The 71,248-nt window shown below is 41.7% G+C and overlaps 1 protein-coding gene and 1 non-coding gene across 2 annotated transcripts; one reads left to right on the plus strand and one right to left on the minus strand.

Moving 5' to 3' along the window:
* Nucleotides 1-19,884: 19,884 nt before the first annotated feature.
* LOC122733228 lies at nt 19,885-19,988 on the plus strand. Its single transcript, XR_006353810.1, has one exon. It is a non-coding gene; the product is annotated as a U6 spliceosomal RNA (small nuclear RNA).
* Nucleotides 19,989-27,316: 7,328 nt separating this feature from the next.
* TACC3 (transforming acidic coiled-coil containing protein 3) lies at nt 27,317-57,350 on the minus strand. Its single transcript, XM_043971345.1, has 16 exons — nt 57,209-57,350; nt 49,013-49,175; nt 48,692-48,837; nt 46,855-47,949; nt 46,051-46,126; nt 45,078-45,237; nt 42,085-42,137; nt 41,804-41,907; nt 40,699-40,786; nt 39,043-39,192; nt 36,179-36,255; nt 36,043-36,086; nt 29,742-29,902; nt 28,921-29,027; nt 28,674-28,794; nt 27,317-27,583 (listed from the first exon to the last, which is right to left on the minus strand). Exons 2-16 carry the CDS (start codon nt 49,172-49,174, stop codon nt 27,518-27,520), a joined length of 2,610 nt encoding a protein of 869 aa, XP_043827280.1. The 5' UTR covers nt 49,175; nt 57,209-57,350; the 3' UTR covers nt 27,317-27,517.
* Between the last annotated feature and the right edge of the window lie 13,898 nt (nt 57,351-71,248).

Below are 71,248 nucleotides of genomic sequence, written 5' to 3' on the forward strand. Positions count from 1 at the left end.
TATAAATAACTACCAGCCCACATGCCTAGTTTCTAATCTTTATATCCTAAGACTGATTCCACCTACATAGTAATACCCTTCAGCAAAGGAATCCTTGATGAAGATATATATAAAATGTATATACATATGTAATTTTAAATATTGTGCATATAGATGCATATATGTATATATGATATATTTGTGTAGCACTTTGAAATTTATCCAAATGTTATATGCTATCTCATTTAATTCTATAAGAAGGTACAAGAATGCTTCAACAATTTACAGAGAAGACTAAATCTTTACAGTCACACCATTGACCATGCAGAAAATATAATGTTTATCATTTACTACCAAAAAATGCAATTGATTCAATAGAACAAAATGAGTCCTTAAAAGCTCTCCCTCCCAAAAAATCTCTCATGCATATTTTAAAATCACACCATAGTCTTTGATAAATTCAACCACAGGGACTACTCTGTTCAACAACCTCTGGTTATTCATTAATGATTATATTAATAATATTATATTATTATTCTGATTATTCACTGACATAAGCAAGCCTGTTCCTTCTCTGTTCCCCTCAGACTGTGAGATCCCTGAGGCCAGGGCCCATCTCTCTTCCTCCTGTCTCCCAGCTGATGATACAAGTAGTGATGAGTTGCTGGATTCTCTTCTAATCATGCTGGGATTTTTAATTGTTATTTCCTTTTCTGTGTGAGAATAAATGACCTGTCCCATACCTGATCCATGTTCTTGGAGTCCAACCATTTCCATAATTAGCAACTCAACAAGAAGCAGCTTTCCACAGAGTATCTGATGCCCTGCTGCATCTCTCTACCTCTATTCTTCCAAGCTCTGACATTCTCTGTTCTGTGTTCTAAGGTCACTCTCACTTTTGACATTCTATGTTCTCAAGGCCTTTCCAACTAGGATATCCTATATTCTATCAGCACATATGCTAAGTAAGGGTCCTTCTTCTCTGACATTTTATTTTCGGGGTTCTTAGGTTCCTCCCAGGTCTAAGGCCACGCAGGTCTGATATTCTGTGCTCTGTGTTCTAGCTCTAACATTTTGTGTTCTCAAGGCCCTTCCAGCTCTGATGCCCCGAACTCTGTTCTAAGGTCTCTCCCGCCTGTGACACTCTGCGTTCTAAAGTAACCCCCTCTCTCCCCACCCACCCCCCCCCCAGCTCCGACAGTCTATGTTCTGAGGACCCTTTCAGGTCTGACATTCTATGATGCTGAGACACTCTCCCTGCCTTCTTCACAGGGGTGTGTGAGGGTCAAATGAGCTTTAAAAATGATTCCAAAAGGTACATGCACGCTCTGCACCATTAGACAAACATCTAAGATGGTCATTGTTGGGGTGCAGACTAAAGGCAGCACATTGAAAGTGTATTTCCTCTAAGAACTAAGCGTACCAGTCCCAGTGACGTCTGAAGGGCCCCCTACTGAGTGCTCTGGAATGAGCACCCTCCCTGCTCCCAAGACTGGAGTTGGCAGGGCCCCCCCCCCCCCGCCCCGACTGGGTCGGTGCTTGAGTGCTCCTGAATGCATTGCAACAGAACTGACCTGCAGACGCTCCTTTAGAAGGAAGTCTTCCAGGAAAAGGGGGGTTGCAGATGAGGGAGGGGCATGTGGATTGTCTGTCCTCTCCTGGGAAATGTTTTCTGTTCCAAGGTATCGGAGTGGCATTTCCAGGGCTCCCACTGGACAGAGGCCAGACAGCTGGAATGTGCCGCTCTTTGGGGGGCATTTCTTCCCAAGCTCAGGAGCAGCTAAGGGGTTACAGAGTAACCAGGTACGCACCTGAGGGCAACGGAACAGCCTCAAGACCTCTGTACAGAGGGACCCCACTTTAAGAAACCCCCGCCCAGGCAGCTAGGTACAGTAGATGAAGCACCAGCCCTGGATTCAGGAAGACCTGAGTTCAAATTAGACCTCAGATACTTGACACTTAGTAGCTGTGTGACCCTGGGCAAGTCACTTAACCCTCATTGCCCTGAAAAAAAAAAAGAAAAGAAAGAAAGAAACCCCCTCCATATGAACATCTACCCTTGGTGTCCCGCATCATCAGCACTCACAGGGGACTTGAAGACCATCTAATCTAACACCCCCATTTTAGAGAAGAGAAAACTGAGGTCCAGAAATGTGAAAGGATTCGCTCAGTTAAGTTGTGAGTTAGTAGTAGAGGCAGAAAGTCAAATCACCTGATGAGTAAATTGAGGTTCAGAAAGGTTTGTGGTTTTTTTCTTTATCACCAATTCAATATGTAATCCCAGGGAAGTTAAATAACTTTTTCATCTGTCAAAAAAAAAAAGGAATAGGGGGCAGCTAGGTGGCACAGTGGATAAAACACCGGCCCTGGATTCAGGAGGACCTGAGTTCAAATCCGACCTCAGACACTTGCACTTACTAGCTGTGTGACCCTGGGCAAGTCACTTAACCCCCACTGCCCCGAAAAAATATTCAAACAAAATAAAACAAAAAAAAAAGGAATAATAAGATTGGTACTATGTATGCCACAGAATCGTGGTAACAATGCAATCCAGTGCAGTAGATAGAATCTAGATCTGGAGACAGAATGCCTTGGGTTTGAATCCCTCCTCAGAAACTAGCTGGGTGACCCAGGGCCAAGTCCCTAGTCCGTGGTTTCCTTCCTTGTAAAATGAGGACTTAGGACTCAGTAATTTCTGAGATCCTTTCCAGTTCTAAATCTAGAATCCAGAAACTTCGGGTCATAAAAAGTCACGCTCTTGTCTCCTGATCCAGAACACTATCTAGTAATAATATTTTCACCTGGGAAAAGAAGGGGTGATAGAGGCTTGACTGAGAGTAGGGGAGAAGCCAGCCCCAGAACACTGGGAAGTTTCTCCACCATTGAAGAAATGTATGATGGGGGAAGAAACATGGTGCCAAGGGCCAGGGACTGGGTTAGGAAGTGAAGAAAATACCCCCAGGGAAGACTGCCCAGCCCCCAACGCTGCCACCAAGGCCCAAGCGAACATTCAGACATAGAAAGAAGCCCACATTCTGCATAGCAATCCGTGATCTATAGGCATCTGTTTCTGCTCTCTCAGCTTCTCTGTCTCTGCGTCAAGCTCCTCTATCGCAGGGGCCTTGCCTAAGGCTGAGCGACTTTTGTCTTTTATTGACTTGGGAATCATAATTCTGTCAAGGGAGAATCCTAGTACAATAAACCTAACGAATCTTTTCTCAAGGAGACATGGAAAAGAATGAAGAAATTAAAAAGCAGAGCAGACAAAAACCACATGGAGGCCTGTTAGCCGGAGGGACCCATCCGTGCGGGGGCTGCTCTCTCGGGGGATGGAACACAAGCTAACAAGGCTGAGGTGATCCAGTCAGTACCAGGAAGGGGCGGTTACATGTGGAAGCTTCCTCTTCCCTAAGCTGAGCCCTCCCTACCGTTCCACACTAAACCTTAACTAAGTCCTGACCTGGTCACAAACGAAACACATCTGGCCCAGGCTGATCATTGGCTCCTGTCACAATCGTGGTTAACATTTACATAACAGGGGCAGCTAGGTGGCGCAGTGGATAGAGCACCAGCCCTGGAGTCAGGAGTACCTAAATTCAAATCCAGCCTCAGACACTTAACACTTACCAGCTGTGTGACCCCGGGCAAGTCACTTAACCCAAATTGCCTCACAAAAAAAAAAAAGAAAAAGAACATTTACATAACAAAGCACTTTACTAATATTATTTTATCTGATCCTCACAACTCTTCGTGTTTTTATTATCATCTCCATTTTACAGATGAAAAAACAGAGGCTGAGATTGACAGTAACAAGAGTTAGCATTATTTAAGATTTAAATAAAACCCTGATTTTAAACCTCTGCTGCCTTGCGGTTATACCCATGTATGGGAAAGGCTTTGGGCGTTAACCCCGAGGAAGAATCAGGAGTCGGAGACCCTTAGGCAGTTGGCTGTTGGGCATCACATCCCTCTGGCAACCCTCTGGCGGCACAGGTGCCAAACTGTATTGGCTCTGCCTCTCCTTTGGATCCACCAATGTTGTGGAGAGGGAAAACCTGCTGCATGGGCGACAGCTTGTTTTCCATATTGATCTGCCCAGGCCAGGGCCCTGGAAAAGACACTCCAGCTACTCCTCATGGGGTAGATACAACACGGGATGCGGCAGTTACCGGTTATAAGTCACTCAGGAGCTTCGGCTCCCGTATCGGGCTGCACAGCCACACTGTGGCCTGCAGCTCTTCAAGGCGCTGATCCATGGTCATCCTCGACTGATGGAGGCCTACTATTTAAGATTTACAAAATGCATTATATGCATTAATAATAATAGCTAGTATTTATATAGTACTTTTAGGTTTGCAAGGTAATTTACAAATATCTAAATTTATCCTCAAAACAACCCTGGGAGGTAGGTGCTATTATTATCTTCATTTTACAGATGGGGAAACTGAGGCAGGCGGGTCACGAAGCCAGTATTTGAGGCTGGATTTGAACTCAGGTCTTTCTGACTCCAGGTCTGGCATGCTGTCATTGTTCCATCTAGGGAGCAATAGCTCAATCAATCAATAAACATTTATTAAGCACCTACTTTGTACCCAATGCTGTGCTAAGCACTGGAAATATAAAAAGAGGAAGAAAGATAGTCCCTGCATTCAAGAAGCTTACACTCTATGGGGAAGGCATCATGCAAACAAACATAAACAAAGCGAGCCATATGCAGGCATACCTTATTTTATCATGCTTCACATTTTATTAGGCTGCACAGACATCATGTTTTTTACAAATTGAAGGTTCGTGGCAACCTTATGATGACCATTTTCCAACAGCATATGCTCACATCGGGTCGCAGTGTCACATCTGGGTAATTCTCACAATATTTCAAACTTTTTCATTATTATTATATCTGTTACAGTGATTTTTTTTTTTGGTCCTCTGAGAAGAAAACACAAACAACAATGGCGATCTGTGATCAGTGATCTTTGATGTTACTGCTGTAATTGTCTTGGGGCCCCATGAACTTAATCAATAAATATTGCGTGTGTTCTGACTGTTCCACCAACTGGTCGTTCCCTGTCTCTCTCCCTCTCCTTGTGTGCCTCTATTCCCTGACACACAACAATATTGAAATTAGGCCAATTAATAACCTTACAATGGCCTCCAAGAGTTCAAGTTCAAGGAAAAGTCCCATGTCTCTCACTTTAAATCCAAAGCTAGAAATGATTTCTGAAAGCTGAGATAGACCAAAAGCTAGACCACCACCCTGATTGGTCAGCAGCCATCCACATTAGGACAAGACCCTCTGCTGGCAAAAGATTATGACTCACTTAAGGCTCAGTTAGTGGTAAGCATTTTTAATTAAGGTGTGCACATTGGGGTTTTTTAACATAATACTATCACACACTTAATAGATTACAGTGTAATGTAAACATAACTTCTAAATGCACCGGAAAACCAAAACACTTGTGTGACTCGCTTTATTGTGATATTCACTTTATTGCAATGGCCTGGAACCAAACCTGCAATACCTGCAAGCTACACCTGTACAGGATAAATGAGTATGTGTTGGGAGGGAAGGTGTAAGGAGACCGGGAAGATAGGAGAGGGCTAGGTAACAAAAGGCTTTGAATGCCAAACATTTGCCCCTGGAGGCAATAGGGAGCCACTGGAGTTAGAGTTGCACTTTAGGAAAATCATTTTAGCGACTGAATGGAGGATGGATTGGAACTAGGAGGGACCTGAAAGAGGAAGACCCACCAGACTGTGGTAATCGGGGCATGAGATCATGAGGATCTGCCCCAAAACAGTCAGCGGAGAAAAGGGGGAAATATTTGAGAGATGTTCTAAAGGTGAAGTCAACAGTGCTTGGGGAAGGTGAGAGGTAGTGAGGAGTCCAGCATGGCTCCTCCTTTATCTCCTTTGAGTTTCAAAACAACCCTTTAGGCAGGTGCTATTATCGCAGTTTTACAGATGTGGAAACTGGGACTGAGGGGTTAAGTGACTTGACCTAGGCTCACACAGTTAGCATCCAAGGCAGGATTTGAACTCAGGTTTTTCTAACTCCAAGCCTAGTGCTCCATCTACCACATCATAGTGACCCATTTGTGTCTTTGATCATAAATGAAACCCCGACCCTGGCCCCATACTAGGCTCTGAATTCCTGCCCTGAGGCTGATTCCAGACTCTGGATATAGACTTGGTCTCAGACCTGACCCTTGCTCCAGACTGAGCCCTCACCTTGATCATGACCTAAGGGATGACTTTGGCCCTAGGCTGAACCCCCAACTGGCCTCTGCAGGCCTAGATTAAGCTCTGATCATGGCTCCAGAATATCACCTAAGCCCTGAGCCTAGGAACGAGGGAAAGGCAAGAAAGAGCACAAGAGGGACAAAAAGAGACAAACAGGAAGTGCTGAAGGGCAGAAAGAAGGTGATGGACAGGCAGAACAGTCCTATTTCCCTTGGTTTCTCTTTCCAATTGGCCTCAAGTTGGAGCCTTTTGTCAAAAATCAAGCACAGTTTCTTTGAATGAGCAAAAAAAAATCACCCCAAAACAAAACAAAAACGAAACATGCCGTTCCCTGGCAAAACCAAACCCCCTCGGAGGGCATCAGCCAGCAGAGCCTCCGGCCAAACGAATGTCCAAGTGCCCAGGGCAACGCTATTGATTCCCAGAGTTGGCCGGTGCCTGCAGAGCCCGTGACCCGGGGTCAGACACACACAGCAACAGAGCGTCTTCTTGTGAAAGGACCAAAACTTAGCCCCCAGACCAAAGACTTTCTGCACAACCTGACACTTCTCAGCATTGTAAGCCAAACACTGGGGCCTCCATCATCTTGGCACAGAGCTCGGCCAGCAGAGCGTGAGGGGGCCTCCAGCTGGTCAGGGAAACATCGAGTCCAGCCTGAAGGGGCTGGAATCTGGACGGACGGAGGAGAGCAGGGCCCAACCACTGCATGGGTCCTTTCTGAAATACAGCTAGGTGCCAATTAGTGCAAATAATGAGTCCTCTGAAGCAGCAGCATTGCTCACATTCATACTGCAGATTGCCATTAGGCTGGAACCCATCACTCTATTTCACCTAACTACAACTTCAAATGATGCAGATTCGAATGCCCACGACCGCTTCACGGCACTCAGTAGTGATGGTCCCTGCTGAGTTCTTCCGGCTACAAACCGGATACCACCTCTGAAACTCCCTCTAGATGTGGAACGTTATTCCTCCCCCACTGCCCAAGTTGAGCCGACTCTTGCAAAGCTTCGGGCCCACCCTCAGAGGCCAGACATATCTCCCTAGCTTACAAGTCCCTTCAGTGAGCATGGCAGACAACAGGAGAGGGGTAGGGAGGGGTAGAAGGTACCTCTGAGGGGGCAGCTAGGTGGCCCAGTGGATAAAGCACCCGCCCTGGATTCAGGAGGACCTGAGTTCTAATCTGCCCTCAGACACTTGATGCTTACTAGCTGTGCGATCCTGGGCAAGTCACTTAACCCTCATTGCCTCGCCAAAAAAAAAAAAAAGAAGAAGAAGGTATCTCTGCATGCCCCCCAGAGTGGGAACATGGGAACATCGTGGGGGGCCAATGTGACTATATCAAAGGAAGGGGGTATCAGGCTGGGAAGTTAGGTTTGGGGCCTGGTGGTAAGGGGGCCTTAAACATTAAACAGAGGGTTTTCATCAAAGTATCATCGGAGCCTACTCACAAGGGCCAGGATAGGATCAGATCTGCCTTTAGAAAATTCCCTTGGAAGCCTTGTGGAGGATGTGCTGGAGATGGGAGAGGCTTGAGGCAAGGAGACCAATCAGGAGGTGATGGCAATAGTCTAGGCAGGAGGGGGTGATCACCCAGCTGAGGGTGGTGGCTGTGGAAGTAATGAGAAGAGATGTCTGGGAGGTAGAAAACCAGGAAGATACAGCAACTGGCTGCCTATGTGGGTGAGGAGGGACAATGGGGAGCTGAGATGGTCCTGTCCAGCTCTGAGAGTCTACATCCCCATTTGACAGATAAGGAAACTGAGTCCCTGTAAGTTCTCTTTCCATGCCTTCTGTACATAAATGTCTCTGATAGGAACCCAGGCTCCCAGATAAGCGTCACTTTCAGGATGGAGAACCCAGCCCTTGTAGGAAGATTGAGGGGAGGGAGGGGAGAAGGGGCATTCACAGAGGAAAGACCAACCGTCCCTGGCCTTGTGCCTGGGTCATGCTAACCTGGCACCTACAGCAGTTGGAGACAAACTCTGCCCCCGTCCTCAGTATCCCCTCCCTCACCCCACCCCACCCCCTGCCCCCAAGGTACTTTAACACTGTTGGCAAAATGTACTTAGCTAGAAGTCCAGGGTCCCGTCTAGCCCACCCACTCCTTTCCCAGAGGGCTCCCTGCCTCCTCTTGGCCTGGCACCCACCCCATGGTCCACTCAGAATTTGAGCTGCATCCAGTCCCTTTGCTCTGCCGTGAACCCACCCCCACCCCCCTCTGCAAGCTGGGCTGGGCCAGGCTGGCCCTGGGGTGGAGGCCCCGCTTGCTTCCCCGCTCAAAGGCCTCATTGTTCCTGCTCCAGCTCTCCCGGATGGAACAATTGGCTGTCCGGTCCCACGGTGCTGCCGAATCACAATCGCCTGGCCAGCATCCCGGCCCGTGCCCGTGGCACTGTGGGGAGGAGCATACACCAAAGTCCAGCGTCACCGGCCTGGGAGATTTTACAAACAGAACCAGGCTCGTTGGTCGTGTGAACTCTGAGCTCATGGGAATAAGGAGCCTGGGCCTGGAGGTTCCCGAACCCAGTTCGGTCATACTGAACCAGGGACAGATGGTGCTGATTAATCTGCGGCTGATGAGGGGAGCCAGCGAGCCCCCACATGGATCGCTCGCATCCCCAGCCATCCGGGGATCTAGGAAGCCTGCCATCCTGGGGCCCGGAGCCAAGAGCCAAGAGCCAAAGGGGGGAGAAGTTGGGGACTTAAGAACCTCTTCCAGAAGCTGGAAAGCAGGGGATCCTTAACCTGGCATGCACGGGTGGGTGGAAAGATTTAGGGGATCTGTGAACTTGTATGGCAGGGGAAAATGACATCTTTATTTTCACTAACCTTTGGTTTCCTTTGTAATCCTGTGAATTCTATTTCATGCATTTAAAAACGTGATTCTGAGGAGGGGTCCATAGTCTTCACCAGACTACCAGAGGGGTCCAGGACGCAAAAGGTTAATTGTTCTAAAGAATCCTTCCCTCTCTAAGTTCAAATTCAATAAACGTCTATTTAGCACCTACTGTGTTCGAGACCCTGAAGACATTCTGGGCCCTCTGGTCTCTCTCTCCCAGGGCTAATTACACAGAACAAAGCTGGAGGAGGTCTGGGAGAGAATGGCTGGAGGCCGCCACGTTGTTCAAATTCAAGGGCTGGATGGCCCTTTTTTAGGATTCTGGGAAAACCGATTCACTCAGACAATAAGACTGTTTGAGGTCTTGGGTTTGAAGCCTGGCTCTGCCTGGTGTTTAAAGCTCAGCAAGTCACTTCCCATCTCTTCCCCCCCCCCCCGCCCCCATTTCCTCTTCTCTCAAAGGAAGAGGTTGGGTTGGAGAACATGTAAAGTCACTTTCAGCATTTTAACCTTATATTCCTACTAAGCCCATGTGAGCAAGCGAGGGAGCTAGAGGCTCTGCTCGGCTAGACCTAGGTGAGGAGCTAGGAAGAGGACAACCTGAGGGCCTGCCTTCAAATAGGTCTCAGTCTGGGGGAGACTGAACCAGCAGACCTAGGGACCTGCCCAAAGGGTACTCCTAGTATGGGAGACACAGCCCTACCCTCAGAGAGCTCCCACTCTGGAGGAGACAGAGGAGGGACGGACCAGGGTGCCTGTAATCAGTGTCCTCAGTCTAGGGACAGACCAGAGAGCCTGCCCTTAGGGATCTCACAGTTAAAGGAGCTAGAACTCACAAATGTTTTGTTTGTTTTTTAAGTCCAGTTCAGGATAGAATGCAGGACTTCTAATGTGCTTATTATATGGGCAGTTAAAGAAGACAGTATATGGGGGCAGCTAGGTGGCACAGTGGATAAAGCACTGGCCCTGGATTCAGGAGTACCTGAGTTCAAATCCGGCCTCAGACATTTGACACTTACTAGCTGTGTGACCCTGGGCAAGTCACTTAACCCCCATAGCCACCCCCCCCACAAAAAAAAACAATAAAGAAGACAGTATACATCTCTTATAAGTATAGACACATGTATATGTTAAATGTGACAATAAAGATGGGCAGGGGGCCTAGGTTCTAATTCCAGTTCCACGAATGACTTGCTATGTGATTTGGGGCTAGTCACTTCCCCACTCTGGGCCTTGGTTTCCTTTTATCTAAAATGAAAAGTCTGATGGTCTCCATTAGTCTCTGCTCTTGCTACTAGTCAGAGGCATCTCCAAGCTAAAAGGCCCTCAGTTATTGTCCAGTTGTGCCAGAGTCCCTAGTAGTCCTTCGTGCCTGAAATGCACTCGTTCCCTCTTCACCTCTGCCCCTTGGCATCCCCAGTTCCCTTTAAGGTCCAACTCAAGGGCCACCTCCTGACAAGAAACCTCTCCTGTAGTTAGTGTCCTCTCCCCACCCTAGTGGAAATGATGTTGCATTCATTTGAGGCATCTTTTATGCTGTGTTATCTATGTGCATGTTGTTTCCTCTCAGTATAATATAAGTTCCTTAAGAGCAGGGATCGGGGAAGCTAGATGGCACAGTGGATAGAGTACCAGCCCTGGATTCAGGAGGACCCGAGTTCAAATCCAGCCTCAGACACTTAACATTTACTAGCTGTGTGACCCTGGGCAAGTCACTTAACCCCAATTGCCTCACACACACACACACACACACACACACACACACACACACACAAAGGAAAAAAAAGAGCAGGGATCACTAATTTTTCTTTAATTTCCAGGACCTAGTATAGAAATAAGCACATAGTAGGTGTTTAATAAATGCTTATTGAGTATCAAATGAATAATCCAAACTAGTTTGAGAAGCCATAGGCAAGAGCAGGACATTTATGCAAGTAAACAGACAACATTAAACTAGACTCTCCTTGAGGACAGGGACTGTCTTTTTGCCTTCCTTTATAACATCAGCACTTAGCACAGTGCCTGGCACATAGTAGGCACTTATTAAGTGCTGCTAGCTGACTGACATTAGGTTGCTGGAGCCAAGGACAAATAGGCAAATCTCTTAGAAGTCAGGCCTCCTCAGAAGGACCTAGCAGCAGGCAATAGCCAGAGGAAGTTTGGCATTATCTGGGATTGTGAGAATTCCCATTTCTCTAATGTTTTCAAGTTTACAAAGCCCTGTCCTCATAAAACCCAGTGAGGTAGGAAGGGCCAGTAGCATTGTGTCCATTTTGTGAAGCAGCTAGGAGGCATGATGGTTAGAGAGCTGGGCATGGAGTCAGGAAAATCTGAGTTTAAATCCATCCTCATGTGCTAGCTGTGTGACCCTGGACATGTCACTTAACACCCACCTGTCTTAGTTTCCTCAAGTGTAAAAGGGAGATAATAATAGCACCTTCCTCCCAGATTTGTTGTGAACTCCAAATGAGAAAAAAAAATATTTAAAAAAGAAACACTCAGGTGGTGCAGTGCATAAAGCACCGGCCTCAGGTATTCGAGAATACCTGAGTTCAAATCTGGCCTCAGACACTTGACACATACTAGCTGTGTGACCCTGGGCAAGTCACTTAACCCTCATTGCCCTGGAAGATAGGTAGATAGATAGATAGATAGATAGATAGATAGATAGATAGATAGATAGATAGATAGATAGATAGATAGATAGATAGATAAATAGATGAATAAATAAATGAATGAATGGATGAAGGAAGAAAGGAAGGAAGAAATAAATAAACAAACCACTCATCTCAGTGTCTGTCACATTAAAGACAAAAATGTTTGTCCCTTCCTGCCCTTCCTCCCATTTTACAGATAAGGGAACTGCAGTGTGGAGGGGAAAAGTGACCTACTCACCCAAGGCCACACAGCTAAAAAAGGTTAGAGACAAACAAACAATGGATGCCAAGATTGCAGCAACAGAAATAACAACAAATGATCAAGCTTGGCCCCATTGCTACAAAGAGGCATTTCCTACATTTTTTAATAGGGGGCAGCTAGGTGGCAGGGTGGAATAGGGGGCAGCTAGGTGGCACAGTGGATAGAGCACCAGCCCTGGAGTCAGGAGTACCTGAGTTCAAATCCGGCCTCAGACACTTAACACTTACTAGCTGTGTGACCCTGGGCAAGTCACTTAACCCCAATTGCCTCACTAAAAAAAAAAAAAAAGTAATAAGCATTTTTATTTATAGTTTTGGGTTCTAATTTTTGTCCCTTCTTCCCTCCCTCCCCTCACCCCTCCCTGAGGCACTAAACAATCAGATTTAGGTATGATTGTGTAAAACATTACCATATTAGTCATTTTGTATAAGAAAATAAAATAAATAAAAGAATAAAAGAAAAAAATGAAAGAAAGTGAAAATAGCATGCTTCAGTCTGTGTTCCATTGATATCAGTTCTTTCTTCCGAGGTGGTAGTATGTTTCATCAATAGTCCTTTGGGATTGTCTTGAATCATTGTATTGTTGAGAATAGTCAAGTCATTGACAGTTCTTCATCAAACAATATTGCTGTCTCTGTGTACAGTGTTCTCTTGGTTCTGCTCACCTCACTATACATCAGTTCATACAAGTCTTTCCAGGCCTTTCTGAAATCATCCTACTTGTCATTTCTTATAGCACAATAATATTCCATCACCATTATATACCACAGCTTGTTTAGCCATTCCCCAATTGACAGACATTCCTTTGATTTCCACCACAAAAAGAACTGCTATAAATATTTTTTTATAAATAGGTCTTTTTTCTCTTTTTACCTTCTCTATCCTTTACAAAAACAGGGGGCTTAGGGCACCTAGATGGTGCAGTGGATAGAGCACCGACCCTGGAGTCAGGAGGACCTGAGTTCAAATCCAGCCTCAGACACTTAACACTTACTGGCTGTGTGACCCTGGGCAAGTCACTTAACCCCAATTGCCTCACTTAAAAAAAACCAAACTAACAAAAAAACAGGGGGTAAGGGGGCAAAAGACTGTGCCTGGCTGCTGACTTTTTCAACGGTTGGTTAGTTTGGCTAAATAAGTTTTCTCTCTTTTTTTGTTATAAGGGATGACTTTTGGGGATGGGGATGGAAATTACATTGATATCTAGATATAAGATATATTAAGAAATATCATATTTCTTAATATATCTTATATCTAGATATTTGTACTACATCTACTTGCATTGTGGCAATCATTGTCATGCTGGGGAGACTTGACATGGAGCTAGTCTGGGGAGAAGAGGAGGCAGGAAGAGTTGGGCCTGAATCAAGGATGTGAGTGAAAGATGCAGCTGTCATTGGCCAGAGGACCTTGTCTGCTTTGCCCCTAACCTGTGATGCAACATGCCATAATCTAATTTTTCAGATTCACAGGAAAGAATAATGAGAAACTCCTGGGGTCTTGCAAACAATGTGTCTGCCTGCTCGGAGGGAGGCATTCTGGGAATTCCCAGGGCTCTGAACCCTAATGAGTCCCAGGTCCGCCTCTGGCTACTCTGCTGAGTGGGTGGCCATTGGCAAATCTCTGCACACCAACATGCACGTGTAGATACATGTGCCTCAGTTTGCCCAACTCACTAGCGGTCTTTCCCAGCTCTGCATTATCTGTGCATTAGGCAAGCACACCATGAATGCCCTTACGGCCCCTTGTGAAGAACATTGAATCACACAAGGACAAGTGAAGAGTCCCCAGGCACTCAACAAGACACTTCCCTCCAAGGTGACATTGATCCAGCATAGATTACACTTTAGGTTAGTCAGTCAACAAGCATTTATTGAAGACTTTACCACCTGCCAAGCACTGTGCTAAAACCTTGGAATACAAAGAGAGACAAAGACAGTCCCTACCCCCAAAGACATTTATAGGCACCTATTTATTACATGTTGTTTCCTGTATTAGATAGGTGCCTATAAATTAGATATAATTTAACCTTAAAGGGAATAACTCACGGGGCAGCTAGCTGGCCCAGTGGATAAAGCACCAGCCCTGGATTCAGAAGGACCTGAGTTCAAATCCGGGCTCATACACTTACTAGCTGTGTGATCCTGAGCAAGTCACTTAACCTTGTTTGCCTCAGTTTCCTCGTCTGTAAAATGAGCTGGAGAAGGAAATGGTAAACCACTCCAGTATCTTTGCCAAGAAATCTTCAAATGGGGTCATGAAGAGTCAGGCACAGCTGAAAAAGAACACACCAACAAAAATGTCATTCCACTCAGATCATACTAGTCTGGAAAGTCTAACAAAAAAAGAAAATGAAGGGGCAGCTAGGTGGCGCAGTGGATAGAGCACCAGCCCTGGATTCAGGAGTACCTGAGTTCAAATCTGACCTCAGACACTTGACATTTACTAACTGTGTGACCCTGGGCAAGTCACTTAACCCCAATTGGCTCACAAAAAAAAGGGGGGGGAATGAAAAATTAGATGGATGCATGGGTAGGTAGGTAAGTAGGTAGGTAGGTAGTTGGATGGATGGATGGATGGATGGATGGGAGGAAGGGAGGGAAAGAAGGAAGGGAAGGAAGACTGAATGAATAGACAATGAGTGAATAAGGAAATGAGGCTAGTATATCAGATAAGCCCTTGCTGGCTCTTAGTTATCACCACCTACCTTTCCAAATGCTCATAAGCCATCCCTTTAATTGTACATTCAAGATTCTTTGCCTGCCAGGAATCAAAGTCAAGCTCACCACCCTGGCAGTTTTAGTACAAAACTAAATAGTACAAACTGAATATGACCACCAGCACAATACATCAGCCCAAGTGGATAATTTAATATAAGGTTACACTAAGAAAAACATAGTGAGAGGGCAGCTAGGTGGCACAGTGGATAAAGCACTGACCCTGGATTCAGGAAGACCTGAGTTCAAATCCGGCCTCAGACACTTGACATTTACTAGCTGTGTGACCCTGGGCAAGTCACTTAACCCCAATTGCCCTGCAAAAAGAAAAAAGACAAAAAGAAAGCTGGAAAGGAAAGAATTTTTTTTAAAAAAAAAGAAAAACATAGTGTCCAGAACACGGGAGTCTAGTATGGCCGAACCACATTTGGAATATTGTTTTTAGTTGAGGAAACAAGACTGAACCAACAAGAAAAAAGCAAAGTAAGAGCATGGGGCAGGCTGTAAGGTGGAAAGACCCCTAGAACAAGGAAGACGCCCAAGTCCCTGGGGGAAGGTGAGCATCACTTTTCTCTCTTAATCTCAGCATCCCCATCATAGGTCTTTTGAGTTTTGAGTGTCAAAGTTTTATAAATTGAAAAGCACTTTATAAATATTTGGGGTTGTTATTGTTATCTCCATCAGAAAAATTAGATGGTTAGATTAGATGATGCTTTTATTCAACAAATAGTCAGGGGGCAGCTAGTAGGATAAAGCACCCGCCTGGATTCAGGAGGACCTGAGTTCAAATCCGGTCTCAGACACTTGACACTTACTAGCTGTGTGACCCTGGGCAAATCACTTAAATCTCATTGTCCTGTCCCCCCCCCAAAAAAACCCAAAAAACAAAAAACAAAAACAAATAGTCAGGAAGGAAGGAAGGGAACAAGCGTTCATTGCATGTTTACTGTGTATTAGGTACTGTGCTAAGCACTTTACAGATATTATCTCACAACAACCCTGGGAGACAGGTTCTATTATTATCCCCATTTTCCAGTTGAGGAAACTGAGGCAGGCAGGGTTAAGTGACTGCCCTGGGGTCCCACAGCTATTAAGTGTCTAAGGCTGGATTTGAACTTGTGAAAATGAATCTTCCTGATTCCAAACCCAGTGCTATTTCCACGCAGCTGCCCATTAGAGGAATCTAGACGGATGTTAATGAAGGTGGTGGAATGGAAGGGTCAGGATGACCGAGAGATATTGTGGGAGGTAAAAATCAATAGGACTTGGTGACAAATTATAAGCCAAAGGGAGTGTGGTGTAGCTGGGGGGGGGGGGGGCGGGGGGGCGGGGCTCAGTCAGAGACGTCATCTTCAGAGAACGAAAGACAAGTCTTCTCTTCTCTGGGCCTCAGTTTCTCTGTCTGTAAAACAAAATTGGACCTGATCGGGTCTCCAGACCTTATGGGGGTGGGAGGGGAGAAGGAGGAGAGGGAGAATGATTTTTTTTTAGCTAAGTCTGAAGGAGGGAAAAGGCGGACTTTCCTCCTGTTTTTCTCCTGCGGGAGTGTTTGTCATCTGCTCCTTCGCTGGGGTTGGAATCCCTCCTTCTTTGCCCTTTTGGCTCGGGCTTCCCTCCTGAGTATAAGGGAGAGGCTGTCCTGGGAGCCAGAGAAAAATGGATGGATTGAATTCAGAAAGCAGAGTTTACTTGGGGAGGAGGGGCCGGAGACAGCTCCCTCACTTTGTTTTGAAACGGACCCCTGAGTTCCAAAACCTTCTTTCTCTTGCATACAGAGGCTGGGGTGTGTGGGGCCTTTGTGTAGAAATGGACACTTGCTCTAGGCTTGGGGTGAAAACCAAACAGAGCAGAGCTGTGTCGGTCCCATTGGCCCAAGAGAAGGAGACTCACAATTAGGAGGAGACGCAGCGTTCCCCAGGAGAAGGGGTTGGATGGGGAAGAGTTCAGAGGAGACGCTGCTTTGGGAACCGTTAGGAAAATTCGCTGTGTGATGTTCAAATCAATTAGCCTCCCCCTCTCTCCTACTAGAGGCCCAGCCCCTGACATTCAGTTAGGGGGGGAAAGGAGGTGTGTGTGTGTGTGTGTGTGTGTGTGTGTGTGTGTGTGTGTGTGTGTGTGTGTGTGTGTGTGTGTGTTTGTGCTGGAGCAGAGGGGGAGTGGGGAAGAGGGAGAACAGAATTGCCCAGATTTTTAAAGCAAACTGTAGAATGTCAGAACTGGCAGGACCTTAGAATACAGAAGATGAATATCATAGCTGAGAGGGACCTTAAAACAGAAGAGAACATCAGAGTGAGAGCCTTCTGAGCACCTGAGATGTGATAAAAAGGACTTTAGAATATAGAACAGAGAATGTCAGAACAGGGAGAGACCTTAGAACACAGGACAGAGAATGGCAGATTGGGAAGACCTGAGAACACAGAAAATACTACGTTCAACCTCAGGGGGACCTTAGAACATGGAATGTCCGACCTCAGGGGGACCTTAGAACATAGAATGTCCGACCTCAGGGGGACCTTAGAACATAGAATGTCTGACCTCAGGAGACTTTAGAACATAGAATGTCAGAGGTGAAAGGGACTTTAGGATATAAAAGACAAACTGTCAGAGCTGGAAGGGACAGTAGAGCATAGGATGTGGGCGTTGTCTATATCATGTTTGTACACAGTCGTTCTCACGTCATCTCTCCTATTAGGCTGCGCTCCTTGAGAGCAGAGTCTATGTTCTCTCTGTCTTTGTGGACCCAGAGCTTAGCCCAGTGCCTAGTATATAGTAGGTGCTTAATCAACGCTTGTTGAATGATTGGCTGGGAAAGACCTTGGAACATATGATGTTAGAGTTGGAAGGAACTTTAGAGATCCCCTAGTCCAACCCCTTCTTTTTAGAAATTTACTAAAAACCTTTTATGTGCTGAACACCCTTTAATAAGCATCTACAGTGTGCTTGACACTGTGTTCATAGACCAAAAGAATCGTATAAAAAATGGGGGGAGGGGGAGGGGGAGAAAGGAGCCAGCAGTCTAATTCATACTTAGATGGGAATGACTAGGGGGCAGCTAGGTGGCACAGTGGATAGAGCACTGGCCCTGGATTCAGGAGGACCTGAGTTCAAATCCAACCTCAGACACTTGACACTAGCTGTGTGACCCTGGGCAAGTCACTTAACCCCAATCGCCTCACCAAAAAAAGAAAGAAAAAGAAATGGGAATAACTAATAATAATTCTTTCACAAAAGCTCTGAGTTTCAGTCTCGCCACCACCCTGGTTGGGAGGAAGGATTGTACATTGGGAAAACAGGTTCAGAGAGCGAGATAGACATGACCAAGATTACGCAGCTGGTAAACTTCAATGTTGGGGCAGGAACCCAGATCCCCTAACTGCTCCTCAGGCTGCTAGGCCTGCAGGTTTTCTTCAGGGGCCTCTCAGGAACCCTCCAGGAGTGAGTTTGTTTGCAGGCTGGGTAGGCGGCAGTCAAAGAAGGTGGACTGGTAAAAGACTTGGAAAAGCAGATCTCCATGTGAAAAGCATTCGGGTAAACTCTTCCTCGGCGAAAAATGACCTGGCCTTCTTTAAATCAACAGTGGAGCAGGAGTTCCCGCCTCGGGCTGCTTTTCAAGAGCAAGAGAAAGTGCCTTTGTGTTTTAAATCACTCCCCGGAGCCAAGTGCCCAGAGAAGAGAGAAGGAACCCAAGAGAGGCAGAGGGGGAAAGGCCTTCAGAAACCATCAAGGCCAACCTGGGCCCAGAGAGGGGAAGGAACTGCCACGAGCCCACATAGCCAGCCCAATGTAGAGGAATTCAGACGGACTAGACGCTTCGAGTCCTGGGTTCTAATGAGGTCTGACACTTGCTACCTGTTTGCCTCCTCCTCCAAGCCCTGAACTACTCTTCTGCCCGCAGCACAGGGGAAGGGGCTAGATCCATGATTTCATCAGGATACTGAATCCTGCATGAAAAGACTCCCTTTACCTATGAAAGTCAGTACCTTCTCTGCAGATTGCTGTTCTAGAAAATTGCCCAGGGAGCTGAGAGGTTTTAGTGACTTGCCCAGGGCCACACAACCAGTATGTGTCCTAGAAAAATTCAGTTCAGGTCTTCCTGGCACCATCAGCAGCAGCGCTCTCTCTCTCTCTCTCTCTCTCTCTCTCTCTCTCTCTCTCTCTCTCTGTCTCTGTCTTTCTCTCTCCACATACACGTACACATACACACACACACATACACACACACACATACACACGCACACACACACACATATATATATATATGTGTGATATAGATATAGGAAAACTAGTTAAATGGAGGGACAACTCACAGATTCTCCTTGGCGGGACAAATCAAGGAGTTGGCAGAGTTAGCTTTATTGTGCATCCAATGGCAACATTTCAAGAGGTACTTGATGGTCTTACCATCCAGTATTTATAATGAATATGAACAAAAAGACCATGATGAATATAATTTCGGTTCATGTGCCAACACGTGTTACTGAGGGCAAGGAGACAGAAATGTCATGAAGAATTTGAAGAGATCATCCAAATTAAGTTAACATATTAATACTAGTGTGGCATCCAATACATTGAAATATATGGCTCAGGGGGGCAGCTAGGTGGCGCAGTGGATAGAGCACTGGCTCTGGATTCAGGAGGACCTGAGTTCAAATCCAGCCTCAGGCACTTGACACTTACTAGCTGTGTGACCCTGGGAAAGTCACTTAACCCCAATTGCCTTACCCAAAAAAAAAGAAAGAAAGAAAGAAAGAAATATATGGCTCAGAACCTAGAAACAAGAGACCAAAGCCCTATAGATTACGCAAGATCCTCATGCTTATATATCACAAAAACTTTCCTTAAGGACGGTTGGAAAGTATTGAATGTAGCAAACAATGTCAGAAAGAATGAAACTGCTATTACCTTGGTTGAACAGAATTGCATAATTACAGAGTAAAAGTAATTTCTGAATAAGCTATATGCTCCCAACTTGATAGGGCAAAGGCCAAATCAACACCAAATTTGAATAAACACGAAGAGAAGATATGTTGCACAACTAAAACAGTTCCAACTTGACCTATTCAAACAAGATATTGGTGGTGAAAATGGGAAAGGGATAATGAACCAGTAATGAAGTGGACTATATTCAGGTGTGTGTTGGAGTCAGGTCAAACTGGTTCATGAGTTATTAAAATTTTGATGTGAGTGCTCGCTTCGGCAGCACATATACTAAAATTGGAACGATACAGAGATTAGCATGGCCCCTGCGCAAGGATGACACGCAAATTCGTGAAGCGTTCCATATTTTGGGGGCAGCTAGGTGGCGCAGTGGGAAAAGCACCGGCCCTGGAGTCAGGAGTACCTGAGTTCAAATCTGGCCTCAGACACTTGACACTTACTAGCTGTGTGACCCTGGGCAAGTCACTCAACCCCAATTGCCTCACTAAAAAAAAAAAAATTTAATGTGAGTATTTATATCCTGGAAATCAGTAAAGGCTATCACAGCTTGATTGATTTTTTTTGGTCAAATGTCTAGACTTAATAAAGTGATGGAGAAAAATATTAATAATGCAGATTCAACTGAAACATGTGTCTTGGGTACATTTTCATCTTCAGAAAGCTGGTTGTTAAACATTTATGAACATACTGCTGACAGGCACTGTATGAACTGCTGGGTATACAAAAAACAAAGACAAAATGCTAGAAAGGAATACTTTAAAGGATCATCTTCTAATCCAACTTCCTCAGTTTAGAGAAGAGGAAAATGAGGTTTAGAAATGTAAAGTCCCAGGAGCAATTGGTTCCTTTGAAGGCCTCTGGGCAAGGCAAGTATGTGCTTGATCTCTATTTTGTGAAGATTAATTTGACAGTGTATATAATAGTTAATGATAACTAACGTTTATATAGTACTTACTATGTGTTAGGCACTATGCTAAATGCTTTACAATTATTACCTCATTTGATCCTCACAACAATCCTGGGAGGTAAGTGCTATTATTATAGCAGATGAGGAAACTGAGGTAAACAGGCCAAGTGACTTCCCCAAGGTCACAAAGTTAGTAGGCATCTAAGGTCAAATTTTAACTCAGGTCTTTCTGATTCAGTGCTCTTTCCACTGCTCTATCTATATAGGATGGATTGTAGGTGGAGAGACTCGAAATAGGGATCCGTGAGGGGCTATTATAATCATCCTGGTGAGAGCTGATGAGAATATGAACTAGGATGGTCGAAACTGGTCAGGGAAAGCGTGCTGAATTTTAATACCCGGGTTCAAATATTAGCAATACCAACTGCTATCCGAGTGACTCTGAGCACCTCTCTGAGCCCTCTCTCTCTCTCTCTCTTTTTTTTTTTTTGGTGAGGCATTTGGGGTTAAGTGACTTGCCCAGGGTCACACGGCTAGTAAGTGTCAAATGTCTGAGGCCGGATTTGAACTCAGGTCCTCCTGAATCCAGGGCCGGTGTTCTATCCACTGCACCACCTAGCTGCCCCTCTGAGTCCTCTTTAAAATGAGCGAGTCGTTCTAACGATATAAACATTGGAAAACCAAGAGCAGGAAGGTCTATCGTCCGAACGGTGAATATGCAATTGGGCAGACAGTCCAGTCACAGACCGTTGCACTAGACGGCCTCTAAGTTTCTTTCCAGAACCGAGTCTATGATTCTGTGAAGCAGTGAGCTACAAGTTGAGACTCTGCATGGAGAGTAACTCACATTTCCATAGATTTTAAGGTTTCCAAAGTGCTTCCCTCACAACAGCGCCGCCGGGAGATATTGCGGGTATTTTAAAGATTAAGAAATGGAGGCTGGGAGAGGGAGGGAGGAACTTTTCTCAACACTTCGTGTAGCCACAGGCTGATTGGAAAAACCACCGCTCATTCGCGGAATCTATTTCTTTTTTTTAAAAGTATTTTATTTTTTTCCCGTTACATGTAAAGATAGTTCTCAACTTTTGTTTATACATGCTTTCCAATTTCAGATTTTTCTCCCTCCCTTCCCTCCCTCCCCCCTCCCCTAGACAGCAGGTAAACTGATATAGGTTTTATATATATACATATACACATAATAACATTAATCCTATTTCTGCATTAGTCATGTTATAAGAGAAAAATCAGAGCAATTGAAAAAACTCAAAATGGAAAAAAACGACAGCACCAAAAACAAAAGAAATAGTATGGTTCATTCAGCATATATACTCCACAGTTTTGTTTTGTTTTTCCCCCTTGGATTTGGAGATCCTCTTCTGTACCATTGCATTGGTGAGAAGAATATAGTCCATCACAGTAGATCAACACTCAATGTTGATGATACTGTGCACAATGTTCTTCTGGTTCTGCTCTTCTCACTCATCAGCAGCCCACGCAAGACCCTCCAGATTTCTCGGAACTCCTCGCTGGATCTATTTCACTACCCCTCCTGCTTTCGTTTGTTAACGCACATGGCCTTGAAAAGTTAGGCAACAGTGACATCTGGTGGCCGCACTGGGACAATACCGCTTTCTCCTCAAAAGCGGCTGGCAATATATTTTAAGGACATTTGAAAGAAATACTCGTGCGACCCTTGATAAATCAAGGGATCAGTAAGGGTCGTTCGAGCATAATGAGAAAGATTCATCTCACATCCAGAAACCCCAGGTGCATTAAACAACAATAAAGGCAGAGTTACAACCAACCGGTAAAAAACCAAGCATTTATTAAACAGTTAATTATTTATTAACCACATTTATTAAACAGGGCACTGAAGATAAAAATACGAAGAATGAAACAATACCTCCTCTCAAAGAGCTTACATATGAACACAGGACATATATAAATACATATATATATACGTGGGCATATATATTTATATATTCACATATACATATATGGGTGACTGTGTATATACATGTTTATATATATCTAGATATGCATGTATGTGTGTGCATATATACACATAATAAACATGTTTAGTGTGTGTGTATGTCCTTGCTGTTTTGTGTGGGGGGGTGCGTGTAGGCTTTACAATACAGTGCATCACCATTGCACCTCTCAGAGACAGGCTGCTATACCTGCCCCTCATGGGGGCTAGGGTACACCAAGGATTTTGTGGGGGTGTTGTTTTGCTTCTCTAACTTATCTTTTATAATCTAGCTCCTTTTTTGGTCAAGAATGGATTGCACGAACAGTCATTGTTGGGATATGAACCCAGGTCTTCTGTCTCCAAATTCAGCATGCTCTCTCCATTGCCACCAGTCCCTCTACCATCCTAGTTCATACTCTCATCAGCTCTCACCTGGGTTATTGCAATAGCCCCTTGATGATCTCTTCTCCCTAGTCACAATTGTGAAAGGTAGCCCCTTTCATTCTTTAATTTTAGAGGGATGTGGTGTTTTATATTTAGGCAGAGGGCCCATTTTGTGGCACGTGATGTAAGATGCTGGTCCAAACTTATTTTCTGCATTGCTTATGTACAATGATTGCCTGTGTACAGGAAGCAGCTTAATAGATGTCACTGGGAATTTGGAAAAATGGGGTGGGCTGGTGAAATGCTAAGAATAAGAGCACAGTCTGAGTTCTATCTTGGAATCCACAAAATCTTTTTTAAAAGCCCTAGAGAACAAACCCCAGTGTGTTGGTAAGACCCTCCGGAAAAGAATGAAATGCATACAGGAATCATACAGAAGGCACTGATAGGTTTTACCTTGCATCCATTCAGGGAGTACCTGGGATGTGATTATTGAGCCACCACCACCACCACCACCCCTCTCCAGACTCCCCTTTCTTAGTCTGGGGCTGACTTATTCCCTACCCCTGCCCCTCTGCTAACAGGTTCCTCAGAAGGGCAGCTGGGCTGCTACATGTCTCTCTGGATCCTAGGAGTAAGTCTGGTTGGAAAAGGGAGAAAGAGGAAATAGGTCTATTACAACTCTAGCTCATAAACTCCCACTAGGGTGGCTCCCCATTAAAATATTAGCTGAGATGATACTACTAATTAGCACAGGTACCTGGCAACTGCCATGCGCCACTTTTTTTTTCCATAAAAGTATTTTGTTATTTTCCAGTTACATGGAGAGATAGTTTTCAACATTTGTTTTTATAATATTCCTAGTTTCAAATTTTCCTCCGTCCCCAAGACAGCAATCTGATAGTTATATATGTACAATCACATTAAACATATTTCTGCATTAGTTATGCTGTGAAAGAATCAGAGCAAAAAGAAAAACGACAACAAAACCAATAGAAATAGTATAGTTCAATCTGTATCAAGATTCCACAATTCTTTTTTTTCTGGATTTGAAGAGCATTTTCCATCATGAGTCCTTTGGAACTATCTTGGACCATTGTACTGCTGAGAAGAGTCAAATCTATCACAGTCCCATATACCACTCTTAATCATGAAACATTTACTAAACAAAAAGGCAAAAGCAATAACCATAACAAAAGTCTACCTATAAACCTGTCACACTCTCCCACAACACAATCAACAAATACTCACATGGGAAAGCATCTTCCTTTAAGATTGGTGTAGTAGGGGCGGCTAGGTGGCGCAGTGGATAAAGCACCGGCCCTGGATTCAGGAGTACCTGAGTTCAAATCCGGCCTCAGACACTTCACACTTACTAGCTGTGTGACCCTGGGCAAGTCACTTAACCCCCATTGCCCCGCAAAAAAAAAAAAAAAAAAAAAGATTGGTGTCGTAAAATATTATGGTAGCAGGTAGGTATTTTTATGCGTCAACTATTACTGAATACCAAATTTGAGTCAGTGGACTGGTTTTAAGACACATCCGCTAATATATTCCCTGGGTTATTTTGACAAGTTGACCTCTGTGCCTTGTAGTCACCATCTATAAAGAGATGGGGCTTGACTGGATCTGGGCTTCCAAGTAATGGACTTCTTTGTCATGCCAGTGATGCCCAATGTTACCTGAGTTTGTTGCCTGCATTCATAATTAAAGGAAATTCGAAGTATAAGTTAGAGGGGAGTGAAAATATTTCCTCCCCATCCCCATCCAAGTTCATGGACTCGAAGTCTATCCAAGTCTAACTCTTGGGAGTCTGGAACCTGCAAGTTGCCTGAATCAGTGGTGTCAAACTCAAATAGACATGGGGGCCACTAAACTGTACATGAGAATCCTGGTGGGGTATTGACTTTGTTCTTCAGTTGTTTCAGTCATGTCTGACTCTGTGACCCCATTTGGGGTTTTCTTTGCAATGATGTGGTTTGCCATTTCCTTCTCCAGCTCATTTTACAGATGAGTAAACTGAAGCCAACAGGGTTAAGTGACTTGCCCAGGGTCACACAGCTAGTGCCTGAGGACAGATCTGAACTCTGAACTCCAGGGCCAGGGCAGTATCCACTGTGCCACCCAGCTGCTCCTTCCCCCTTCCCCATGAATGGTAGAGAAGGCAAAAAGCAGAGCTATGACAATTACGATAATAACAAATGAAAACATTAAAAGTCAAACTCAGTTATTAATAGTGGTTCCAGAGAACAGATAACAAAACTTACTGTTCTTTCAACAGAGGGGAATTAAAAGTTCTGAGTACTGAATTTTCTCAATTACTGTAATGTGTATCATTGTTTATGGGACACAGAAATATGCAGCTTCACCATTTATTCACTGACCTTACCAGCTTTTGTCACCTTATCAGACATTATGTATGCTTTCAGCAATTTTGTTCTAATTCTTTATTTTTCACACTATATTCTAGTGTTCTTTGAATGTAGCCAACTTTTTATAAATTCCCCTATTTTTACTATAGTACTTAATCCAGACATGTTTAGGATTATAATGTTGCTTTCCACTAAATTTATTTTCTCTTTCCTCTTTTAAATCAGCCCATTGGAAAATCAAAGGAATGCCCATCAATTGGGGAATAGCTAAATAAGCTGTGATATATGATGGTGATGGAATATTATTGTGCTTATAAGAAATGACAAGCAGAGTGACTTCAGAAAGGCCTGGAAAGACTTGTATGAACTGATGTATAGTGAAGTGAGCAGAACCAAGAGAACATTGTGCACAGAGACAGCAATATTGTTTGATGAAAAACTGTGAATGACCTGACTATTCTCAGCAATACAATGATCCAAGACAATCCCAAAGGACTAATGATGAAGCATACTATCCACCTCCAAAGAAAGAACTGATATTTATGGAACACAGAGTGAAGTATGCTATTTTTCACTTTTTTCTTTTATTCAAGTTTTCTTATAAAAATGACAAATACAGGTAATGTTTTACATGATTGCACATGTATAACCTCTATCTGATTGCTTGCTGCCTCTGGGAAGGGGGGAAAAGGGATAAAATTTGGAACTCAATACTTTAAATAAAAATGTTTACTTAAAAAATAAATAAGTTGGCCCATTGCTCTTCCTGTTTTGTCTACCCTAATCTGATCTCTACCTCCTGTAACTTCTTATTTTTATTACTTAAAATAAAAACATTCCCTCCTTCCAGCAAAAATTTTGGAATTCTCCCTAATTCCAACTGCTCTAATTCAAATATTCATTTATGGGAACCCTTTTCTAAGGAATGTTTATTTAATTCATTCTCTTCCTTATAGTTTTACCATTTCTTTTCCAGATTTCACCCATACTTTCCTTCCCCATCTTTTTTTTTCCTGAAGGATCTTCTAAAAGGCCTCATTCACATCCCCCCAAAATATTAATGAAATAGGCAGTATGATGTGATAGGAGTTCTTTATCAGCTAGTCAAGAGGCTTGGTCCAATACTAAGTCCTTTCACTCACTAACTACCCTTCCTAAAAAGATCTCATTTCTCACTATATATAATAAGGAAGGCATTCCAGGACTAAGATATAGCATGGACACAGAGCAGGGGGAAGGGGGGTAAGTGAGTGTGAGATGAAACAAAGAATAGTTTGCTTAAACTAAAAGCAGAGTCAGAAAAATATAGAGCACATTCAAAAGAGACAGCAGTATAGGGGCAGCTGGTTGGCGCAGTGGATAAAGCACCGGCCCTGGATTCAGGAGGACCTGAGTTCAAATCTGGCCTCAAACACTTGACACTGTGTGACCTTGGGCAAGTCACTTAACCCTCATTGCCCCACCCAAAAAAAAAAAGTTATTACATCAAAATCAAAGTTGGCTCTAGAGAGGAGTTGAAAAAAAAAAAAGAATCTAGTTTTACTAATGATCTTTCCCCATCCTCTTAAAAAATGTTTTTTTAGAAAAAACAGTTTGTGAGGGAGAGGAAAGAAAAGGAACATATTCAGAAATGATAATGATTTTAAAACAAAAAATAAATTATTTTAAACAATTTTTAAAGTACTCAATTCTAAAATTTTTAAAAAGGAAAAATGTGATGTTATTACAATTTTTTCTAATTACCCTCTAGATGTCCCTGTTGGGACTATTCTTGAAAGATCTGAGTGAAATGTGTTCTAGTTCAACCAAAGAATAAAAAGTTATTTGGCAAGATTACACAGGAGAAACTGAATTCAAATCTGGTCTCTGCCACTTACTGTGTGACTCTGGGCAAGTCACTTAACCTGGATTGCCTCACCAAAAAAAAAAAAAAATTACAAACCCTTAAGAAATTTAGCTCTTTATGTAAGCCTTGTAGACTACCGAATGAAGTTTAAAAACCCTAATGTCTAATTTTCATTTAAAAAAAGACAGTTTGAAGGATTATTAACCTTTATTCAAGCACATTTTTTAAAACAGTTCAATTTACTAAGTTAAAAAAATATTTTAGTATATTGTAACATGGAAAAACAGAGGTTAAGAAAGTGCACATGACGACTACACATGACACATACATAACTGACAACACTGAAACAAGGACTAATTAAGGTAAACAAAAAAGTGGAACAATTCAAAATTCTCAAGTCAGATCTTTTCCATCTTTGAAATCAAGTCGTCACAGATTTTGGTTAATTCGTCATTTTCTTTAGTCTACAAAGAAAGAAAAGAACAGTAAAATTAGAGCAGCATTTACTAAGTGTTTTATGACTTGGCTATAGTCATAATTCAGCGTAACAGCAGACACCAGAGTACCACTCATCTAATCCATAAAACACATTAAAAAAAAAGATTTCAACCACAAATTCTTCAATTATAGCTTGAAGTGAGGTAGGGAATATACACACGGCAAATTGGGAACAAATCATTTGTAAGAATGGAACCCAAGCTGTCCTCAGAACTAAATCTCATCAGAGACTGAGGATGAAACAATCTCTATGACAGTCTTTCATGACAGTGTCATATCCCTCCATCTGTACAAGCCTGTGCTTTCCTCACCACTAGTAGCCCCACATGCAGCCGGCTGGCCTTCCCTCACCTATCTCCACGAATGGACAGTCTATTCTCCTTTTGTGTATTACATTTAGCCTAAAATCAACCTGTCAATACTGCTCCTTGTCTTAGCAAGACCAAATAAACCCAGTTTCCTGCTCCAAAACAGCCCTTCAAACATTCAAGGACGCTCTTCTTACCCCCAACCAGATCTTCAGTTTCTGACACTTGGTTCAATTTCCCTGATCAGTCACTCTTCCTACCCCAATCTAACCAGAAAAAATTATTCCTACCAATCTGAAAAGGAGTTCTGCCTGAAGAGGCAAGGGAGTAACTGTCTTTGAAGACAAATGTTTTTCCTTTTCAATTTCTATATCCCAAACACTGAGCACAGTAGACCAAATATAGTGATTACTTAATAAATACTTGCTGAACTGGACTAAGACCCCTCAAGACCCCTGTCTAGGCCATCTCCCAAGCTCTGCCCAGCCCTGCTCTTCAATTCAACAAGCATTCGTTGGGTGCCTACTGTGTGGCAGGCCCTATCTGAGACACAGAGACAAAAGTCAAACAGGGCCTGCCCTCCCCAAACCCTGCACACCTCCCACACACCCCCAAGCCAAGTCGGGCAAAACTACTTCATCCAGCCCTATTCTCAGCTTTCTAAGTAGGCCACTCTCAGGGCCCAGATTTCGGCTGACACAAGGATCTGATTCTCAAAGGGCAAGTGACCTCTGGGGAGTGAGCTTACTTTTTGTTCCAGGCTTTTCTCTAGTGATTGGACTCTCATTTGTTCCTTTCGTAAGTTTGCTTGTAAAGCTAGAGTCTCAGCTTTCGCTTTGCTCCGAACCTGGGCAATTTCTTCATTTGCTCTATTGAATATAAAGAAAAGTTTTACTGTGTAGGTGCTCTCTGTCATGAGCCTCAAACAAGGGGAGCTGCATGGAAGCACGTCAAAGTGCTGTGTCTTCTTCCCCCCCCAGGGATCCAGCACTTACAGGTTTAACTTCTCTTCTGCGTGAGCCTTCAGTGCTTGGTACCTCCGTTCCTCCTTTTCAATTCTTAGTAGATAATCTTCAACACATTTCTTCAATGCTTCTTCATTCTAAAAGGAACAAAAAATTCATAGACCAGTTTATACAGTGAAGACCATCTTCCCAACAGCACTCCTATAACTCTATGGGAAGAGAGGGGGAAAAAAGCAAACAATAATACTGACTGGGGAGTGAGTACTCATCTCAAAGTCGGGGCAGGGGTGACTTCAGAAGCCACCAACTTTTGGTCTTGACCCCTGAAGGGAGCAGAGGCAAGGCAAAGCCAAAAAGGAAAGGCTTTGTAGGAACAGGATACGTCCTGCCACCAGCTTCATCTTTTGGCCCAAGTCCTTCAGCAAGTGACTTCGCTCCTGGGCAATTCCAGGGGATGGTAGGGGATGGCAGGAGATGGCTAGGGGCCCTCCCAGCTCTGTTTCTGTGCCTTGTTAATGTGCCCTCTCTACACAACAAAAGTGGGGGCAGTAATGTTTTTACTGAGATCCAATGTTGGAACACCTATATTATGAAAGGCAGAACATCTTTACTATAGGAGAAGGACCAGAGTCCAGTGATTTGGGGAGAAGTTTCTGCTCGTCTCACCAATCAACTACAGGATTACACTATCCCAGAGACCAATCCTACAACTGTCTCATTCTAAATAAACCAAGAATTACTGGGCTGAAAACAGAATAAATGAGGAGCATCAATAACAGCACAATCTACTAGCTTTCTGATGATTGATGAGCAAAAATTTCTACATTTATGATATTTTTGGTTAGCCACACCTTTTGATATCCTTCTAAAACCTCCTTCTGTTTTTCTAGTCGTTTGAAGAGGTCAGAGAAAGACTTTTCCATGGAGTTCAGGTCTGCTGTAATTTGCTGTTTTTCTGACAAGATCTTCTGGATTTCAGCCTTGGTAGCCTCCTTCTGCTTCTGAGCATCAGCTATGGAATATAGATAGACATTGATCATCTTATTTGCATCAAATCCATTATTTACCTGAAAAGCTCATTGTGACTAAGTTTCATCATAAATGAGAAAATAAGCTGAAACACAAACCACATTAAAATAATTTTAAAATAAAGGTTATGACATGATAGGGCTCTGACACCTCATTGTGATGTGGAAGTGGCACCAAGTTCCCAAAGGCCATGCCATCAGAAGAGAAGCTCTGAAAGGTTCTGCCAAGATCCAGGACAGGGGACCGACTGCCCCTGCTGAGGACAGGCCCAGCTCCACAAGCTGGCACTCATGATGAGCAGGTGCAACACCAGGTGTTGCTTTTCTGTTCGTGGCTCCCCACAAAACAAAGAAAAATACAAAATGATGCTTCCCTTTCCACACAGCCCCATTTTCTGAGTGCTTTAGCCATCCATAAATACTTAAGTGCTGATACTTCAAGTCTGAGTTCTTTATCCAATGAGTTTATAAGCTACTGGAAAAACTGAACCATACTAACTTTTTTGCTGTAATCAAACCAGAGGAAAGAAATTGTGGCTAACTAAACAGAAGGATGACTTCCAAATGTCCCTTGGAGAGAAGCATGGAGGAGTTAATTTCATCATATGCCCCCCAAAAGAAGAAACATCATTTGAGAGGCTACTTTGTCATCATGCCTTTCAGTCCTTGTGGTAAACATCAGCAGAAAAGCCCACATATTAGGCACAACCTCTAGTCAATGAACGAAGTACAGAAATAGTAAAAGCTAACACTTATATGTTGCCTGTGATATGCCAAGCACTGTGCTAAGCACTTTATGTCCATTTGATCCTCACAACCATCCCAGAAGTTAGGTGCTCTCATTATCCCCAGGAGAAGCAAACAAAGGTTAAGTCACTTGCCCTGCCTTGCACGGCTGCTAAATGTCTGGGGCCAGTTTTGGATCCAGGTCTTCCTGACTCCAGGCCAAGAGAATTTCACAAGATCCTCCAAACCAAGTCAACATATGTCTTGATACTCTGTGACTTCAAGGCAAAGATAGGCATAGAAGTGAATGGTAAAAAAAGTTGGAAAAGGGGCAGCTAGGTGGCGCAGTGGATAGAGCACCGGCCCTGGAGTCAGGAGTACCTGAGTTCAAATCCGGCATCAGACACTTAACATTTACTAGCTATGTGACCCTGGGCAAGTCACTTAACCCTAACTGCCTCACTTAAAAAAAAAAAAAAAGTTGGAAAAATGAAATCTGGTATTAAAAAAATGCCAAGTCCAAAGGCTTAAGGATCTCACAAAAGCCTCATTCATGAGAACCAAGAATACTTTCTTTAAGAAGAAAGTCAGAAAGTGCTGAAATGGAGAATGACAAATGTTACCAAACAAATGCAGTTGACTATCATAATAGGAAACAATTGGCTACTGATGAGAAAGTTATTTCAGAATCAGCTATCTGGGCACAGTCAGACCACTGTTTAGAACTACAGCAAAAGTCACCAAATGAGAAAAAAAGATAAAGATGCGAAAGCAATATTGTATCCAACTGGAAGAGGTTCAAACGGGGAGCTAACTGGAAAATAGGCCTGATAAAAGAATGATCACCACCATTTCCCAGAGAAGAGAAGGGGGAAGGGTGGAATCAGTGACCTCTAATATATGATCCGATGAATAGACTCAAAGAGGTTAAAAAATTAAGAAGAAACAAATAACCAGACAAATGGCTCAACTATATCCAAGGCCTAAATACCTAGGGATAAAAAAAAAAAGGGGGGGGGGCAGCTAGGTGGCGTAGTGGATAAGAGCACTGGCCCTGGAGTCAGGAGTACCTGAGTTCAAATGCGGCCTCAGACACTTAACACTTACTAGCTGTGTGACCCTGGGCAAGTAACTTAACCCCAATTGCCTCACTAAAAAAAACAAAAAACAAAAACAAAAAAAACTAAATACCTAGGGAAAGTACACATAACAATTCAACAAAACCAACCACAGATCAGTACACAAAAGAAACAAAATTAAAGAATAATCCCAAGTAGCAACAGTCCTGGAAAAGCAAAGAATGGTTGTCCAGCTTTAGGAATACAAGCAGATTAACTGAAAGCCCAGAAGACATTGAAAAAAAAATTGCCAGATATCATTTGAAAATCTAAAGAGAGCTTACAGTAGATAAGGCAATAGTCTACAGAGATACTGCAAAGGACACCAGAAATAGGAATGCTATCTTTCACCAAGGTATATAATGATAAAAACTATAGAATTTTTTTTTAAGTTCCTCAAACATTATGAAAAAAAAAATCCATATATAAAGAAATAGCAAAGTAGCATGCTTTACAAGACTGGATCTCAAAATTACATTGCCTATCCAAAAAATAAAAGAATTCATTCCAAAGATGTTATAGGTGACGCAGTGGATAAAGTGGATAAAGCACCAGCCCTGAATTCAGGAGGACCTGAGTGTTCAAATCTGGGCTCAGACACTTGACACTTACTAGTGGTGTGACCCTGGGCAAATCACTTAACCCTCATTGCCCTGCGCAAAAACACACACGTGCGCGCGCGCACACACACACACACACACACACACACACACACACACAAACACAAAACCAAAACCAAAAAAAACCAAAGATATAACCTGGAAGAATCTATCAACAAAAATCCACAACTAGTGAGATCCTTTCAAGCAACAGAAGAGGAAATTCAAACTCCCTGAATAAGTGATTAAAAAACAATGAAAAATCCTTAAATCCTATTCATTTTAGCTAAGATTTAATATTATTAAGGTATACAATCTTTTCAGACCATAACAGACAAAACCAAAGTGCCACCTAAAATGTTGATCCAAATCTGCTTTTTAAAACAAACTCCCTGATGCTAGCCAGGGAGGGCAGGCACTGCTGACAGTCTTTCACAAAGGCCTGAGTACAGGCACATTCCACATAACACTGCAAACACTCCTTTACATGGAAATGGAAGAAGCAGTTCTCTAGCAACAATATTATAAATAGAAGATATGTCCTTGAACAAATATGATTTGATTTGTCAATGGAAATGGGTTCTCATGCATATGGGTAGTCTAGCAATTGGTATAAAACACAACCCATCTCACTCTCTACAACTCTTCCAAATCTTCCCATAAAGGATGTGTTCAGATGATAAAGGGAATGAATGAATGAATAAATAAGTGGACAAATAGATCAATCTCTACAGATGTTTTTTGCTGAAATAGGTCTATGTAAGGTTTCTGAGCTATATAAAAGAACAGAGGACAGCTGGCTCAAAACCACAAGACAAAGACTTCAGTAACATCTGAGGAGTGGAACAGGGTAATGTTAACTTGATCAGTTTCCTTAACCTCTAGTTTCACATTGTAACAATTGGAGTGATGCCACCTGCTGGAGAGTTACTGTAGGAAAGCTCCACCATGAGGAGAAGGCGTCTGAGGGCAAGCCACATGGCTTGGAAGGTCGGTTCCCTGGCGTCAGGAGGTGACATTTGCTCGTGGGTACTATCTATCAAAGCTATTAGCCAATTAGCTTGGAGCTGTGGGTGTGGGGACAGGATGTTTCCAGTTTTCACAGGAGGCTTGTGGGACAAAGAAGGGGTGGTTCACGATCTTTTGTGAGGACTGTGAAGAGTGAAGGACTGTGAAGAGTGGAGCAAAAATGCTGGCTCCCTGAGATAGACAGATATAAGCACCTAGGCCTCTTTCTCTCCACCAGATTCTTATGCTCCTTAATAAATGCTTAAAAGACAAAAAACTCTTGCTAAAGTTTCTAATTTATTGGCAACCACTCATTAGATTTTTAGACAGTATAGCTAGATAGCAACTTTACAACACACATATATATATAAAAGGAGAAAACAAAGAGAAATGTGCTTCTTGTTCTTGTTGTGGTTGTATGAACAGATTTTTTAAAAATGTTAAAGCCCTCTCCCACAGCAAGGGAAAGTCCAGAAGAACAGATAAGTAGGGGGCCTTTGTGCAAAGTATGGAAGGGGGGGAGGCTAGGTGGCGCAGTGGATAAAGCACTGGCCCTGGACTCAGGAGTACCTGAGTTCAAATCCAGCCTCAGACACTTGACACTTACTAGCTGTGTGACCTTGGGCAAGTCATTTAACCCCCATTGCCCCACCCAAAAAAAAAAAAAAAGTATGGAAGAGGAACAAGAGTTGTTTATAGCTGTAGGTTTGGGGCTTTTGAAGGCAAACCTCCTTCAAAAACCTGTAGTAGAAAAAATAATGAGATAAAGACAATGAACTTGCAGAAGTTGGGCTAAAAAACAGAAAACCTTCAAGATTTTTCTGCTCTAGGGCAGCTAGATGGCGCAGTGGTTAAAGTGCTGGCCCTGGATTCAGGAGTACCTCAGTTCAAATCCAGCCTCAGACACTTGACACTTCCTAGCTGTGTGACCCTGGGCAAGTCACTTAACCTCCATTGCCCCGCCAAAAAACAAACAAACAAAAAAATTTTTTCTGCTCTTTTCTTTCATAGTTCAAGAACAGTCAAATGGAACAATTAACGATTTCTCTTTGTGGCAGGTTGAGTGGGGAGACTAATCAGGTTTTAATCCTTCTGAGTGAAATATTTATAAAATGCTTATCATGTGATACTTCACAGCCCAAATGATAACTATCAGAGAAAGAATGTGACTAGCCTTAAAAATTTTCATAAGAGGGGCAGCTAGGTGGCACAGTAGATAAAGCACCGGCCCTGGATTCAGGAGTACCTGAGTTCAAATCCAGCCTTAGACACTTGACACTTGCTAGCTGTGTGACCCTGGGCAAGTCACTTAACCCCAATTGCCCTGCCAAAAAAATAAAATTTTCATAAGAGCTCAAGATTTGGAGCTAGCAGGGACCTTAAGCAATCATCGGTTCAAACTGCCTCATTTTACAAAGGAATAATCAAGGCCCAAAGTAGTAGGGTGACTTGAGCAAGGTCATACATGATAATCTGTAAAACAACAATTCAAATCTACTTCTAACTATTCGGTGCCATCAGCTAAACCAGAGCTGCCTCTATTTTTAAAGTTTAATTCCAACTTTCTATTGTATACCCTCAATGAGTGCCCAATGGTTTTCCTTGCCTACTCCCCTTCCCTACCCAGAAACACTCACATTGGTTAGCTTATGGATGGATGGAAATGTAAGAGGTGATGATCTCAGGTTACAAGAGATTTTCTGACAAAGCCCACATAACCCAAATATAATACTCAAACTTAACACTATTGAAACAGAACTCATACATCTCACGCATGTAATTTTTTTACTTCATATTCCCTGCCTCCTTTCTGTCTTGCAGCTCCTATTTCTAGTGATCAAGGCCACTTGTGTTGTTCTGGGAAACTGGAGAATTTTCTGTCCTTTACAAACCCCAACTCCTATCTAGACCCATCCTGTTCCCTATATCTAGATGCCAGGGTCACTCAAAACTAAAAGGGACCTCCCAAAGCACCTGAGTATCAGCATTTCAAAGCCAAAATCACAGCATGATGACTAGAGTTTTGCCCCAGGTAGAAAATTTGACCAAGGGAAAGGAAATTGAAAGGGCTCTGACAGATGTTACAGTTTAACAAAGAAGGCAAGCACAGAGTCTGGAGGCCAGGTGGACCTCTCATGATGTTTCTCCATCTCTTCTGGGGGAAGAATGGCAGGTACAGAGTAGTATCACGGAGTAGGGGGACAACACCCTGCTCCATCCACATGCACTCTGGAGCAGCTGTTGCCCAGCCCTGTTTTTTGGGGGGTTTTTTGCCAGTGAGTGACTGGTAGGGAGTGAGGATCCCTTTACCAAGGCCAATCGGCACCTTTTTAAGTGGCTGGGGCCTTAAAGCAAAAGGACTTGCCTGGGCTCCCACAGTCAGCACGTGGCAGGAACAGCAGCTGAACCCAGGTCTTTCTGAGTGCACAGTCAGCCTCCATATGATACACCACACTGCCACATATATTTACATTACTATGAATTTGATTCAGATCAGATTGGTTTTACTACTGGACAGCTTGATACACATTCTTTAGCAGCTCCCTGGGTGCTCCTGGGCTTCTCTGGCTCTCAGGCTCCTGCTCTTATCTGTTAGGAGGCTGAACAAAAGCTAAGGGCCAGGCTCTAAATCCCATGATTCATTGTTTCAAAGTTTGTGCTACATTGACTTACCCACCAGCTGAGTTATTATCCCTTCATATTCTTCCACAATTTTCCTACAGGATTATAAAAAGGAAAGGATGAATGAGAGACCATGGGAGAACACATTGAGGAAGTTTAAAAGTACAAGGGCTTAATAGATACATACCCCATCTCTAAATATTTCACATGGAATTTTTCATATTTGTCTTCCAACTCTTGAATTTTCACTTCTTTTTCTTTCACCTAGACATACACACAAATTACAAAGATTTAAGATTTCAATACACTATGTAGCATAGGCCTCACTGTAAGCAGACCACTGAAAAATAAACATAGATGACAATGTAAATTCAAAATCTGATCAACTAAAAAACTTTTAGCTGATCAATAAGATAGTTGATCAGGGGCAGCTAGGTGGCACAGTGGATAAAGCCTTGGATTCAGGAGGACCTGAGTTCAAATGTGACCTCAGACACTTGGCACTAGCTGTGTGACCCTGGGCAAGTCACTTAACCCTCATTGCCCTGCAAAAAAAAAAAAAACACAAAAAGATAGTTGATCAAATAAATAAGATCGACTAAAAAATATGAACTGAGTAAATAGAAAACTGCTTTGGGTTCAGAGAACAAGTGATGAATGCAGCATAGCTTTCTCCTCAAGGCAAAGAGGTATGGGAATGGCCCCCAAGTTACACATACTGCACTGGACAGTTCTGCTTGTTGTCCTTTGTTACAAAGGACGGATCAGCATGGGAGAGAGTGGGGGAAATTTTTCCTAGAAATAACTTAAAAGACATTTTTTCAAATGAAGAGTTATAGGAAGTAGACGTGTAATAAATGGGTTGCAATAGGGAGAATCATGAATGACAGCCAAAAGGAGTTCAAAGTCTGGGAGGGAGCTCAAGATTTTTGACCAATTTAGGTCTAGGAAAGATGATTCTGCCAGCAGTGAAAAAGATAAATTAGAGGGAGAGAAATAGCAGAAGAAGATGATATAATTAGTCAGGGAGTAATGATAGTAACTGTGAAAGGAAGTAACTTGTAAGGAAGATGATATAATTAGTCAGGGAGTAATGATAGTAACTGTGAAAGAGTGAATGAAGAGATGATGATACCAAGACAACAGTGGTAACTAATTGAATTAAAGCAAAGGGAAGAGTCGAGGATAACTTACAATTATGGGCCTAGTACACACAACTGGATGCACATAGTGCTTCATAAATGTCTGCTGACATTTATTTCTCTATATACATTCAGATAAAACTTTTATTAAGTGACAATTAATGAGGAGATGGAGTATAATAATCCTTTCACTGTTCTATATTGTGCCAGCTTTTCTGAAGTTCATAGATGCTTGAATAAAAACTAATTTAAACTAAGCTGGAGTCTTTATAGCAATAATTGGTGAAGGAAGTTAGGTGGATGAAAAGAACTGATTGTTTCATCCTTTTGACCACTATATTTGAGAGAACAGAGAAAAGCAAACCTAAAGGACAGAGTTTAATAAATGCTCTCTCTTTGGAACTCAAAAACTTTTTAAAAAAATGTTTCTTCATCACTAATCCATTGTTGGTGGAGCTGTGAACTGATCCAACCATTCTGGAGAGCAATTTGGAATTATGCCCAAAGGGCGATAAAGCTGTGCATACCCTTTGACCCAGCAATACCACTTTTGGGTCTTTTTCCCAAAGAAATCATGGAAAGGGGAAAGGGACCCACATGTACAAAAATATTTATAGCTGCTCTTTACGTGGTGGCAAGGAATTGGAAGTTGAGGGGGTGCCCATCAATTGGGAATGGCTGGACAAGTTGTGGTATATGAATACAATGGAATACTATTGTGCTGTAAGAAATGATGAGCAGGAGGAGTTCAGAGAAACCTGGAGGATCTTGCGTGAGCTGATAATGAGTGAGATGAGCAGAACGAGAAGAACATTGTACACAGTATCATCAACATTGAGTGTTGACCTACTGTGATGGACTATAGTCTTCTCACCAATGTAATGGCACAGAAGAGTTCCAGGGAACTCGTGATGGAAGAGGATCTCCAAATCCAAGAAAAATAAAAAAAAGAACTGCAGAGTATAGATGCTGAATGAACCATACTATTTCTTTTGTTTTTGATGCTGTTGTTTTTTTCTATTCTGAGGTTTTTCATCATTGCTCTGATTTTTTCTCTTTTATATATATATATATATATATATATAAAACCTATATCAGATTACCTGCTGTCTAGGGGAGGGGGGAGGGAAGGGAGGGAGGGAGAAAAATCTGAAATTGTAAAGCATGTATAAACAAAAGTTGAGAACTATCTTTACATGTAACGGAAAAAAATAAAATACTTTATTAATTTAAAAAAAAATGTTTCTTCATCCTATTCAGAGGCACTGATAAAATCAGATATTTTGGGGTTAGAAAAATCAAGCCATGGGGCAGCTAGATGGCGCAGTGGATAGAGCACCGGCCCTGGAGTCAGGAGGACCTGAGTTCAAATCCGGCCTCAGACACTTAACACTTACTAGCTGTGTGACCCTGGGCAAGTCACTTAACCCCAATTGCCTCACTTAAAAAAAAAAATAAAGGAAAATCAAGCCATTTTGACCAGGATTAGTATTAAAATGGATGTTTTATTTATCTGACTTGTCTATAAAATGTAAAATAGGCCTATGGTTATGAGACTTTTTTAATATTCAATTTCCTTGTCCTGAATCTCATAATCAACTTCTTCCTCCAACCCACCCTCAAATAAATTTAGTTTCAAATATATTTCAAAATGTGATTCCTAAAAATATCTTTGTCCTAAGACTAGAACAGATACTCACGCAACTTATAAAAAGCTGGCTAGAAAAAAAAGCCAGAACACTAAGTAAAAAATGTGAAATGAATAAGTAAGCAATCCATAGATTCCAATATGTTTTATCAACTTAATTCCTTAGTCATACGAGCAAAAGTTAGCTGCAGTTAAAACTATATTGCACATCTAGAAAGCAATACTTGGATCTTAGAGGTCATTAAGAGCATTTCATCTTACTTCTTGTTTGACCTCTTCTACAGCCACATCCATGTCTTTCTGGCTATACTTCAACACATCTATAATCGAATCTACTGAAAAAGCCAAGTCTGTGGCTGCCACAGGAACACCCATACATGCAGGTCCATCAGGAAGAGGAGGTCCTATTACCTGTAGGAAAATGATGAGGAGTAACACAAACTGTCAGACTGCAAACAAGAAAGCCAGGCAACTAAATGAACCAAAAACCACCTGGGGTACCCATTTTCTCATCTATCGCCCATAAGTTGTCAGGGCCTAGGCTACTTTTAAAAACAGTGTTCTCCAATTGTCACTTGACAACTGAAGTTTATTTGCTTTGGCCTGAATTTTGTACTTCAGAATAAAAAGATAAGACAATAAAAAGACAAATGTTTTCACAAGAAGAAAAATTCTTCCAACTTTGAAGTCCCTTAACCCACAACACAAAGAGCTGGTGTCAAAGTGAGCTCTCATTTAGTCACCCATTATGGGAGAGAAGGACGCTGCCATGCTTCTCAACCAAAAACCCCAACCTAATTTTAACCACACTTCATTCCTTTTTTGCTTCTCATCTCCTAGTCCCTCAACTTTCACCAATGACTAAAAGAAACAAAAATGACTGATTTCAGCTATTTTCCTTAACCCTCCACACTCTAGTAAAAGTGCTAAGGAGGACAGGAAGAAAAAAAGTCATAATCCTTTATAAGTCTCTAATCTTAGCCAATGCAAGAACAAAATAAGTGATTAAATAAGATCAGATCCCCAAACACCCCCAATGAAGAGACATCCAATCATAAGGAGACAATGGGCCTCTAATGCAGGTCCTATATGACTCCTCTACATTAGGAATCCAAGACTGGGAGCTAGAGGTGACCTTAAAGAACTAGTCAAACTCCCTCATTTTACATGCAAGGAACTGGAACCAAGGAGGATGTGGTGACTTGCCCAAGGTGAAGGTTATGAAGGAGCAGACCTGGGATCCAAACTTAATATTCTGGGCCCCATTTCCAGTGTTTTTTCTATGACACCAAATTGCCACACAAGACTGGACACAAAAGCATTCCAAGGAAATAACCAGTGCTTTGAAATGGTGACAGGAGTGGTATCACACACTAATAAGTTGTTTCTGAAGAGTATTCCTGAAAATGATTTATTAAAATGATCCTTAGAGATCAATCTGGCTTTCTGGACGTGCCTGATTCAAACATTCCTTATTGGTTTTCAGTAATTAACAGTAAAAGTCACCAAGCAAAACACTGACCTTCAACCAGAATATAGTTTTTTCTTCTTCTTTAAAAATATTACTGTCAGGGGCAGCTAGGTGGCTCAATGGATAAAGCACCAGCCCTGGATTCAGGAGGACCTGAGTTCAAATCTGGTTTCACACACTTGACACTTACTAGCTATATGACCCTGGGGTAAGTCACTTAACCCTCAATGCCCCGCCCCGTCCCACCCCAAAAAAACTGTCAATGCTAAAAATCTAATCCAAATGTCTCATTTTAAATAAGGGAAAAGAGACTCAGAGATCTGAGTCTTCCTTCCCCCAACTCTCTGTACTCTGCCCCACTGGAAAAAAAAAAAAAAGGACAAATCAACACAGTTAACTGTGGTAGAATTCAGGTCTCATTTTTTTAAGGATAAGCAATTACTTACAGGAATATTAAGTGTTCCCAGGAAGTCAAATTCATCAAGTTTTGCATCATCTTGATTTTTCTGAGATTGCTTGCTTGTGTCCAGAAGGCTTCAGAAAAAAAGGAATATGCTTTTTCAGATTTAATTCACTTTTTTTTGTTTTCTTTTCTTTTGGTTTGGTTTTGTGAAGCAATGAGGGTTAAGTGACTTGCCCATGGTCATGCAGCTAGTAAGTGTCAAGTGTCTGAGGCCGTATTTGAACTCAGGTCCTCCTGAATCCAAGGCGGTGCTTTATCCACTGCGCCACCTAGCTGCCCCCGACTTAATTCACTTCTAATTATGGTTCCAATGCTCACAAATATGGCACTGTTTCATATTCCCAAATAAACCAGTGATGTCATCTGGGCAGGTCCTACCCCCACCAATGACTTAGTAGAGCTTCAAGAGTTGCTTGCTCTGGTCAAAACAAAACAAACCCAGTGGGCAGCTAGGTGGCACAGTGGATAAAGCACTGGCCCTGGATTCAGGAGGACCTGAATTCAAATATGGCCAAGGAAGGAAGGAAGGAAAGAAGGAAGGAAGGAAGGAAGAAAAAACAAACCTGGGGCAGTTAGGTGGCACAGTGGATAAAGCACTGGCCCTGGATTCAGGAGGACCTGAGTTCAAATGTGGCCTCAGACACACTTACTAGCTGTGTGACCCTGGGCAAGTCACTTAACCCTCATTGCCCTCTCCCCTCCCCACCCCAAAAAAAGAAAGAAAACAAAGAAAACAAACACCCCCTAGCAATCCTGTAATCCTGTGTCTACGGGGGAATGTACAAAGACAGGAGAAGGCTAATTAGCAAGAAACACTATCAGCTGGCTCCTTCCTTCTATAGCAGCCCCTCAAAGCTTCTCAGGACTGGGGAAGGAAGCCGTCCCCTCTCCTCCAGCCCAAGTACAGGATACAGCTACACCCACACTGTTTTCTGCATCGCACTACAATCTCCAACTGTTTACCCCAAGTGGAAAAAGTTCTTAGTTGTGCCTCTAATCCTCAATATGTGGTATAGTATCTTGACCACAGTAAGCATGAGTTTGCGGAAATAAACTAAATTATACCCAGAAAAGGAAAATCATCTCACCTGTTTATTTCAGTAGTTACAGAAGCTGGTTTATTGGGGCTCTCTTTCAACAGTGGGTCAAATTTAAGATATAAGGACTGTTTTCTTAAGGCAGATTCCTTAAACTAAGGAGAAAATGAAAAGACCCCCCAAATTAGTTAAACTCCTATAAACAATCCAATCATCTCAAATATGATTTTGGTGTAGAAATTGTAATCAGAAATAGAAATATCTCTATATCAAATCATGTGTTTAAATTTTATCAGATTTCAATTTTTTAAATAAAGTTATTATATACTTACTGAAGAAGTTCCAAATTGTTCCAAATAGTCAATTTCTATACCAGTGCCTAAAACTGAAGAATAAAATTCACCAATGAAGTATTTCAAATGACATGAACTAACAGGATTGCCCTTTGCCCCAACCTCCACCAACATTCACAACATCAAATAAATTTCAGACACATCTTAAAATTTAATTCTCAGTTAAAAAGAAAACTTACAGAAAAGTGCCCATTATGCTAGGCACATATAAGTTAATTAAATTCTCTCTACTCAAATCCTTAAGCAAAGCTTTTTAGAAACTTCATTACACTGAAATAATACTTATGTGCAAAAGTTGGCTGACATACAATCAAAATATACTAACACTTGCAGAATTAAATACAGGATCATAGATTTAGAGCAGGAGAGAGCCTGAAGCGTCACTTAATCCAAGCTTCTTTTCAAAGATAAGAAAACTGTGGCCCAGAAACTAAGTGACTTGCCCAAGGTCATACAGTATGTAATAAATGGCAAAACAGGATTCACACCCAAGTCCCCTTGATCCAAACCCAGCCTGCTTTCCACTCCATCAAGCTGATATTTAGCCTTATTTATTCATATGTTCAAATATTTTTTCTGTAGAACATACCTTAGTTATAGAAATATTAAAAGTTATTCAGTCTTTACATTCATATTCTGAGTAGTAGATATTAAAAACATTTCATCAGACTAGTCTTTATAAATCTAGAAAATTATAATTCTAATCTAGGCAGCCCTTATTATTTTTTTTTTTTTTGGTGAGGCAATTGGGAGTAAGTGACTTGCCCAGGGTCACACAGCTAGTAAGTGTTTAGTGTCTGAGGTCAGATTTGAACTCAGGTCCTCCTGACTCCAGGGCCAGTGCTTTATTCACTGTGCCACCTAGCTGCCCCATTTTTTTCTTCTTTTTTTTTTTTTTAAAGCCCTTATTTTTTTTTTGTAGATGTGATCACCTAGAAACTAAACAGATGTCCATCTTGCCCTCTTATCCAGTCTTTGAAAACCCTGACCACAGGCTCAATTAGCATTTTGTCTTCCAAAGCCTAAAAGATATTTATTTGTTCAAAAAAAAAAAAGACGCAGTAAAAAATCAGTACAGGATAAACAATATACAATCTACAGAGTACATGTTTGGGGGAAGGATTTAATAGTATATTATAGGGGACAGCTAGGTGGCACAGTGGAAAGAGCACTGGCCCTGGATTCAGGAGGACCTGAGTTCAAATCCAGCTTCAGACACTTAACGCTGACTAGCTGTGTGACCCTGGGCAAGTCACTTAACCCCAACTGCCTCACCAAAAATAAATAAATAAAAGTATTATCATAGTCATTATTTTATAAGAATTACTTTCCCCAAATAAATTGTGGGGAAATCTGGTTACTAAACACAGGTTTACCAAACATCACTGGCATCATTATCATTACTTGTTGTGGTATAAGTCCCACTCTGGTCAGATTAATGGTACAGTTTAAGCACAATGACAAAATCTATGAAATGGTGGGGGGGAAATTGATCTTGTACTGAAACTCTCATCTCTGATCAATCTCTTGGCCTCTCCTCCTTTGTTTCACTCTGCCTACTCTGTTTTCAAGGCCAACACTGAGTTCCCTCATCACTCCTACCATGTACCTCAAACCCTTTCTCCATCTTCACTGCTATGTTCCTTCTTGCTCTGGTCTCTGATGAAGAGGTGGCCCTTTTCACTGCCAACATTCCCTCTCATATTATGTCCTTACTCCTGTCTCCTGCATTCAAAAGCTTGCCCTACTTCCCCCTATCTAGAGCACAGCTTCTTAAACTTTTTCCACTCTCGACCCCTTTTCACCCAAGAAATTTTTATGTGACCCCGGGTATATAGGTATATATAATAGGTACACACAACCATTTACTGTTGCCAGATTTTTTGTGACCCCCCACATCCAGTTATGCCACCCTACATGAGATCACGACCCACAGTTTAAGAAGCTTTGAGCTAAAGCTTTTTTCCCTAATACCTACAGAAATGTGCTCAAGTCTCCCTCATCCTTAGTTGGAAAAAAACCAACACCTATATCTGACTTTGTTATCCCATCAAGTAAAATGCTTTTTTTTTATTCCACCTTTCACTGTTAAATTCCTAAGAAAAGGTATCTATTCCTATCCAATCCCTTGAAATTTAGACTCTAATCCTATAACCTTAAAAAAAAAAATCAAGCAAGTACCTATTAATTGCCAGACACTCAGAATAAAAAGATAGGAATGAATCAGTCCCTACCCTGAAAAAAATCAATAATGGAACAGAGGTATATCAATACACTGTGAAGTCATGAATTGGTCCAATTATTCTGGAAAACCACTTAGAACTATGTGGGGGTAGGGGGCAGCTAGTTGGCGTAGTGGATAGAACACCGGCCCTGGAGTCAGGAGGATCTGAGTTCAAATCCAGTCTCAGACACTTAACAATTACTAGCTGTGTGACCCTGGGCAAGTCACTTAACCCCAATTGCCTCACCAAAAAAAGTTAAAAAAAAAAAAACTATGTGGGGGGAAAAGACATCCTTTTAACCTAGCACTGCACTCCTGGATATCTGACCCAATGGGGTCAAAAAAAAAGACCATGCCTGTAATACAGCCTGAGGACCCATTTCCAGCCAAAGCATCCTCTTAGCCAGGCACTGTAATTCTCTGCTGGTTCCACCTGTGGGCATTTGCCCCAGCTATCCTCCACTGCCTGGAGAAGATATTCCCTCCTGAACCCTCTTCTGTTGACAGCCCTCAAACCCTCCTGAAGGCTACCTTTGTGCAAGCAGCATCCCCTAAAGGAGGAGAATGAGCTCCTGGAGGACAGAAAGAGCTCAATTCTGGTCTGTCTTCCGACGTGCCTGGCACAGGTAGGTGCTTAATCAATGGTGGCTGGTTGGTTGAAATGGACAAGTTGGAAAGCAAGCATTCTTGGATGACCCACAAGATTAATGGATTTTGAGGGTGAGATGGTTCCTAGAACACCTTTTACCTTGTGAAGGAGACCTGAAGTCCTCTTCACATATGGCAGTTTCAGTCTTGACATTTGCATCCAATTCATCCGTCTGGGGGAGCTGAGAGCCAGTGGTTAATGTTGGACTGACTTGACTGCTTGTGTCAGCTGAAGTATCTGAAGAATTTTCTGTTTTCTCCTAAAAATATTTCAGAGTTAAATCTTGGTCCTGCAGAACCAAACATCACATGACGACCATGTGCTCTCTCTAAAGACAAACATTAATTGAAGGCCTCCCACAATGTTTACTTTGTAGGGACGGTTTGCACAACCAATCCATCAATAAGCATTTACCAAATGCCTACCATGTTCCAAGTACTGAAGATACAAGCACAAAGAATTGAATGATTCCTCAACAAGCAGAGAAAGGATTATATACACAGACCCTGTATGCTAAAGGGTCTGAGAAGATGCCCTTCCCTTTCCCAACCAAAAGTCTCCCAAAACACCTAGAAGGCCATTATAAAGGATTCACATTCTTTCCCCTCAGAAATTGCTTCTCAAAACTTTCTCTTGAAATACAGATAAAACTGGAAGGGGAAACAGTTCTCATAATTAATTTAAAATTAGATTCTGTGGTCCATACAAGCTGACCTGCTTGATGGTCCTCCCATACCACCTCCCCAGGGCCATCTCCCACCCATGCTCTGGACAAGCTGCCCTTCAGGCCCAGATGAAGAAACACACCTACCACTTTCCTTCAACTTTTAGTTCAAGCCCCTCCTACTTGAGGCCTTTCCTGATCCCTACCAGCTGCTGGTGTTTCCCTACAAAAAGGGAAACAAGCTCTCACTCTCCCTCTCACCCCCCAAGAATGTAATAAATTCTTCAAAGTCATGGAATGTCATTTTTTATTTTGAATCTCAGCTCCTCCAATACTTCCAATTTAGGTCACAGTGTACAGAGCGTTCCTTGTGGTCCCTCTGCCTGGCAATAATGAAGCACACCATACCTGATTCCCTGCTATCAAAGTTTCTGTTTCTTCTGGAAGCACAGATTCAGCAACTGCAACAGGGGTAACAACCTGCCTGAAGACAACATAGCACGTTTAAAATGAATAGCCAAGAGAGACTGGAAACTTAGCCTGGCCTACGATAGTAAATGTTTGGTTATACTTGTATCAACCTAAGTTGGATGGACAAGGACAAAAGTAGAGTCAGCCTGACTGACAACATGAAAGTTATAGGCATATGAGTAAAAAAATTCTGTGATGTCACCTGTCATACTAGACTTTTAGTAAATTAGTATTTTTAATTAGACCACAGAAAATGAACTGTGGCAAAGACAAAACAAACCGAAAAGCAGTATAACAACTCTAACCACTCTGAAATATCAGCAATGACGGAAATATAGTAGGCCCAACATTTATCCATAATAGATCACTAATTAGAATTTGAGTATGTCTTCTACAAAATCCACATTAGAGAATCATCCTTATTTAGAAATTCCACTAAGATTCTGATGGTTGTAATCTCCAAAGAAGAATAATTAGAACGTCAAAATCAGCTTGCATGGCAAGTCTTTTTCCTCCCTCAATATTCAGTTTTTACTGAATAATAAACTTAGCTTGAGAATTCCTGTTGGATAGGAAATGAAGTTTGCTATTTTTAGAGACAAGTTCAGAATTTGGTTAACATAGTAAATGAATTTTATAAACAAAATTTTAATAGTAATAATAATAATATAAAATTCTTATAGAAATCCCAAGGTTCTAATAATTCAATAGACAGCCCACCCATTAAAGAACGTTACTTACTGACTCGTGGGTATATCATCAATAACAGTCACACTATTCTGTTCCTCACTGGAAAGACAGTCCCTCTGTGCTATGTGATTTTCTTGAAGCTGAGTGGTTTCCTTACTAGACTTCTGCTGATCAGAAGTAGAAGGCTTAGACTTTTTCCCAAATGGGTTAAAGTTTGGATCATTAAGCTTGTCCCAATCTAAATTATAAGATCCCTTTGGAAGAGGGTCCATATTTTCTTTATCCTGACATTTGCTTTCCTTTGCCAAATTTTTTTTCACTCTCTCTTGGGTTACAGAAGGTTTCTTAGAAAGAGGTTTAATTACAGGCCCCTTCCCTAGTTTACTTGGTGGTGGCTTGACAGCAATATTATCAGAAAAGTCAAATTCTAGTTTTATAGGCTGGCATTTCAAAGGCCCAACCTCTTGCACAGGCTTCTCTTCTACTAGGGGAAGATCTGGTAATTCAGAATTAGTCTTCTTTTCTTCATCTTTGCTGACAAAGTCAGAGTCACAAGCTCCCAGACGTGTTGATGCACTGGCAGACTGGATATCATATGCTGTACTGGAAACTGGTTCTTCAGGCTGTCCAGAGTCCAAAGAGAACTTCCGTTCTTCCTTACTGGACACCATTTCATTCGTAGGAAGATTCTGGGTTATCACACTGCCATCTGACTCCTCCTCTAAGGCTGATTCTCTATTTATCTCATTAGTGCTTTTGTCAGTCAATGAAGCAGATCTTATACTATCACAACTTTTCTCTGAGATTTTTTCAGGGCTTCTAGAAGATTTTATTCCTAGGGACTCTTTAGAGTCTTCAGAAATAAATGGAAAAGTATCATCCAATGAGGAACAGTTAATTTCTTCTAAGACAATTTCAGAGTCATTAGTTACTACTGGAGACTTTAATAAACTTTCAAAAGGCCTTGGAATCTGGAAAGAGTTTACAAATGGATCAAAATCCTCCAGACTACCCAAGTCAATATTGTAGGAGCCATTACTTTTCACTGGCAGCAGATCATCTGGGTAAGGGGCAGAATTTGTATCTTGTTTTTGAGGATCTTCATTCATAGTTTTCCTATCAACTTCCTTGGCTACCCGCTGATTTCTTTCAGAAATTAAAAAAAAAAAAGTGACAGCTTCAAGATTAATTTTTAATTCATTTGAAAGAAATTATTTAAAAACATCCTGAATATATCTGCTCAAATCTCAATTTAGAGATCTAACCTACAGTACAATGCTACTCAGAAATAACATTTATAGGTAACATCACCTGCTATAGACAATGAGGTATACCAGATGCTAGGCAATGACTTAATTTACTGATATGTTTTGGAGCTAGACATTCAACTAGTTTTACATATCTCTCCCATCAAGCCCAAAGTTCTCCACCTTGTCCACCTTTGAAGCTTGCCTACAGCTAAAGCTAAAACAGACTCAGATGATCAACAGGAGAATCAGCAGAAGCAAAGTAGGAGAAAAGGGATAGAAGTGGGGATATGAAACTGAAACAGGAAACAGCATGAAGACAGAGATAGAACGGTAAAATTATACTATGGAAGAATTGTTAGCAGAACAATTCAAGAATATAATTTACAGAGAAAAATTGAAGACTCCCTTCACTATACCCAAATAGGTGGTTACTGGTTTTCTACTAGCAAATAGTTTCTACGTTATATGAGCTTTGGAGCCGTCAGCTGTGATAGCTCAGAGTATATCAACCGCATCAATATCCAATCAAGCTATGATACTGGAATCAAGAAAAAGTTGTCAACCCTTCTCCATTATCCCTATATCTATCTAGCCAAGAGAATCTGAAACTAGATTACAATGGCTTGTCCAAAACTTACTTCTCATATCCTGATGCAGGAGGGTGAGAATTCTTCAAATCATCTGTACCATCATCCAAGGTAAAAGTGCTCTCAAGTTTACCTGTCATGCTCGGGCTTAAAATTCTATTCGTCTGTGGATCCCGTAAAGGAGTTTGAAAAGTTACCTATTTATATAGAAAGGAAAGGGAGAGAGAAAGAGCAAGTTAACTCTTAAATAATTCAAGGCCTTCAACAATAGTGTCAGGATTATTTCTGTTTCACTCCTTAGAAAAAAGCAGGCCCCCCCAAAAAGGAAGATGGAAGATAATGTTTTCAAACACAAAAACAAAACACACTTACTTTCATAGCTTTTGCTATATTTTTTGGTGGCACATTTTCTTTCTGGGATGTACGAAAAATTGATGATCTTCCTGTTAGCTCCGGTGGTGAAAACAGGAAGTCACAAGTTTCTGCAGTTATATCACCACTAACATTTTCGTCATTTAAGATTTGCAGACTCATTCTAGAAAAGCAAACCATTCACATAACAACTTAAGAAGTAGTCACAGAAACAGCTGGTCTTTCTGATAATTTTAACATAATTGAAAAGGCTGATTTAAGCATACTACAAACTTGACTGCTAACATAATTCAAAGTGTGATATTCTACCTAGGTATGGTGGATATAGTTACATGGTCCAGTAATTAATGCCTTTAACATTCATTGCCAAGAAAGGTAGAACTATAAAGTTTACCCAAATATGCCTTCACAGAACTCAGATTCAATTCAATTCAATCATGAACTTCTATCTAACCCACAAAGCTATGCATCCAACTGCAGAACCCAATAGCACTACCTGGCCTTCAGACTTCAAATATGACCTCTACCAAGAGAATGGGAGAAACAACAAAGCTTCTTAAATGGGCTCAACAAATCTCCTTTAGGATCTAAGAGTCACACTCAGTTTTCCAGTTCTCAGGAATCAAGTGATCCAATTTTCAGAGAAGACAATAGGTTCTATAAACTATGTATTAGATCCACAATTCAAACTCCCCTGGTCAGTTCCCTATTGACTCCAGGATAAAATATAAGCATCTCTGGCTTTGAAAGCTCTTTACCACCTAGCCCCAACCTACCTTTCCAGGAACATTATAAATTACTCCCCTTTCTAAATTCTACAGTACAGTTAAACCTTCTCCTCACCCACTTTACTTCATCCCCTATATATCAGGGCTTCTTAAACTTTTTCCACTTATGACCCCTTTCTGCCTAAGAAATTTTTACACAACCCTGGGTATATAGGTATATAAAATAGGTATACATAACATTTTACTGTTGCCAAATTTTTCACAGCCCCCACATCCAGTTATGAGACCCCATATGGGGTCAAGACCCACAATTTAAGAAGCTTTGTCTTGTATCAATATCTCAAACACACTCTTCCCTCTTCACAAAATACTTTACTTCCTTCAAGATGCAGCTCAAACACCTCTTTCTACCTGAAGCTTTTCCTGATCCCTACTTTATTCATTTTATATTTCAATCTGAATATGATGGCATATTCTTGCCATCTCTGTTAGAAAGTAAGCTCTTATATCAGATTACCTGCTGTCTAGGGGAGGGGGGAGGGAGGGGAGGGAGGGAGGGAGAAAAATCTGAAATTGTAAAGCATGTATAAACAAAAGTTGAGAACTATCTTTACATGTAACGGAAAAAATAAAATATCTCAAAAAAAAAAAAAAGAAAAAAAAAAAAAAGAAAGTAAGCTCTTTTCCAGTAGGGATTATTTCATTTATTTATATCCTAAGCATCTGGGACACAGTAGTCAACAAGTAATTTATTCAGTGCCTATCAAGTGGGGAATGGTTGACAAGTCGTGGTATATGATATTGTGATGGAGTATTCCTATGTTATAAGAAATGATGAGCAGGATGCTTTCAGGAAGACTTGCATGCACTGAAAGTGAAATGAGCAGAACCAAGAGAACATTGTACACAGTAACAACAATATTGTACAATGATCAACTCTGAATAACTTAGCTCTTCTCAGCAATATGATGATCCAGGACATCTAAAGAACTTATGAAGGACTTAGTACTACCTTTTGTCTATGATAACACTCAGCTTTAAGTCACAGGATAACATTATTATTGAAAAATATGAAGCAATGATAAGAAATAACTTTATCCCTAAGCTTAGATTATACAAAATACGATGAAATCTAGGCACTACTAAAATTTGAATAGGGTAAAATTGAAGAACCTGAAGATACTGGAAATCCTTAATGCAAAACATACAAATTATTTCTAATAATGAAGTAGATGTCAAAAATATCATTCTCAAAAGATAGGCAAACAGGTTTGAATTTTTAAAAGCTCTTTGAGTTTGACAGAATGAATCCAACTAACAGATTAATTATGCTAAACAAAGTAATTCAAAAGACCTCATAAACAAACACATTCTCTTGTAGTATTTGACAGAAAGCAGAAACATATTTCAAGACCAGCCTGCACACAATAGTATATACAGTAGCTTTAGTAAGAAGCACATGTGTAACTAATCACAAATACTCCTACGGAGAAACATAAAATAAAATTGAAATTTTAAGTATGGCAGAAGAAACTGGAGAGTTATTATGGGAAATGTCCTAAAAGGCGTTGGCAGATTACATCAATATCTAGCAGGAACATGCTTGGCAGAGGAGCTAAAAGCTAGTCATCATTAAACCAGCCCTGGCAAAGGGGCATTTCCACTGACTGCCTTTATTATGGCCCTCAGTTCCATTCCACATGTGCCAGAGATATGTCCAAGGGATCTAAGTGTAGGGAAATTGCTAGCATATCTGACATCCATGCAGAGAAAACAGTCCTCACTTAGAACACACCAATCCTATGACGTCAATAACTGAAGTAAATGTGGAATTGTTCAGGGAGACAGTTTAAGTCCAGTATGATACTGCCTAGCCTTAAATCCATTGTCATCTCTCATGTGTGTGTGTGTGTGTGTGTGTGTGTGTGTGTGTGTGTGTGTGTGTGTGTGTGTAAAAGGGCATCAAACCAAAGCATCTTCATAATTATCTGCTTTACATGGATGATATCAAACTATATGATTCCCCTGAAAAATACAATAAACAGAGGCTTCAGCCTGTGCCATTCTTCTCTAAAATGTCACTTGTACTTGATGAGTGTAAAATGTTCAATGTACAGCAAGGAAAGGTAGAAACTGAAGCTTCTGAACTTAAACATGGAAATGAAATTCAACCAATGGATTAAGGTAACACTTACAAATACTTTGGTCTCCCTCCCATCTAACATAAGATCATTATGAAGAGGGGGCAGCTAGGTGGCACAGTGGATAGAGCACCGACCCTGGAGTCAGGAGTACCTGAGTTCAAATCTGCCCTCAGACACTTAACACTTACTAGCTGTGTGACCCTGGGCAAGTCACTTAACCCCAATTGCCTCACCAAAAAAAAAAAAAAAAAAAAAGACCATTATGAAGAAAGCCGTGTGTGGAGGTGTTATGAGATATCCCAGCATTCTAAAAGCAAAGCTCAATGGGAATAATATGTTCAAAGCAATCAACACCTAACACAATACCAGAAATTATACTTTCAAAAGTTTAAAATGGACTACAACAGATTTGGAAAATATCTTAACAAAAACCTGTATAATATTAATAAAAACAAATCATCGTCATGCAGAGGCAAAAACATTCCTTTCCAAAAAGGAGCATTAAGGATTAACATTCTCAGAGCACATGATAAATAGGTGAATAATGTCCAGAAATACTTAACAGACATCGCTTCACTTTATAATAGCAATGACATAACAGGTACGTGCTATCAAATTTGTCAAATGTAGCAGTTTTCCTCTAGATGGAGACATAAAAGTTAACCAGAGTGAAAGCTAAAGGTCTTTCACAGGTCTCTTGAACTGTCAATATTATGCCAACAAAGAAGTGTTCAAAACCTGGTAGGTTTGTTTATAGAAACTAAGGGGTTTACAATGGCAATTCAGGACCAAGTGCCAGATGGACCAGAAAATTACAGAAATGACTGAAGAGTTTTCTTTTTTTTTTTTTTGGGGGGGGGAGGGTTATGGGGCAATGGGGGTTAAATGACTTGCCCAGGGTCACACAGCTAGTGTCAAGTGTCTGAGGCTGGATTTGAACTCAGGTACTCCTGAATCCAGAGCCAGTGCTCCATCCACTGCGCTGCCTAGCTGCCCCCTGAAGGGTTTTCTTAATTAAGGTGTCCAGACTTAGAGGGATCAATGAAGATAATTCAATCAATCAACATTATTCAGCATCTACTATGTGCCAGGTACTGTGTTAAGCACTGGGAATACAAAAAGAAGCAAAAGAACTAAAGGAGCTTACAATCTAATGGAAAAGACAACATGCAAACAAATACATACAAAGCAAGCTATACACAGGATAAATAGGAATATGAACAGGGGAAAGGCACTGGAATTAAGAGGAGTTGAGGAGTTTCCATTAAGTTGGGAAATCAGTTGGTTATTGTCCTTTGTTCTGGAAAAGGACCAAAGTGACATCACTAGGTTAGAGTCTAATTGTGGCTGATCAGACCAATCCAAGCTTGGAAGGCTCTAGCACAGGTCAGGCACAAATAATCCACGTGAACATTTGGGTTGGATTCTCTAAATTTGCGCATCTTGCGTTTCTTTTGAGCTACTTCAATTCTGCTTTTCTCATAGAGCACAGCACCTTCTCTGATTAGGGCATGCCATGCTGGGCAGTCCTGTGCCAGCATCTCCCATGCCAAGCAATCAATTCTAAAGTTCTTAAAGACCTTGAGAGTGTCCTTATATGGCTTCTTCTGACCACCATGGGAGCGCTTGCCTTCTGTGCAGTCTCCATAAAATAGTCTTTTAGGCAAGTGTATATTTCACATTCAAACAACATGGCCAGCTTATCTATTGGTTCTCTATTGCCTCCAGGAGCAAATACAAAACTATTCATCAGAGTTGTGCTCTCTGAAGCAGAGTGAATGCTTGGCAGTTCAGCTTGAGGAAGGCTCTCAGTGTCCAGTACCTTATCTTTCCAGGTGATCTTCAGAATCTTCCTAAGACAATTCAAATGGAAGCGATTCAGTTTCCCGGCATGGCATTGGTATACTGTCCAGGGGTTTCACAGGCACATATCAATGAGGTCAGCACAACGGCTCTGCAGACCTTCACTTTAGTAGTCAGTCTAATACCTCCTCTTCCACATTTTCCTTTGGCATCTCCCAAATGCTGAGCTAGCTCCGGCAATGTGTGCATCAACCTGATTATCCATGTGTACATCCCTGGAAAGTCTACTGCCAAGGTAAGGTCAGTAGTCAGAGCAGAGAAGGAAGAATGTTCCAAGAATGGGGCACACTGGAGAAAATGTCCTGAGCTGACAGATGGAGTGCCAGCAGGGAAGTCAGTGTCACTGGAACAAAGATATGTGTTGGGGAGTAAGGTATCAGAAGATTGTAAAAATAGGAAGGGGTCAAAAATCATCAAGGGTTGAATTTGAATGTCAGAGTATTTGCTCCTGGGGGTAGGGGGGTGGAGGTGGGGAATGACATGATAGTATATAATGCAACATACTGTAAGCTACAAAAATTTATCTTGTGGTTGACTTAGAATCAGAATCTCAAGATCTTTTCATTGTCTGATAGATGACAAACCCTTGTACTAAATAGTGGCCCAACAAAAACTTGGGCTCGACCAATAAGCTATACTTTTCACTAACCAAACTATTGCCCACAATCACTCGTACATTACATGTATCCGTAAAAACTTGAAAAGATGTCACCATAACAAAATCTATCAAGTATTTCTTAAGTATCTAATCTGTGCCAGCAGTGTGATAGGTGTTGGGGAAACAAGAAATGAAAAAGAAAAGGCTCCTGGGGGATTGTATATTCTAGTAGAGGAAGCAACATATGCACATTAGGTATATAAGGAAGATTAAAAAGTAACCTTAACCTTGGAAGAGAAGGCAAGACTAGCAGCCGGAGGTTGAGGAATGGAGAGGATAGGGAGACCAGCAAATTTCCTAAAGAAGGTACCTTTTGATCCGAGTCTAGGAAAAAACCAGGGGACTCCAATAAGCCAAGGTCAAAAGAGAATCATCCCAGCCATAAGAGAAAGACATCTTAAGTCGAAAAAGTGCATACTCAAAGCCTCAATTGCCTTCTCTGTAAAATGGAGATAATATCCTTATCCTTCTTAGCTTACAAGGTTGCAAGAAAAATATTCAGCAAACTTTAAAGCACTAGAGATTACAGAGAAAGGAAGTGATTTGTCCATGGTCACACAAATTAAGTGACAGAACTAGGATGTGAGTTATTTGAACTTAAAAAGCAATGATTTTACCCAATTCTTACTGATTTAAAACATCTCTTGCATCAGTCTCTTTCCCTAGCTGGAGCCTCACCTGAACCAGCCTTCTAACTGGCCTTCCTGCTTCTAGGCTCTCCTCTCTCCAATTCATTCTCCGAGCAGGTGCCAAATATCGTCTTACTGAGAGAGATGTCCCTTTCCTGCTCAGAACTCTCTAGTGGCTTCCCATTATAATATGCTATAATCTGACTCCAACTTAACCTCTCCAGCTTTTTTTTCCACAAAATGCAATCCTCCAGTCAATCATGCCGAGAATGCACTCCCTTCAACTCTACCTCTCAAAATGTTTACCTTTCTTCATCAGGTTCAGTCTATCTGCTCCAGAAGCCTTCCCTGATAGCCCAAGGTCTTTGTGTTCTTTGCCTTCTAAAATTACCTTATCTTTATTCATCTAGCATGCCTCTTAAATGTCCTCCAGTAGAATGTGACAATAACTATTTATTATGATAATATTAATAGCTAACTTTTATATACAACCTACTATAATGCTGCCAGGCACTACGCTAAGCACTTCACAAATATTATCTCATCAGATCCTATTATTATTTCCATTTTACAAATGAGGAAACTAAGTCGGAAAGGGGTTAAATGACTTGCCCAAAGTCACACAGACTAGGAAATATGTGAGGATGGATTTGAAACCAGATTTTCCTGACTCCCAAAGCACTTTTACATACACCATACCTGAGAAGATCACCCCTGTGGCAACCAGCACTAAGCCCTCAAAGATGTGGCTTCATGCCCAGAACAGCAATCTTCTGCTAAGTGTACTGAATTCACATGGCTTGAGCCCCCCACCTCAGTGTGAAACTTGGTTTACTAAAGTCATCTTGGGTCTTAGATATTCAGTTACTACTTGCTAACAGAAACCAAGGCAAGATAGAGCATAGAACTACTAAAAGCATTTAACTTTAAGAAGGGGAAAAAAAAGGCACGACCTTCTTGCTGTTTCTGACACAAGGCACTCCATATCTCCCCAGCATTTCCACTAGTTGTCCCCCATGCCTCCAATGCTCTTCCTCTACACCTTCTCATGGCCTCCCCCAACTTTCCTTCAAGCCTCAGCTAAGGTCCTAGCTTCTCCAAGACGCCTTTCCCAATACTTCCCTATTCTAATGCCTTTCCTCTGAGACTAGCCCCAATTCGTCCTGATTACATCTCGTTTGCACGTTCACGCTGTGAGCTCCTAGAAAAAAGGGACTGGTTTTGTTTTTGGTTTTTGCCTTTCTCCCTAACCACAGAGCTTAGCCCAGTGTCTGGTACATAGTAGGTACTTAATAAATATCAGCTGACTGAAAAGGAAACAAACACTGGACCCATTCATTATAAACAAGTACTCTCCGAAAGAGTGTATCCCCTCTCTCTTTCCCTAAGCCCACCCAGAAAAGACCAGAAACCAAAAGCTTTCCAAAAGACACCTAGCAAAGGAGATCAAAATCACGTGGAACCTGGATGAAGTGCCCATCATCCTGTTTTGCCTCCTGGAGTTCACCCAAATAAGTTTATATCCTAATACTTTTATTCAAATAGATAAGGCAGTAATAACTAGCGTTTATATAGCGCTTTAAGAGTGGCAGTCCTTCGTACATTTGAGCCTCACCAAAACCCTGCGATAAGTAGATACTATTACTATTCCTTTTATCAACTGGGTTGGGATAGGCATTTATTAAGCACCTACTATGTTCCAGGCACTGTGATAAGCGCATTACAATTACTATCTACCGTGATCCTCTCAACAACCGTAAGAGATAGATGTAAAATGGGGAAACTGAGGCAAGCGGTGGTTAAGTGACTTGCCTGACGCCACCGGGCTGGATTGGAACCCATGTCTTCCTGACTCCAGGCCCTGTGCACCGGCCACCGAGCAGCTTTTCAGCAGTGAAACTGAAGCCCGGGGAGGTTAAGACGTGTGCCCGGAGACACAGCTCATTAAAAATGGCACTTGAACTCGGGTCTTCCTGACCCCCAAGTTCTGTGGTCGCTCTATTCAGACTGCCTCGGTGAAATACCGGGGTTGGCTCCTGCGGTCTCTCCCCCCGCCCCACCCCCACCGCTCTCCCCGGCTTCCAGGGGCCCGGACTCGCCCACCCTCCAGAGCCGCCGCCTCTGATAACCGTCTACCCCCGACGGAGAGGGGCACGGAGACACGACGTTCCTACCTGCCAGGCTACGGCTTGCAGGCCTCAAACGCAGACGAGGGAGAAGGGAAACCGTGAGGGGGAATGGGGAAGCGCCGGGGCTCGGAGCCTCAGCAAGCCGGGGAGCCCAGGGCAACGAAGACTGCTACTCCTGGAAAGCTCCTCCCCCGTGCCGCCGAGATTCAAATGGGAACGGTCGGCCCGTTTCAGCCAATCAGAGTGGACTCCAGCAAGCGCGTGCGCAGTGGAAGAAGCGCGCCGACTCCGTCTCTTTCACGGGCAGGTCACCCCAAGCCCCGCCCCCTGCTCATGCTCTCCATCCAAAGAGGATACCTCCGATCCCTGGGAGGAAGTAGTGGTGCTGGGAATCGATTGGAGTTGACGAAAGTTCCGTTTCCGGTCACCAGGTAGAGTCTGGGAAATGAAGTCTGAATAGTGTGCCATCTCTGGAGAGAACAGAGTCAGACTAATAAGATTTTTGCCATTAAAAAAGATCGGTATACATACATGATACACAGCAAATATGTATAAACTACATTGTTTAAGTGTCCGAGTAATAATATTCATCATAATAATAACTAGAGAGGCAACCAGGCCTTCTGATGAGAGCCTCAATTCTCAAACTTTCTGGTCTCAAGACCCCTTTCCCAACAGAAAAACTGAGGACCCCAAAGAGCTTTCATTTAAGTGGGTTGTAACCATCGTTATATATTTAATTTATATATTTTGTATATATTGACAAACACAATTGACTGAGAACTAGCTAAACTCCATCTAGTTTCGTTTCCAGGCCTGTGACTGACCCAACTTTGAATTCTGGCTTCTGATTGAATTACAAACCCCCTCACCCCCAATTCTCCTCTTCCAGAAATTCAGCTTGTTGTGCAATTGAACCTGTCTGGAACTGTGAGACATTTACTCTTCCCAAAGACAATCTCCTCAGCCTCTGTTCCGTTACCCCATATAAACCCTGCCTTAAGTTCCTGTTATGGGGGGAATAGATGGGGGTTTTGATACGGGATGTAATTTAGGGTCGAATTGATTGTAAGTCGTCCCAAAAGAATTACAAGACTCGGTGATTCAGTTTACCAAGTTTTATTGCAATGCTGTGAGTGATCACAGGGAGCGAATCAGAAAAGTGGAAAGGTATCTCTCGAATAGTAAAAGAAAAGACAGTTATATTTATAGTATAGATAAATTGACTTATCAGTCTCATAATAATCTCCATCTTGGGGAGGTACAAGGGAGGGCTTATCCTAATTTGGAGTTCCTGGGGTCCTAAGCCAACCCCCTGAGGCAGGTACCTTTTTCAGTGGAGGTGTGTTTGGGGGGTTTACACATCATAAGGTGAATCTGGGGACAAATTTGGCCCTTTCTGCGCATGTCTCTTTCTGGTTCTCATTACTAGTTTCAAAACATAATCATTTTTCTTTTATTTTTGGTCTGAATTTCTATAGGCTGTCATTTTATCATTGTTATAGTTTTCAGGTCTCCACGGCCTAGCTCCCTCTGTTTCCATTATGGATACTGATTACTGTGGGTAAGAGAACCTAGCATCCTGACTTATAAGTTATCCATTAACTCCCTTTTGGAGCTAATATCTGATTTAAAGCTTAGGTCTTAAGTTTTTCTATTAACCCCTTTTTTGCCTCCTACATCAGTTTGGAGTAGGAGTTTGGGATGGGGTGGGGTAGGGGTTCTTAGGAATTCCTCTTTAAAGAATTACACCCTCTTGCACACAAATCCAATTAGAATAAAATAATAGTTTGTTTGGGGCTAGGGAAGGGAAACCAAGAGAGAAACCCTTGGAATTCTCATGGGGAGAGGGCATAGCACAGAGGCATGGCTCTGAGATACCAATCTCCTAGTACAGGAGACTGGCAGATACTTTTATAGAGGAATGATGGGGGTGATCATCTGACTGTGGAAAGTTTCCTTGTTGGGGGAGAACCATCCCCCACCAGTGGTGGCTGGGGGAGTTGGGTGGGGGGTGGCTGCTCAAGCCATCTCTCTCCTCCTCACACCACAAAGGCAGCAGCCACACCTAATCTTATCTCCCCAGAGGTGGGGGAGACTGGAATGAAGGGTGGTGGTCCCGGAGCTAACTCAGTCCAGATCCTGGGCTGCTTATCTCTTTAGGTGTGTCTGTCCTTTGGTTTGGTTTCTCAAGGAGAAGGTTCTTTTGATTTACCCCACAAAACTTCTGGGGTCCCCAGGACCATTCAAATGAGGTACCCAGGCCCATAACAGTTCCTATCTTTGGGTACCCCTAGTGCTTGCTATGGCGGTAATGATATGGAATGAAATTTGGAGTCAAAATGATCATGAGTCATCCCAAAAGAATGACAAGACTCAGTGACTCAGTTTCCCAAGCTTTATTGCAATACTGTGGGTGACCACAGGGAGAGAACCAGAACAGTGGAAAAGTATCTCTCTTGAACAGTGAAAGAAAAGACAGTTATATTTATAGTATAGATAAATTGATAACCGTCTCATTGTAATAATCTCCACCTTAGGGAGGTGCAGGGGAGGGCTTATCCTAATTTGGAGTTCCTGGAGTCCTAAAGCCAACCTCCGAGGTGGGTACCTTTTGCCATGGAGGTGTGTTTTGGGGGTTTACACATCATAACGTGAATCTGGGGACAAATTTGGCCTTTTCTGCACAAGTCTCTTTCTAATTCCCATGCTTAGTTTCAAAACATCTTCATTTTTCATTTATTCCTAGTTTGAGTTTCTATAACCTGTCACTTTTATCATTGTTATATTCTTAGGCCTCCATGGCCTAGCTCCCCCTGTTCCCCTTATGGGTACTGATTACTGTGGGTAAGAAAACTTAGCATGCTGACTTGTAAATTATTCATTAACTGGGATCTGAATTCCTCTTAGAGCTCATTTCTGAATTAGAGCTTGGGTCTTAGGTTTTTCTGTTAACCCTTTTTTGTCTCCTACATCAGTATCACGATTAAAGACCTTAATTTTGATTTATGGATTGTTTTATTCTCAGCTTGATAATAATTTAATTTCCATGTTTGAAATTAAAACTAACAAAATATTAATTCAATTAAAAATAACAATAAACCATTTTATGTTAACATAATTTTTTTTTGAAAAATAACTTTTCCAAAACAAAAAGGAAATAGAAGAGTGGAATAATTTTACCTATTTTTGCAACTCTCTTTAATAACTGGCTTTAACAAATACAGGGAGGTTCTTACCATAGTGCTCTAGAACAGAGCTTCTTTTTTTTTTTAATTAATAAAGTATTTTAATTTTTGCCGTTACATGTAAAGATAGTTCTCAACTTTTGTTTATACAAGCTTTACAATTTCAGATTTTTCTCCCTCCCTCCCCTCCCTCCCCCCTCCCCTAGACAGCAGGTAATCTGATATAGGTTATATATATATATATATATATATATATATATATATATATACACATGATAACATTAATCCTATTTCTGCATTAGTCATGTTATAAGACAAAAAATCAGAGCAATGATGAAAAACCTCAAAATAGAAAAAAACAACAGCACCAAAAACAAAAGAAATAGTATGGTTCATTCAGCATCTATACTCCGCAGTAGAACAGAGCTTCTTAAACTTTTCTATTACTGATCCCTTTTCCCGGCTGGGGAAATTTTTATTTGATGCTGGGTATATAGGTATAAAAAATAGGTATACTGGGGCAGCTAGATGGCGCAGTGGTTAAAGCACCAGCCCTGGATTCAGGAGTACCTGAGTTCAAATCCGGCCTCAGACACTTGACACTTACTAGCTGTGTGACCCTGGGCAAGTCACTTAACTCCCATTGCCTTAAAAAAGAAAAATAGGTATACGTAACCTTTTACTGTTTGTCATGATCCACAGATTAAGAACTTGGGCTCCAGAAGACTAAAAGAATGAGTGCCAATCTGTGCTAATAGGAGGGTACACCAATGAAGTCATTCACAGATATTGCTGTGGGATGGAATTTGGGTCAAATTACTCGTGAGTCATCCCAAAAGAATTACAGGACTCAGTGACTCAGTTTCCCAAGTTTTATTGCAATACTGTGGGTGACCACAGGGAGAGAACCAGAACAGTGGAAAGGTATCTCTCAAATAAGGAAAGAAAAGACAGTTATATTTATAGTATGGATAAATTGATTATCAGTCTCATTATAATAATCTCCACTTTAGGGAGGTACAGGGGAGGGCTTATCCTAATTTGGAGTTCCTGGGGTCCTCAGCCAACCCCTGAGGTGGCTACCTTTTGCCGTGGAGGTGTGTTTTGGGGGTTTACACATCATAACGTGAATCTGGGGACAAATTTGGCCTTTTCTGCGCATGTCTCTTTCTAATTCCCATGCTTAGTTTCAAAACATCTTCATTTATCATTTATTTCTAGTCTAAATTTCTACATCCTAAATTTCTTTTTTTTTTTTTTTTAAGTGAGGCAATTGGGGTTAAGTGACTTGCCCAGGGTCTCACAGCTAGTAAGTGTTAAGTGTCTGAGACCGGGTTTGAACGCAGGTACTCCTGACTCCAGGGCTGGTGCTTTATCCACTGCGCCACCTAGCTGCCCCCATCCTAAATTTCTACAGTCATTGTTATATGACCTGCCCCTTTATGTGTTATGGGTACTGATTACTGTGGGTAAGAGAACCTAGCATCCTGACTTGTAAGTTATCCATTAACTGGGGTCTGAATCCCTTTTAGAGCTAATATCTGAATTAGAGCCTGAGTCTTAGGTTTTTCTGTTAACCCCTTTTTTGCCTCCTACATAAATATGTCCCCCCAAACCCCAAACTCGCATTTCACTGCATCCCTCCCCCAATCTGGCACTCGCCTAATAGCTCATAGGTAGGTTCTTTCAAAGACACTTCCCCAAATCCTTATTTTACCAAGGAGAAGATGGGACCAGAAAAGGAAAGTGACTTATCTAAGGTCACACAACGAGTGGCCAAGTTGTGACTGATCATGGATCTCCTGACTTCTAGTCCTTGACTCTTTCATCTATGTCACGCTGCTTTTTTCTTTCCTAGTCAAATACAAACAGGTAAAGCCAGATTTCTTGCCAACTTAACATATAACAAAGCCCATAATTTACAAATACTCAAAGGGAACATTTTGCTCACTGTCCTCTAAAAAAAGGTGCAAATTTTTTTTCTGCATGGTGAAATAAATGAACGAAAAGGCATTTATTAGGTGCTTATTTTGTGCCAAGCACATTGCCAAATGCTGGAGAAGCAGGTAAAAAGCAAAGACTGTGCCTGCCTCAAGAAGCTTATAGTCCAGAACCCTTGTGATTTCCAAGGCTGTATCATTTGGGGTTTCCCTTAGAAATAGCTTTTCACAGGTCAAGAATATCAAGGGAGGGGTAGTTAGGTGGCGCAGTGGATGGAGCACCGGCCCTGGAGTCAGGAGTACCTGAGTTCGGATCCCGCCTTGGACACTTAACACACGCTTGCTAGCTGTGTGACCCTGGGCAAGTCACTTCACCCCAATTGCCTCACTAAAAAAAAAAAAAAAAAAAGAATATCAAGGGAACTAATGAAAAAAAAATGCACAGGAAGGTGGGCTAGCTGTACCAAATCTGAAGCTCTACTATAAAGCAGCAATCATCAAAACTATTTGGTACTGGCTAAGAAATAGAGTGGAGGATCAATGGAATAGGTTAGGCACAAGAGACACAGTAGTAAATGACTTTAGTAATGTACTATTTGATAAACCCAAAGACTCCAGCTTCTGGGATGGGAACTCAGTATTTGACAAAGACTGCTGGGAAAATTGGAAGAGAGTATGGCAGAAACTAGGCATAGATAAACATCTTACCATTTGACCTTATACTAAAATAAGGTCAAAATGGGTACATGATTTAGACATAAAAGGTGATACCATAGGTAAATTAGGAGAGGAAGGAAAAGTTTACCTCTCAGATCTTTGGAAAGGAGAACAGTTTATGACCAAACAAGAGATAGAGAATATTATGAAAAGCAAAATGGATGATTTTGATTACATTAAATTAAAAAGTTTTTGCACAAACTGAAGCAATGAATCCAAAATTAGAAGGGAGACAGAAAACTAGGAAACAATTTTTATAGCCAGTACTTCTGATAAAGGCCTCATTTCTAAAATATATTGAGAACTAAATCAAATTTATAAGAAACCAAGTCATTCCCCAATTGAGAAATGGTCAAAGGATATGAACAGGCAGTTTATAGCTATCTATTCCCATATGAAAAAATGCTCTAAATCACTATTGATTAGAGAGATGCAAATTAAAACAACTCTGAGGTACCACCTGACACCTATCAGGTTGGCTAATATGACAAAAAAGGAAAATAATAAATGTTGGGAGAAATTGTGGAAAAATTGGAGCGCTAATGTTGGTGGAGCTGTGAACTGATCCAACCATTCTGGAGAGCAGTTTGGAGTTATGTGCAAAGGGCTATAAAGCTGTGCATACCCTTTGACCCAGCAATACCACTATTAGGTCTTTTTTCCAAAGAGATCATAAAAAAGGGAAAGGGACCCACATATACAAAAATATTTATAGCTGCTCTTTTTGTGGTGGCAAGGAATTGGAAATTGAGGAGTTGCTTATCAATTGGGGAATGGCTGAACAAGTTGTGGTATATGAATGTAATGGAATACTGTTGTGCTATAAGAAACGATGAGCAGGCAGATTTCAGAGAAACCTGGAAGGATTTGCATGAACTGATGCTGAGTGAGATGAGCAGAACCAGGAGAACATTGTACACAGTTTCAACAACATTGTATGTTGATCAACTGTGATGGACCTGATTCTTCTCAGCAATGCAATGGTCCAAGATAGTTCCAAGGGACTCATGATGTAAAATGTTCTCCAAATCCAGTAAAAAAAAAAAGAATTGTGGAATTTAGATGCAGATTGAACCATACTATTTCTATTGTTTTTTTTTGTTGTTTCTCTCTTTCTTTTTTGAGGCTTTTTCTTTTTGCTCTGGTTCTTCTCTCATAACATGACTAATGCAGAAATATGTTTAATGTGATTGTACATACATAACCTATATCAGATTACTTACTGTCTTGGGGAGGGGGGAGGGAGGGAAGGGAGGGAGAAAATTTTGAAACTAGAAATCTTATAAAAACAAATCTTGAAAACTATCTCTAAATGTAACTAGAAAATAATAAAATATTTATATGGGAAAAAAAGAAGTACCTTTTCACAAGGTAAGATATTAAAACCTTTTATGTTCCATCAGACAAGTCACCACAAGAGGGCGATTCAGATAATGTCATTGGTCAGTGTAGTGAAGAAATGAATAGTATCATAGAACTCTACAGCTGGAAGGGATCTCAGAGAGCTTTTTTGTTGTGTTCAGTCATTTCAGTCCTGTTTGACTCTTCATGATCCCCATTCGGGGTTTTCTTGGCAAAGATACTGGAATAGTTTGTTTTTTCCTTCTGCAGCTCCTTTTACAGATGAGGAAACTGAGGCAAAAACTGGGTTAAGTGACTTGCCCAAGGTCACATACCTAGGAAGTGTCAGAGGGTAGATTTGAACTCAGGCCTCCTCAACGTTAGGTCCAGTGCTCTGTCTATTTCACCACCTAGAACAATCTAGTCCAAATTTCCTCCCGATGCAGGAATGCCCTATAATACTAATAATTCACATTTCTATAGGGCTGTGAGGGTTACAAACACTTTCCTCATAAGAGCCCTCTCGATTGGGTTGTGAAAGTGTCATCCCATTTCACAGATGAGGCTCTGAGAGGCTGAGACTTCTCCATCATATAAGCTATCGCAAGTGTCTAAGGTGGGATTCAAATCCAACACTCACTCTCTTCAGGATACCACACTGCCTCTCTACAGTCTCTGTCTTAACAGGGCGCACATCCCTCACTCTGGGTACTGGCTCTTTATTACTGTGATTTAAAACGGAGTTCTTTTCTCTAGCTGCTCCCTCACTATTTCCAAACACTGAGATATCCAGGACGTCCTGTTATTTCACCAGTCCATGGGAACTTCATGTACTGACATGGATTGGAAGTGTCAATAATTTAGTGAAAAACCTTAGGTAGGTGCTGAGAGTGTCAGAGAATTTGAGTGACTTGCCCATGGTAACTTAGCTCATAAAGTGTCAGAGGCAGGTATTCCTGACTCCATTCTGGGGCCACCAGCACAGGAATGGGATTTGGCAACAGCAACTGCTCTCATGGAGAGACTGTTAACTGTTAACACAGTAGAGGGAACATGGAAATCAAGTACTTCAGTGTGATGATGATGATGAAATGAAACTGTGATTTAGTTGACAATTTTGGACATAATTTTATTGCTATCACATATTTAATACAAAAGAGTACAATGGCATAAGCATTGGCCCAGAAGTCAGGCCTGAGTTCTTAGACCCAGCTCTGTTACGCACTCACTGTGTCACCTGGGACTGATAAATGCCCTTCTATGGGCCTTAGTTTATATATTTGCAAAATGGGGTAAATAATTCCTCCTTTATAAAGTAAATTGAGATAATGGATATGAAAGCACTTTGGAAAGTATATTTAGGTATTTGGGTGTATATTTTACTTCCTCTAATTTACATATTTTTTTGTTGTTCAGTCATTTCAGTCCTGTCTTCACAACTCCATTTGGGATTTTCTAGGCAAAGATCCTGGAGTGGTTTGCCATTTCCTTCTCCAGTTCATTTTATAGATGAGGAAACTGAGGCAAACAGGGTTGATTTGCCCAGGGTCACACAGTGTCTGAGGCTGCATTTGAACTCATGAAGATGCATCTTCCTGACTCCAGGCACTGTGCCACCTAGCTGCCTTTTTTATATACTTGAGTCAAACTGTACTACTGAATTCATTGTCATAGTTTCTGTTCTCTCTTGCTACATGCTTCAACACTTGTTTTTTTTTTTCTCAGCTTTTATTGATGCCTTTTCTTTTGACACCACCATTATTTCTCAATTTATATCATCCCCACCACCGACTTCTTTTGTAACCAAAACACCAGCTAAGCAAAACCAATCGACACAACATCCACGTCTGACATTATATGAAACATTCCATTCTAGTAGTCCCCCAAACCTCAGACCAAAATTAGTCATACAATTAAGCAGATTTTGGCTGCCTTTAGGTGTTGTTTTTGTTTTTATTACTGTAATCATTGTTATTCTCTTGCTTCTGCTTCTTTTACCACAGACATCAGTTCACACAAGTGTTACCAAGTTTCTCTGAATCCATCCTACCCAGAAGAGAGATGATGAGGATCTGAATTAGGGTGATGAGTGTGGGTCAAGAGAAGGGATAGAATGTGAGAGTTATTGTGAAAGAAGAACTAAAAAGATTTGTCAACTGATTGGCATGCCCTGAGGGAAAGTAAGGAGTTGAGGAGATTAGAAGGTGCCTGTAATTATAACTGAAATAAGGAAGGTTGGGAGACTTCTTTTAGGGGATAGTGGAGAGGAATAATCACTTCTAGTTTGGTCATGTTGAGTTGAAGATGTCTCTAGGACATTCAGTTGGAAATTGTCAATGGGGGGCCACTGATGTGAGACTAAAAGCTCCTGGGAGAGCCTGTGAGTCATTTGTATAGAGATAGAAGCAGCATCTTTCAGGTGGCCTTTCCTCATTTTCCTAGTTGTTTGTGCCCCTCCCAATGCCTTTGTATTTATTTTGTGATTATTTTTTATTTATTTATCCAGAGTAAGCACTCCCAGTCTTGTCTTTGTTTTTCCAGTGGCTATCCTAGGTGCTTAATAAATGCTCCCTGATTGACTTTTTGAATGACTGAAAGAGGTCCTGCCAGCAAGGAACTTATACGGGTTTTTCCAGGAAGAGCAATCAAGCTCACTGGTGTAGGTAGTTTTATGACCCCTCTCTTTACACTTCTTTTAAAAATCTTAAGAATTCTGGAGCTGGGCAGCTAGGTGGCGCAGTGGATAGAGCACCGGCCCTGGAGTCAGGAGTACCTGAATTCAAATCCAGCTTCAGACACTTAACACTTACTAGCTGTGTGACCCTGGGCAAGTCACTTAACCCCAATTGCCTCACTTAAAAAAAAAAATTCTGGAGCTGCAAAACCCACAAAAAGACAGGCTGAGATTATTTTCCAGCCAAAGATAGATTAAAGGGGGCCATGCTGGACTGCTAGCAGAGTCCACCCCCTCAATCATGCCAACACAGACCCCAGGTACATTGGGACAAAGGAACTTACCCCTGAGATTCCAAATCAGCTGCAGCACCAGTGTCTTCTGGAACTAAGCTTATGGTCGGGTGAGAGGGCTGAACGACTGGCAGGGGTGAGGGGGGTGGAAATACAGGGGTGTCTTCGAGACCTAAGGAGGAATTTGGCTATCCCACTCCAGCAGGGAAGCAGGAAGAAATTCTGAGTGGCGAGAGGCCCAGGTTGGGGAGGGGCACAAGCTCATTGGAGCTAAGAACCACAGCACAAATTCTGCCGGCTGGTTAATTAGCAGGTTGGCTTTGAGGTTATCTTCAGACCAGAGAACAGGTCAGGCAAACCAAAACACCTGGGACCCTCTGAAGCTTGGGACAGTGTAGCTTGGAAGTAGGGCCCCACTGTAAGAGGGAGTTAAAAGTCAAGTAAAAGATGGCAAGATGAGCAAGCAAAGAAAGTTGATAACTATAGATAGTTTCTTTAGCAACAAGGAAAATTGAGGTGCACCCTCAGAAGAGGATAACAACCTCAGGACCCCTACATCTGAAGCTTCTGAGAAAAATATGAATTGGTCTCAGGCCATGGAAGTGCTCCAAAGGGACTTTGAAGAGAAAGTAGGAGAGATAGAAGGAAGATGTAGAGAGATGGAGGAAAGAATGGAAAGAGAAATGAGAGAGATACAGGAGAGTCATGAGAAAAAAGTCAACAGCTTGAAAAGCCAAATGGAAAAGGATACAAAAGCTCTCTGAAGAAAATAATTGCCTAAGAATTAGGATTGAACAAATGGAAGCCAGTGACTTTATGAGAAACCAAGACATAGTAAAGCAAATCCAAATGAATAAAAAAATAGAGGGCAATATGAAATATCTCCTTGGAAAAACAGCTGTCCTGAAAAACAGATCCAGGAGAGATCATTTGAAAATCATTGGATTACCTGAAAACCATGACTAAAATAAGAGCCTAGACATCATCTTCCAAGAAATTGTAAGGGAAAATTGCCCTGATATTCTAGAAGCAGAAGCTAAAATAGAAATTGAAAGAATCTACCAATCGCCTCCTGAAAGAGGTCCCAAAAAGAAAACCTCCAGGAATATTATAGCCAAATTCCAAAACTCCCAGGTCAAGGAGAAAATATTGCAAGCAGCTAGAAAAAAAGGAATTCAAATACTGTGGATAAAGCAATATCTAAGGGGGCAGCTAGGTGGCGCCATAGATAAAGCACTGGCCCTGGATTCAGGAGTACCTGAGTTCAAATCTGGCCTCAGACACTTGACACTTACTAGCTGTGTGACTCTGGGCAAGTCACTTAACTCCCATTGTCCTGCAAAAAAAAAAAAAAAAAAGCAATATCTAGCAGTATCTACATTAAAGGACTGGAGGGCATGGAAGATGATATTCCAGAGGGCAAAGAAACTGGGACTACAGCCAAGAATCACCTACCCAGCAAAATTGAGTATAATCTTTTCAGAGAAAAAATGGGACTGAAATGAAAAAGAGGACTTTTAGGCATTTGTGATGAAAAGACCTGAACTGAATAGAAAATTTGACTTTCAAATACAAGACCCTAGAGAAGCATAAAAAGGTAAACAAGAAAAAGAAATCATGAGGGATATTAAAAGATTAAACTGTTTACATTCCTACATGGGAAGATAATACTTCAAACTTATAAGAACTTTCTCAGTATTAGGGTAGCTGAAAGGAATACATTTAGACAGAGGACACAGGTCTGAATTGAATATGAAGGTATGATATCTGTAAAGCATTTATTTTTTGTTTATCCTTGTTCTTTGTGGGACAAACAGGGTGGAGTATCTTATGTCTGGGGCCAGATTTGGGCTCGAGGCCTCCTGGACCCAGGGCTGGTGCTCTATCCACTGTGCCACCTAGCTAACCCATGATGACATCTTTAAAATAGGGTTGAGGGGTAGGAGGAATGCACTGGGGGAGGGGAAAGGGGAGAGGCGGACTGGGGAGAGGTAGTTCACATGAAGGAAACAAGAAGACAAGAAAAAAGCTTATGGAGGGGAGGGGAAGAGGGGGAAGGAGTGGCGGAGTGAGCGAACCTTCCTATCATCAGAATTGGCTCAAAGAGGGAATAACATACATACTCAAGTGGGTATAGTAATATATTTTTGCCCTGAGGGAAAGTGGAAGGGGAAGGAGATGGGGGCGGGGAGAAGATGGGAAGGGGGGAAGAGCAGATTGGGGGAGGGAGCAGTAAAAAGCAAAACACTTTTGAGGAAGGTGAAGATGTTCTGCATAACTGCACATGAATTGGGGGCAGCTAGGTGGCGCAGAGGATAAAGCACCGGCCCTGGATTCAGGAGTACCTGAGTTCAAATCCGGCCTCAGACACTTGACACTTACTAGCTGTGTGACCCTGGGCAAGTCACTTAACCCCCATTGCCCCACCAAAAAACAAAAACAAAAACAAAAAAATAAATAACTGCACATGAATGACATTGAATTGCTTGATTTCATAGGAAGGGTTGAGGAGGGAAGGAAGAAGAAAACTTTAGAACACAGAATTAGCTCAAAGACCTTAATCTCATCAGAGTGGGCTCAAGGAGGAATAACATTCACACCCAATTGGGAGTAATAATCTATTTAACCCTACTGGAAAGTAGGAGGGGAAGAGGATAAGGAAGGAAGGGTGAAAGAAGGGAGGGCAGAGTGGGGGAGGGGGCAGTCAGAAGTAAAACACTTTTGAGAAGGAATAGGGTAAAAGAAGATAGAAAATAGAGTAAATATCATGGGAAGGGAATAGGATGGAGGGAAATAGTTATGACGATTGACTATAATGGCAAAATGTATGGTACATACTTTGCTGGGCTATTGTGAACAAAATTCTTTGTCAAGTTTAAGGTACTATATTAAAGTTATGATGAACGGGATGCTATCAGAAAATCCTGGAAAGACCTGCATGAACTGAAGCGGAGTGAAATGTACTGTATACAAAATAACAGCAGTGTTGTAAGATGATCTGTTGGGAAGCATGTGGTTATTTTCAGCAAGGCAATGATCCAATATAACCCTGAAGGACTTTATGAAAATTGCAGTCCATCTACAGAGAAAGAACTGATGGTATCTGAAAACAGATGGAAACACTTTTTTTTTTTTTGACAATTCCTTAACCTGAAGTTTTGTTTTATCTGTTTTCTCTCACTACCTAGCTAATGTGGGGATGTTTTCCATGACTACTCATGTATAATTTATATTGAATTGTTTGAGTTCTTGGGGGTGGGGGGTGGGAAAGGAGGGAGGAAGAGAAGTTGGAACACAAAGTTTTTTGTTTTGTTTTGTTTTGTTTTGTTTTTGGTGAGGCAATTGGGGTTAAGTGACTTGCCCAGGGTCACACAGCCAGTAAGTGTCAAGTGTCTGAGGCTGGATTTGAACTCAGGTCCTCCTGAATCCAGGGCCAGTGCTCTATCCACTGTGCCACCTAGCTGCCCTGGAACACAAAGTTTTAAAAAATTGATGTCAAAATTTGTTTTTACATGTATTTTGGAAAATAAAATTCTAAACAGAAAAAAATATGAATGTACAAAATAAATTCCAAGTAAATGTGTATGTGTGTGAGACTTATTTAAGTAGAGTTTTGAAGCAAATGAGGGATTCTTAGAGTCAGAGGGGAGGAGGAAGAGTATTCAAGGCATGAGACACTACCAGTGCTGGCCATAAATGTCCAATAATGTGTTGAAAGAATGAACAAATGAAAATTCTTTCCGTTTGATTATCTAGAGGTGTGATTATCTAGGGAAAGTTTGGTGCTGTGGAAAGATGGGTTCTAATTCTGGTTCTACTCCTGACTCACCCCTTCTACTCTATACCAAAGTTTCACCTTCTTTAAAATAATAGAGGGTGGAACAGCTGATCTCTAAGTATATATACCTATACTCAGAAAATATCAGAGCCTA

This window comes from Dromiciops gliroides, chromosome 6, assembly GCF_019393635.1.
Source record: "Dromiciops gliroides isolate mDroGli1 chromosome 6, mDroGli1.pri, whole genome shotgun sequence".
NCBI lineage: Eukaryota > Metazoa > Chordata > Mammalia > Microbiotheria > Microbiotheriidae > Dromiciops > Dromiciops gliroides.

What these genes read in the sequence shown, in the direction of transcription:
- TACC3 (XM_043971345.1), bottom strand. Translation starts at nt 49,174, where the DNA reads ATGAGTCTGCAAATCTTAAATGACGAAAATGTTAGTGGTGATATAACT. An exon ending in CTTTGATAGCAGGGAATCAG is followed by an intron (nt 45,238 to 46,050) that starts GTATGGTGTGCT and finishes AAATATTTTTAG; the next exon opens with GAGAAAACAGAAAATTCTTC. An exon ending in GTGAAATATTTAGAGATGGG is followed by an intron (nt 36,087 to 36,178) that starts GTATGTATCTAT and finishes ATAATCCTGTAG; the next exon opens with GAAAATTGTGGAAGAATATG.